Source organism: Nicotiana attenuata, unplaced genomic scaffold, assembly GCF_001879085.1.
Source record: "Nicotiana attenuata strain UT unplaced genomic scaffold, NIATTr2, whole genome shotgun sequence".
In the NCBI taxonomy this organism is placed as follows: domain Eukaryota; kingdom Viridiplantae; phylum Streptophyta; class Magnoliopsida; order Solanales; family Solanaceae; genus Nicotiana; species Nicotiana attenuata.
This window is the reverse complement of record NW_017670724.1, coordinates 208,580-280,668: the sequence shown is the minus strand read 5'-3', so window position 1 is coordinate 280,668 and position 72,089 is coordinate 208,580.

Genomic DNA, 72,089 nt, shown 5'->3' with positions numbered 1-72,089 from the left:
TATGAGTACAGCCGACCCCATGTACTCAATAAGTAACAACCCTAACCTTAAGCTAAAAGCAGTGACGAGCTCAAAAGAAATAGTCAGAGACCAATATCAATAATCAATAACAGTTCAGGATATAAAAGAGACACTATAAGTAAATAACTTAATGATATCATGTTCAGCTCGTTCACAATTCAAGCATTTAGACATGCTTTCCAAGTATAATTGTTAAAGCCTAGCACGGATAAGAACATTTCATTTATCAGCTAGTATGAGGAAAATACATCTTTATGCCTTCTTATCAACTATTCATGTCAAGTTAATTATTTCCCAGTAACATCCTCAAGTACTCTCGCTCTCAGCATACTCAAGGTGCCTGACTCAATTGCACACTTCATCACACACGCAATAACTTAGCACTGTACGGGTGGCTAGCATCAATGCCCCTCACCAAAGCACGTGTATATATCATTGTACCTGCACTCAGTGCTGGCATGTCAGAATCTGTAGGGGGATCCTACCCAAGCGCTAATCAAATGCCAATATGGCTTGTTGCGGGGTGAAACCTGATCCAAATAACAATAAAGCAAATATGGCATATTGCAGCGTGCAGCCCAATCCAAATATCATTCTCAACATGGCTCTAAGTCCCACCTCAGTCATCAACCTCTCAAGTCTCAAGGGCTCACAATGTCATATCACTCAGCCCAAACAATATCACATGTGGATTACAACAATAACAACAACAAAATATGATGTAACAATGAATAATGTACAGAGTTGAGATATGATATCCAATGAAGAATCATGATTGGGTATATAACTACAATTAAGACAGATAGCTGAAAACAATTGAAATAGCCCCATTATGTCTCAATAATTAATAACATTGACTGAACATGATTTCTAACATGAATCATAGCTAGAATAATCAAACAAGTAAGGGAAACAAGGATATAACAAGGTGTGATAGCAAAATAAGTCTGGTAATAGTCTAAAGTCCACTCGGATCATGAATACTCTGGTACACGCACACACGCCCGTCACCTAAAATGTGTGTCATCTCAAAGACAACAAATAACATAGTTCCCATGGATAATTACCCTTAAATCCAAGTTTAGATATGTTACTTACCTTAAAATGTGGGACTCAATACTCCAAAACTCCATCCCCATGCGGATTGGCCTCTGAAGAACTTGAATCTTGTCACAAACATCTTAATATCATCGAAGAATGCCTTAGGAAACAATTCAAACAATAAAGCTTTGATCTTATCAAAATCAAAAAGTCAACCCCGGGCTAGCACCCTGAAATCCAACAACACTCACAAATTCCGAATACACATTCAATTACGAGTCCAACATGCTAATTTCATCCAATTCCGACCTCAGATTGACCTTCAAATCATCAAATTTCTTTAGAAAAGGTTTTACTAAAATCTCTAATTTCTTCACTTAATTTCACCAATTAAATGCGAAGAAAAAGGATGGAATCATGGAATATAAAAAAATCCGAGTCAAAAATACTTACCCCCAATCCAAATCTTGAAAATGCCCTCCAAAATCACCCCAAACCGAGCTCTCTAACTCAAATGTGATATAATAACCCAAACCCCCGAAAGAGAGTATTTAAAACATTCTACCCAAGCATACCCTTCGCGATCATGGACACATCATCGCAATCACGAAGCAAAAACTTTAGCTCCTCCAAAAGACCCTACGCGAATGCGAGGAAGAGGTCTCGAACCCGAAGAAGAACGCACCCTCACACTACGCGAATATGGGCATTGCTTTGCGATCGCGAAGGCTTACAGTCAGACGCCCCCAGCAGGCCTCCTTTCTACACAAACGTGACGTTCCTCAAGCGATCACGAAGGTTGCTGCATCCCAAAGCTTCGCAAACGGGATCTCCAGTTCGCGAATGCAAAGAACAACCTATTTACCTTCAAAATGCACTACGCAATCTCGACTACCATTCCGCGAATGCGAAGAAGAAAACCAGACATCAGGAATCAGCAATGCCAAAGCATGGAGAAATGAACCAAAACCCATCAGATACCCATCTGAAACACACCCGAGACCCGCGAGACACCGTCCAATACTTACCACTCCCAAAACATAACACTGACTTAATCAAAGCCTCAAATCACAAAAAACAACATTAAAACCACGAATCGCACCCCAATCAATCCTAAGGACACTAATGAACTTTCAAAATTCAATACTTATTTCGAACATACCTAAAAACCTCGGAATAACCTCAAATTTTGCATGCAAGTCCAAATTGACACAACGGACCTATTAAAACTCCTGGAACAAAAATCCAAACACGATATTAGTAAAGTCAACTCTCGGTCAAACCTATCGACCTTCCAAACCTTCAACTTCCAAACTTTTGCCAAAAAAGCACCAAATCAACCTACGGACCTCCAAATCTAAATCATGTCATACGCCTAAATCAAAAATCATCATACGAAACTATTGAAATCATCAAAGCACATTTTCAGAGTCCTCTGCATAAAATTTAAACTGTGGTCAACTCTTTCAACTTAAGCTTCCAACCTTGGGACTAAGTGTTCCAACTCACTCCGAATCTTCCTCGAATAAAACCATCTACCATGGAAAGTCACGAAACCTCAAATACACATAGTAAAGCATCAAATAGGGGGAACGGGGATAAAGTACTCAATATGACCCATTGGATCATTACATTCTCCCCCTCTTAAACAAACGTTCTACCTCGAATGGGTCTAAAAGCATACCTGGAGTCTCAAATAGTTGAGGATATTTATTTTGCATCTCCTGCTCGATCTCCCAAGTAGCCTCCTTAATAGGATGACCTCTTCAGTTTGCGAAGGACAATATCCTTAACATGTGTGTGGCCCGACTCCTGATGATGTAGAGGATAAGCATGTTGTTGAAATAGTCAAAATCTAGAGAGAACAACAAAAGGCGATTATGGATCACCCCTCGAGGGAAGATCGTGTAATGATACAATTAAAGCAGAAATTATTGAGCGCGTCCAATAACACTAATGGAAGGGCTCAGGCTTCTCCTAGAGTTCCCACAAATCAGATGGCTCAAAGAACAGATAACAACACGCCAAGGGATAAAGTCTGTTTCGATAAAGCCAGAGGGACCTATAGCGGATCTAGGAACTACAACTTGAATGATCCTTTCAAAACTGAGCTCGTGAGATTCATGAGGGAAACGAATGAATGAATGGACCAGAATGCAAAGGAGTTTCATGCTCGGATGGATCAGATCCCAAGCGCATTGTTAGTGCTAAAAGGGCCAGATTCGAGAAAGTATACATAGTTGTCGTTTCAATCAAGCGCAGCATCGCAGTTGATCCCAAAGAGGTTTAAGATGCAATATATTCCAAAGTATAATAGACGTCGCACTCAAAAGAACATCATGACCTACACCACATCGGTAAAAGGAAACGACATGGATCGGCACATTATCGAGTCAGTTTTGTTGAAAAAGTTTGGTGAAATCCTCATGAATGGTGCCCTTATATTGTATTCTCTCTTAATTGAGTATTCAATTGATTCTTTTGAAATGCTTGTAGATTCGTTTAACAAAGCTCATGCTGGAGCAAGAAAGGCCTAGGATAGAAAGGTGGATATATTCATAATTTCGCAAGGAGAATCCGAGCTGCTCCGAGAATTCGTGATCCGGTCCCAAAAATAAAGGATGCTATTTAAAGAGGTTCCGGACGAGTGAGAAGCAGATGCATTTACAAATGGCCTCAATTCGTTAAGTTCTGATGCCTCCCAGAAATTGAAGGAAAGCTTGCTCAAGTTTCAAGGAACCGCATGTGCAGATGTTCACAATCACTATGAGAAGAAAAGGATAGAAGATGACCAACTTGACTCTTCGGCATCCTCCAAGGGACGGGGTCATGACATGAATCAGGAAAAATTAAAAACTGACTTTGATACAGATCAGGGGTCCTCTAGGGGTCATTTTCTACCGTACGAGAGGACCAATGGGCATAACAGTAAAGGATTCCAGTCATCGGATAGGTTTGCTTCTGATCGAAGGACGATCATGGCCAGAATAACAGATTATTGCAAGAGAAAGAGGTGCCAGGGTCCCAAGATCGGTAGAATTGGTATCATTAATGACGAATATCAAAGAAGCACAATTTTTTAAACCAATTCGATCGGATCCTAACAAAAGCGATCCTAATATGTGGTGTGAATTCCATGGGACTCACTACCGTACAACTGAGAACTGCCAACATCTTCACGAGGAGGTGGCGACTTTGTTGAAAAATGGCCATCTTAGAGAGTTTTAGGTGACCGTGCAAAAACTAACTATGCTAGAAGCCAGGACAATGCGGAGCCATCAAAGACAACAGCCGGGTCACTTTGGATGACAATCAACTTGATCTTCGAAGGAAACGAGATCAATGGGATAACTTTTTCGGCAGCAAAAAGGACAAAAAAAATGGTGACTCATGGCAAGAGAATCTGAGAAGCCACAGAATATGACATTACCTTCAAAAAGGAAGATGTTGATGCACTCCTTCTTCCGCACAAGGATGATTTTGTAATTTCTCTTAATGTTTAAGATTTCAAAATTAAGCGTGTTTTGGTTGATCCAGGAAGTTTAGCCAACTTCATACAATGGAGGGTTCTGGAATAAGCAAAGTATATGATATCTCCAACGACAAAACTTTTAGCTGACTTCAACCTAACAAGTGTCACAACCCAACGAGAAAATTTTCTGCCCACACACACCGAAGGAGTGACGAAGAACATTTTGTTCGAAGTGGTAGATGTCGATATGGGCCATAATGTGATCCTCGGAGGTCGTGGATATATGAGATCAAGCATGTGTCCTCGATCTATCATCAATTGTTGAAGTTTTCGACACAGGAAGGGATCGGCCAGATAAGGGAAGATCAACCGGCATCAAGGGAGATGAATTTTTTAACTGTTTTCACCAGGAAGGACAGAAAAACTAGCAAACAGCAATTATAGGAATTGATGCCTTCTCCCATCCAAATTAAGGATGATAAAAATAGGGAGTTATCGAAATTATATCAGGTATCGAGATCTTTTCAGGTACCAAAGAAGACGGAAGAAACAACCGTAGAAGAGCTCGAACAAGTGGCTTTGTTAGAGGAATTTTTGGAAAGGAAATTCCACTTATGTATGGTGTTGAGTTCTAAACTCGGGTTAAAACTTATAGATCTCCTTAAAACTAACATTGACTTCTTTGCGTGGTAAAATTTAGGTATGACGGGTATTCCATCTGAGGTGGCGGTCAACAAACTAAGTTTGGATCCAAACTTCCCACCGGTAAGGCAAATGAAATTCCTGATAGCAGAGGTCAAAAATAGGTTTACTAAGGAAGAGGTAACCCGACTACTCAATATCGGTTCGATTCGAAAGATAAAGTACCTGGAATGGCTAGCTATGTAGCAGTAGTGCCTAGAAAAGAATAATAAATTTAGGATGTGTGTAGACTATAAGGATCTAAATAAGGCATTCCCCAAAGACTCATTCTCGTTGCTAAACATCGATCAAATGATTGATGCTACGACCGGGCACGAGCTAATGAGTTCTCTTGATGCTTATTCCAGGTATAATCAAATAAGGATGAACCCGGAAGATCAAGAAAAGACTTCTTTCATCACAAACTTTGGTACATATTTCTATAATGTGATGCCTTTTGGGCTTAATAACGCTGAAGCCACTTATCACAGACTCGTTAATAAGATGCTTGAAAACTAGATAGGTAAGATGATAGAAGTTTATATTGACGACATATAAGTCTCTAAACACAGGAGATCATTTGGAACATATCCAAGATACTTTTGATATTGTCACGACCTAAAATCTAACAAGTCGTGATGGAACCTAACACTAGGTAAGCCAATTAACATTCAACGTAACTTGTATGAGAATAAATAAGAGTAAATGAGTAAAGTGACTGAATTTCTAAACAAACTCCCAAGGATTGGTAGTACAAGTCATGAGCCTCTAAAACATAGAATCTACAAAGCTGGTACGAAATAAATACTTCATTTGCATACATAAACAGATTTGAGAATCTAAAGCTACCAAGGACAAGTGGAAGCTATAACTAGAATGCAGGTGCATCTTCAATGCCGACTTCCGCCATACACAACAACATCAACTCCAAGATCTGCATGCAAGGTGCAAAAGTGTAGTTTGAGTTCAACTGACCCCATGTACTCAATAAACAAACCTAACATCGGGTTGAAAGAAGTGACGAGCTTGGAAGAAGGTTAGTGTCCAACATCAATAGCCAATTACAACTCGTAATAATATAATGAGAATAGTAAAGGTAAACTACTCAAGATATATATACTCAACTCCTTCACAATCACTGGAAACTAGGCATTCTTTTCAATTATAACAGTTAAGTCCCAATCTTACCACTGAAAATCTACTAAACATGAGTTTATTAGAAGAACTGTATTCCCAATTCACAACACCAGACAAAAATTTTCGTTTACTAATTAGCATGAGGAAAGCACATATGTATGCCTACATGTCAATATACATGTCAAGTCATCAATTATCATATACCATCTAGCATTAGGAATATACATTTTTATGCCTACATGTAAAATATACATATTAATCATCAATGTCACATTACCGTCTAAAATGAAGAAATTGCATCTCTATCCCTACATGTTAAGTTTGCATGTCCAATGTATGAATTCACTGTGATATCCCCAGGTACTCTCACCTCAACATACTCATATTGTCTGTCTCAAATTCTCACTTCATCACACACACACACATTCACTCAGCACTATACGGGCGCCTCGCATACATGCCCTTCACCAAAGCACGTGTATGTATATCATTATGCCTGCGCTCATTGCTGGTATGTCAAACTTCGGAGGGGCGAATCTGGCCCAAGCGCTAATCAAAATCCAATATGGCCTAGTGTTGTATACAGCCCAATCCACCCTAAAAATAAAGCCAATAAGGCATGTTGCGGCATGCAACCCGATATAAAAGAATAATAAAATAATAATAAAGCCAATATGGCCTGCTGAGGCGTGCAGCCCGATCCACAAACAACACTCTCAACACGGCTCTAAGGCCCACCTCTGTCAACAACCTCTCAAGTATTAAAGGCTCACAATCTCATACCATTCATCTCAATAACACCACATATGGAGAAACAATGATAATTTGTGATGTAAGAATGAATGATGAACAACGATTAAGATATGATATGCAAATGAAGAACTCTGACTGAGTGTAAAATTACAGCTAAATAAGATGACTCAAAATAGCAGAAAAAACCTCATTAGGTGTCAATCGAATAAGCACATAGCCTAAAAATGATTTCTAACATGAATCACAACTCAGGTAATAAAACAAGTAGGGGAAAACACGAACATAACATGATATGATAGCAAAACAACTCTGGTACTAGTCTTAAAGTCAACTTGAATCATGATAACCCTGTGCACGCCCACACGCTCATCACCTAGCATGTGCGTCACCTCAACACATAAAAAATAACATGATTCCCAATGATAATTACCCTCAATTCCAAGTTTTTAAACATTACTTACCTCGAACAAGCCAAATCAAATACTGAGCAAGCCAAAAATTACTGTAGAAGTGCCATCCCATTTTAAATCAACCTCCGAACAGCTCAAAACTAGCTAAAAGCAACTCAAAATGTCTAATAATGCCAACTCGAGCAAACCCAAACGATAAAGGTTGAATCTTTTATCAACTACTCAAAGTCAACAAAAAATTTAAATCTGGGTTGTATCTCGGAACCCAACAAAATCACAAATTCCGATAACCCATTCGAATACGAGTCTAACCATATAAGTTTCATCCAAATCCGAGCTTAATTTCATGCTCAAAACCTCAAATTCATTCTTTTAAGTTCAAGTCAAAAACCCCCAATTCCTTCTCTTCAAATCCTTGATTTAGGTGTAATAATCCATGGAAATAAAAAATACATAATAAAAACAAAGATAAAATTACTTACCCTCATGATTTGGGTGTTTATTTCCTCAAAAATCGCCTTACTTGTGCTCTAGGAACTCAAAAAGCGGAGAAAATAAACGCAGAATTCTGAAAGTTCAGGTTTTAATGCACTGCTATTGTCCTTCTTCGCGCTCGCGGTCACAAACCTCACGATCATAATTCAAAACAATTACAGCATAGTTTTTACCCTTTCGCAATCGCTGCCTTTTCCCCATAATCGCAATAAACAAACTCTATTACCCCTCCTAAACTCTTTCCAGACATCTTGTAGTATAACGACCATAATATTTTGTACAAAACTCAAAATAACAAACAGTTTGATTTTTTAAAAACTAGAAACATAGGGCTACAACTTTTATTTTTAGATCACCTCTGAATTCCTTATAAATAGCAAGATTTTAGCTTCCAAAGTTAGTCTTGAGACACCAGAAATTCTTCAACGCGATTGCGAGAAAGGCTTCTGCGATCGCGATTCACAATGCCGAAACAGCAATTTGCTCTTCGCTAACATGACCCCAAGGCGATCGCAATTCACACCCTTGTAGCGAATAACCAACAACTAAAAAGGGCCTAGAAATGGTCCAAAATCACCCCGAAATTCACCCGAGCACCTCGGGACCCCGTCTGAACATACTAACAAGTCCCAAACCATAATATGGACCTGCTCGAGGCCTCAAATCACACATAATAATAGCAAAACCACGAATCGTCGATCAAGATCATTCTCTTAAGTTCATAAACTTCAAACTTCAAACACAGCGTCTGATTCAAACCTAACCAATCCAGAATCCAACTAAAATTTGTACGCAAGTCCCAAATGACATAACAGACATATTCCAACTTCCGAAACAACAATCCAAACCCGATAACATCGAAGTCAACTCTCAATCAATTATATGAACATTGTAAACCTTCAAATTGCCAACTTCAAACCTTCAAGTCCAGAATAACCATCTGGACCAAACGGAACAATCAATACTCGAGGTCAAATACACAAAAGTCAAACTTGGTCAACTTTTCCAACTTAAAGCTTCCTAGATAAGGATCATTCTTCTTAATCAATATGGAACCACTCAAAAACCAAAACCGACGGATATACGCAAGTCATAATACACCATATGAAGCTACTCAAGACCTCAAACAACCAAACGAGATTCAAATGCTCAAAATGAATGGTCGGGTCGTTACATTCTCCCACACTTAAACATACATTCATCCTCGAACGTGCTAGGAGTCATTCCAAAGCCATCAAGTCATTGTATAAACTCACCATGCACATACTCGTGGGTGATCCCACGTCACCAAAATCCATATAAGCCTCACAACACAACTTACTGATGATCCTTGCTTTAACCTTAGCCCATAAACCTTAGAATCAAATCTTCAATATCCGAAATCGATTGCAAGACTTGATTCTCACATCTATACATTGTATATCTCTAAAAAGCCAAATCAAGCAATAACCATAACCCAAGATGTAATCACATGGTATGCCAAATAACTAAGATACTCATAGCAATAGCTTCTGACTACAATAGCGGCTCAATAACAAACCTGGTATCGATAACAAACCTCATCTCAAATAAAACCTTGTTCTAAACCTTCGTACACCGTCGATGACGAAAGAAACACGTAGAAATTCATAACCACCTATCAGTTCAATAAGTCGTGGATCTCTATCGCCCGCCAATAACCATAGCCAAATTTTGAGCTGACTAATGACGTTACTCTTCCAAACATACCTTAATAAAATTTGATGGTGCTCATTCCAGGTCATATAATCTCATCTCATCCAGTACAATTTGCTCGACCGACATGTCACACGAGAACCACCTAGATCCATATATTGGCAACTCGTGTATCAAACAAACATAACTCGAATGCAAGAAATGATGGAAGAAGCACCAAATGAGAGAATCATCCCGCAAGCTCGACAAATATCACCACAAAGTGCAATGCCATGAACCCATCTTACAGAGAAAAAATAAACACATGAATTAAACACAATAATCATGTTCCAACACAACTCCACCGCGATGTGTCGCCAAATCCGAATACCGACCCACATGGAATACCTCGAGCCACGATGCTCAAAATCAATAACCATATGCATATTGACAACAAACTCGTGAAGTGCATGACCATAACCATGGAGAAACAAATAACAAAATATACCACCTTTAGGAAGACCATAACCAAGGCGCAATCCATCATCCAATACCCTAAGAACCATCCCACTCGAATTTCACCACAAGGTCCAACAGAACTGCATGAAGTGTGTAAACAGTCAGCAGTCTCACAACCCATTTCAACATAGAAGAGCAACACACAGAACATCTCAGAACACAAATAAGATCAACTCTAACTGATGACACACCGCTCAACAATAGTTGTGTTGAGTAAATAAATCTGACCCGATAAAGAATACACATCTCTATAGGCCAACAAGTGGCTTCCAAATCGATTCTAATCCTCCCAAAATGACTAGATAACAATCCCAATGATCCACCAAGCCTATCCATTACACATACCATCACAACACCAGACAATAATTTATGTTTTATCAATTAGCATGATGTAAGTAAATCTCTATGAATACATGTCAATATACATGTCATCAATTATCATATACCATCTAGTACGAGGAATATAGATCTCTATGGTTACATGTAAAATCATCAATGTCACATTACAGTATTATGAGGAAAATGCATCTCTATGCCTACATGTTAAGTATGCATGTCCCATAAATGATTTCATGGTTATATCCCCAGGAACTCTTACCATCAACATAATGAAGATATCTGTCTTAAATGCTCACATCATCACACACACACAATCACTCAGCATTGTACGGGTGCTAGGCATCAATACCCCTCACTAAAGCACGTGTATGTATATCACTGTGCCTACGCTCACTGTTGGTATGTCAAACTTCGAAGGGGTGGATCCTTCCCAAGCACTAATCAAAAGCCAATATGGCATGTTGCAGCATGTAGACCAATCCACCATAATAATAAAGCCAATAAGACCTGTCGTGGCATGCAACCTAATACACAATAATAATAATAATAATAATAATAATAATAATAATAATAATAATAACAACAACAACAACAACAACAACAATAATAATAATAATAATAATAATAATAATAATAATAATAATAATAATAATAATAATAATAATAATAAAGCCAATATGCCCTGCTGCGGTGTGCAGCTCGATCCACAAACAAAACTCTACACTACACTAAATCCCATCTCAGTGATCAACCTCTAAAGTCTCAAAGGCTTACAATCACATACCACTCAGCTTAATAACTCCACAAATGGAAAAACAATAATAACATGCGATGTAACAATGAATGATGAACAAAGTCTGAGATATCATATACAAATGAAGAACCGTGACTGATTGTATAATTACAAATAAATGAGATAACTCAAAATAATAGAAATAGCCTCATTGGGTCTCAACCAAATAAGCACACAACCTAAATATGATTTCTAACATGAATCACAGTTCCGGTATTCAAACAAGTAGGGGAAACACAGATAAAACATGATTTGATAGTAGAACAAGTTTGGTACTAGTCTAAAAGTCAAGTTGAATCATGATTACCCCAGTCCACGCCTACACGCCCATCACCAAGAATGTGTGTCACCTCAACACATCACAAATAACATGGTTCCTAGGGGTAATTACCCTCTATTCCAACTTTCCAAATGTTACTTACCTAGAACAAGCATAATCAAATACAGAGTAAGCCAAACAATACTCTAGAAATGCCATCTCGTGCGAATTAACCTACTAACGACTCGAAACTAGCCAAAAGCAACTCAAAACATCAAATAATGCCAAAGGGAGCAAACCCAAACGATAAAGGTCGAATCTTTAATCAAATACTCAATATCAACCCAGGCCCGCATCTCGAAACCCGACAAAACTCACAAATTCCTATAACTCATTCGAACGAGTCTAACCATATAAGTTTCATCCAAATCCAACCTCAATTTCATATTCAAAACCCCAAAATTCATTATCTTACATTCAAGTAAAAAAAGCCAATTTATTCTCTTCAAATCCTTGATATCCATGGAAAAACAAAATATATAATCAAAACAAAGATAAAATTATTTACCCTCGTGATTTGGGTGTTTACCCTTTGCGGCCGTGGCCTTTTCCCCGCGTTCGTGATGAACAAACTCCATTACCTTCCTAAACTCTTTCCAGACAGCCTATAGTATAACAGCCATAAATGTTTTTTACAAACAAATGACAAATTGTTTGATTTTCTGAAAACTAGACACAAAGAACTACAACTTTAATTTTTGGATCACCTCCAAATTTCTTATATAATCTTCCAAAGACAACCCTTTGATTGCAGAAATTCTTCTATGCGATCGCGAGAAAGGCTTCCCTGATCATTATTCACAATGCCCAAACAATAATTTGCTCTTCACGAACGCGGCCTCAAAGTCTACGATTGCGATTCACACATCAAAAGAGCAACAACTTAAAATGGCCTAGAAATGGTCTGAAATCAGCCGAAAACTCACTAGAGCCCCTCGGGACCGCGTCCGAACATAGAAACAAGTCCCAACACTTAAGACGGACCTACTCGAGGCCACAAATCACACATATTTACATCAAAACCACTAATCATCGATCAAGTTCAATCTCTTACAATCATAAACTTCAAACTTTGAACCAAACGTCCGATTCAAGCCAAACCAATCCAGAATCCATCCAAACTTTTGCACTCAAGTCCCAGATGAAAAAACAAACATATTCCAACTCTCGAAACAACAATTCAAACCTGATAACATCTAAGCCAACTACCGATCAAACCTATGAAATTTCCAAACCGTCAAATTGCCAACCTTCGCAAAATACTGCCGAAACATTCTAGAAACATCTAAATGCAAATATGGGCATAAGCCCAAGTCCAATATCACCATCCGGACCTAACGAAACCATCAATACACCGATTTGATGTCAAATACACAAAAGTGAAAGTTGGTAAAATCTTCCAACTTGAAGCTTCCTAATTAAGAATCATTCTTCCAAATCAATCTAGAATCACTAGAAAACCAAAACCGATGATACACACAAGTCATAATACAACATATGAAGCTACTCAAGGCAACAACCGAACGGGATGCAAATTCTCAAAGCGACTGGTTGGGTCATTATAGACATTCTGAGGAGGTACAACGTGAAGCTCAACTCGGTGAAATGCAGTTTCAGGGTTGGAACCGACTAGTTCATGGGGTTTCTTGTCTCACAAATAGGGATCGATGTGAAAACCGACAAAATCAAAGCCATCGAGGATACCTCAGACCAGCTAACGATTGTGAAAGAAGTACAAAGGTTGACTGGTAGGTTAGCGGCTCTAAGCAGGTTCATCTCGAGGTCTTCGGAGAAGTGCCACCACTTATTTTAACTTTTGAAAAATAAGAACAACTTTATATGGACTTCAGAACGCCAACAAGCATTGAAGGACCTAAAAACTACCTATCCAGCCCTCTGTTGTAGTCAAAATCGAGGGAATGTGAGCAACGACTAATTTATCTAGCGGTCCCAGAAATAGAGGTAAGCATCATCTTGGTTCGGGAAGAAGAAGGTATGCGATTTCCTCTTTATTACATTTGTAAAATAGTATCAGGAGTGGAAACACGATATTCGCACCTTAAAAAATTGGCTAAATGGGAAGTAAAATATTGTGAATTCAACATAGAATACAAGCCCAGGACTGCAATTATGTTGCAGGCTTTGGCCGATTTTGTGGCCTATTTCAGTCCAGGATTATTGTTTTTGGTTACTAAAGGATTGGTGTTGGTATCAGAAACGTTATCGGGAGTTTTGACCTTGTTTACGAATGGAGCCTCTAATGTAAAAGGGTTAATTCTCTGGTAGTTCTAACCACTCCCATAGGAGAAACACTAAGACATACTATTAGAATTGTACCATTAACTAACAATGAAGCCGAATACGAAGCTTTGGTTGCAGGGGTCAAACTAGCTCGCGCACTAGGTTGCGAGGTCATCGAGATAAAGTTTGACTCTCAACCGGTGATAAACCAAGTGTATGGAATTTTCGACACAAGGGAGGAGCGCATGCAACAATAATTAAACAAGGTTCAAGCATTACTTTCAGGATTCAGAGAGTGGTCAACCGTCCATATCCCAAGGGAGGAAAATGTGGAGGAAAATGCTTTGACTAACTTGGGTTCATCCACAGAGATGAAAGGATCTAATTCAGGTGATGTTGGATGTGGACGGCTACTGCAAAGTAAATTCAACCAACTTAATCTGGGATTGGAAAAATGAGCTCATTGCATATCTCAGTCATGGCAAATTACCCAAGGACCCAAAAGCATCTCGGGCACTACGGACCAAAGTAGCTTGTTACTGTCTTGTTAATAAGTAGTTATACAGAAAGTCATTTCAAGGACCATTGTCTCAGTGTCTAGGGGCCTCAGAGGCTGACTACATGAAGAGGGAAGTCCATGAAGGGGTCTGCGGAAACCAGTCCGGTGCAGACTCGTTCGTTCACAAGATAGTAAGGGCCGGATACTATTGGCTCGAATGGAATAGGACGCGAATACATTAGTACAAAAATTCCACAAGTTTCAACGCCATGCACAATTAGTGCACCAACCAGCCGAACTTTGCATTCGGTAGTGTCACCATAGCAGTTCATGAAATGGGGGATGGACATAGTCGGTCCCTTACCATAAGGGCCCGGGAAGGTAAGATTTATTTAGGGTTTAACTGATTAATCTACTAAATGGTAAGCAATCCTTAACAAAAGATCAAAGAACCTGAAATGGTTGACTTCACATAGGACCACATAATCTGCCAGTTCGAAATACCAAAGGAGATCGCTTGTGACAACGAGCCACATCTCGTAGGTTTTAAAGTCACAAAGATTTTGGAAGGATTAAATATCAAGTGAATTACAACTTCTCCATATCACTCAAGTGCTAATGGACAGGTGAAGTCAACCAACAAGGTGATTATAGAAAACATTAAAAAGAAGTTAGAAGATGTAATAGGCAAGAGGCCAGATGAGCTACCTGGTGTTCTATGGGCTTATCAGACCCCAACAATGTCAAGCACGGGAGAGACCCCCCTTTTGCTCGTGTACGGTTCGGAAGCTTTAATACCGGTAGAAGTAGGGGAACCAACTCTAAGGTCTTCCCAAGCAAATGAAGAACCAAACAAGTAAGAGTTGCTAGTCAAGCTTGATTTGCTTGAGGACCACCGGGATCTAGCATATGTGAGGATGGTGGTGCAAAAGCAAAGGATTGAAAGGCATTATAATCGCAGGGCAAATCTTTGATATTTCCAAGTATGGGATTTGGTTCTATGGAAAGTCGCTCAAAGCACCCGAGAAGTCAACAACAGGATGCTGGGATCGACATGGGAAGGACGTTATCGGGTTTCAACTATAACCGGTAAAGGTTCATACAAGTTGGAAAATCAAGATGGAGTTAAACTGCCAAGCAATTGGAACGCGACTCACTTCAAAAGGTATTATTGCCAAAGATCCTTGCTAATACTAGAAGTGTGTGCTTCACTCCTTTTCCCTTTGACCAGTTTTTGTCCCAATCGGGTTTTTCTGCAATGTTTTAACGAGGTAGCAATGTAAAGCATACTGTGAAGGAAGGATTATCGGTAAACTTAGCAAAAGCTCTGTATGGATCGACTCATATGGCAAACAACCTGGGGATGGTTAGATAATCTTTGGCCTGATGGTACAACTCATCTCCCAAGAGTCTCATCGGCCTCAAGTGAAGGATTGTTTACCCATCCACAAGTTGGTTCCATTAATGAGGAAGCAACATAAAAGCTTGTGCCATGAATAGATCGTCATCGGTGAATGCAAGACCTCCAGTGTCTGAATTGTCATGCTTAGCGTCCGTGCAGTGGGGGAGGGGGGAGGGAATAATACATGACAAGACACTAAAATTGTTACGAGAATCGGGGACTGTTAAACAGGGGTTGATGCCTTGTCAGGACCAGGGACTACATGATCAGCCCTGTAGAAATAAGCTGCCACATGTATTGGCAGCTTTATTTACTTCACAAAATAATTTGCTTATGTAAATATACTTTTAAAGATAGAAGGAATAAATCAAAGTACTTTTGTTTTTATCTTATTTCTTGTCTGAATGATAAGATAATTTATTTTACCATCTGAGAGTTAACAAAAACTTCAAATGATTGTGCCGGAATGAACATGACACGTCCTCTTCAAGAGCACCATAAATATAAGGGCTCTCTCATTTGAAACCTTCATAGTAAAGGGTAGATTCTGAAAGAGTTTATGCCCCGAATCAAAAGCTTTCAGATATAAGAATATTTCTAAGGCTTTGACAGTTAAATGGAAGAGAATATTTTTCGCACAACACTAAGGAAAAATATTTCTTATATTAATTAAAGTGCTAAACATAGTAAGAAGTTTTAGTGGTCATTGTTCCTGGTGGAAGAAGGCTATTCCTCTACCGGTACAGAGCCTTCCTCTTCTTCAGTTTTCACTTCGGATCCCGAAGAGTCAGAATTAGTATTCGAGGAGTCAAGTGTAACGGGCTGAGCATGAAGGTTCTCACGAGCGGTTAACTTTAGTTCCCGGGATGTGACAATGCAATCATCGATTTTGGAAATGCCTTATTTTTCCTCCTACAAAGTCTCTCTCTTCATTTGATACATGGCGTATGTCTTCTTGAAGACGAGGGAATCTTTTTGGTCCTAGAGTTCTGCTCGGAGCTTATCAATATTGCCTTGGAGCTCTTCATTTTCAGCTTTCATTGTGCTTATTCATGAATCAATCTCAACGTTGGTGGTTAAGTGAAGTCGGTTGCTTCATAACTCTCTTGATTCTGTCTTTCATTTTGGCTCTCCTCTCCTCGGAAGCATTGGCCTCATCAGTTTTGGCACATAAGCCAGCCTCCAAGTTATTAACTTGTTATATGAAGAAAGACTCGCGCTCGGCATCGGTAGTCACATTATCATGAATCTTAACCCATTTAGCCTTTGCTTCCTTAAGGTTCTCATGTATCTAGGCGGCTTCTTAGCTATGAACCATGCTATCTTGTTCAAAGTGCTACAGTCGAGCCTCGAGCTCATCCAGTTGAGCGATTTTGGCCTCTAGCACCGAAAGGCGCTCAACGAGCTGATTCCTCTAAGCTAAAAGTTTCTCTCGTTCTGAAGCAAGCTCTTGCTTGTCCAGAATAAACCTTTATAGGACCTCGAAGGCAAGAATATTGGCCTGAAAAAGGAATAAAATGAAAATTATGACTTTGAAATGTAAATTGAAAGAAGAAAGAAGTGAGATTGCTACCTGCTTTGATTAATGCATGATATTATTTATTAGACACTCCCCAAAAGGGTGTCCATCTTTTTCCAGTCCTTCGCTGAAGTCAGCGGCTTCAGATAGTTGGCGAGCTCCACCGGCTTGGAAAGAAAATGGCACCCACTCGAGATCGAGAGAACAACACATCTTCTTCTATGAGGGGTCTTGAGGTAGAGCCGAGTAAGCACTTCCAAGATTTCTATGATTAAGCGACCGTAGGGGAAAGGCATCCCCTTCTTGTTCGACAGATGTCGGTAGAGGAGAATCAATTAATGTTAGTGGAGAAGGAACTATTGGTGCGGATGGGGAAGAAACCGTCGGTGTACAAGGCGTGGCATTTGTGGTTGGATGAGTAATCGGTGACAGAGGAAAGTCTGGCCGAACTCCTCAGACCGGGGACATCGGCAGGGATCGAAAAGTGTGAATCGACTTTTTTAGCCAAACCCATTCCCCCAGAGCGCCTGACCTTCCTCTGATGATGGATTTTGAATCTCTACCGGTGAGCACCCGTTGAGCTGATGAATACCTTTTTCATCATTAACGAGGACGCCTTCATCATTATCCCCTTCTTCATCATCAATAACCACTATGACTAGTTCAGTTGATGATCTTCTTAATCTCTTCTCCTGAGCAACAGTCGAGGAGGTACGCTTCCTCTTTGGTTTCTTACTTTTAGACTAGGGATTCCGAGAGGAGACACTCTCACTGGAGACTCGAGCAGATCAGCGATCCCTGCTCCTGCTAAGCACACTTTCCAATACCCGTTCTGCATCATCGGGGTCAGCGAGAGCCTCGACGTCGGTGCACACAATAGAACCGTTCAAAAGTCATGTGTGGAACAAAAGAATAGTTAATGAATTTCTCCTAAGTTGTTGAGATTGAAATAAAGAAGAATTTTTTTGCATACCCTTATTCTTGGGAACAATCTCTTTCCATGGACGAGATTCTGGCATTGTAATATCGAGAATTCTCTGTACCCACCGATCCAGACTTTGAACCCGTGTTGGTTCACAGTGAGTAGCTTAAATGAAGAAAATAAAATTTCAACTAAGGAGAATGCTTTTTCACGAAGAAAGGAGACAAATATACAAGACTTACGAAAAAGGTACCATGATTCGGGAAAAGCTGGCGTTGTGGTAGGGATGATGTCCCTGGTAGCAATGACAACAAACTGTTCCATCCATCCACGGTCATTATTATCTTCAACACCGGTAAGAAGGGAGTTGTTTTCACGCTTCCTGAGATTCAAAACACCCCCCCCCCCCACAAAATATCTTTGGGGAGTAAAGATTCATCATATGCGTGAGGGTTAGGGTTTTCCTAGTTTCAGCGCATAGTTAGTAGAGGCAGGCCACCGTACGCTATATGGATGGGCCTACCTGTGCCAAGAAAACTTGGTACCCGTGGCAAAACTCTACTGTTAGTGGGTCAATTTCTTTACCCGCTCCCAAGGTGAAAGGACCCAAAGTAAACGGGTACATGTAGACATACATGAACCCCATCTTCGAGTAGGTAACTCATTCTATCACATTAGGGATAAGAATTCAATTGTTAGCCTAGTTACATTCCCCCTTCACAATAGGGATGTTAGAAGGTCCAATGGAGGAAGGGTATCTGCGGACATGCTAGAGCATTTTGCTTTTTGAGTCCGAAGGTGGTTCGTGTTCTTTGACATCGGTGTCGTGCTAAGACGAAGTGGTATGATGGTGTTTATGGTTGGAGGTTAACACTCAACGTCAACCTTTTTGATTTTGTTTTTCTTTGGGCCTTCACTGAAAAGAAGGCCAACATTTTCGGAGATAGAAGTACAATACGACATGGTGGTAGAAGATCTTTGGAGATGTTTTTATTGAGAAAGTAAGGTGTTGCTAAAACGTTCTTAGGGAATTCAGAGAAGAAGAAAGAGTTTTGGAAATAGTGAAAGTAAAGAGTACAAATGAAAAGTAGTGGAGAATTTATAGACGAAAAAAATCATGGTCATGATTGCCTCGAAAACCAGCGAAAGTACTTGCTGAATAATGGGAAAACACGTGATCAGGATATTAAATACGAGAAGACATCCGTCCTTTCTAGTATCAGAGGCTTTTAAGAAACTTTTCTACCCAGAAAAGAACTCTTATCTACTTTTTGGTAATACTGAGCTGCGTCACCGGAAAGTAGGGGACTACCTGTATGAGTTAAAATTTGTTAACGACGGCTAGGCGAATGATGGAATGACACGTGGAACTAAAGATAGGTGGGATATGAATTTGCAAACAGCTGGCACTGGATGCAAGCATGCGGCCAGTGTTGAACGAATCCCGAAGACAGAGCAGCCGATGACCAAGGTTCAAAACATTGTCATTAGGTAACATTCAGTGGGCTGTCGTTATAGAGAATATCTGCATTTATAGCCTATGCACCCATCAATGATAATTTTATTCTCATTCAAGAGGAACTTGATTTGAGGTTCTTGTCTCCTTGAATCAATCTATAAATAAGAGGATTAACATCCATTTTAGGGACATAAATTCTTTACACACCAAAAGCCTAATCTATTGTCTTATTACGTTCTATTAGAACACCTGAACATTGCTTTTACTTTTGACATCGGAAAGGCTGCGTTCTTAGTCAAGCTTGTAATCTTCTTTAATTTGATTCGTTAATATTATTTCTTGTCTTATTTTTTTATTATTTTTGGATCAAATTAATTCGTTTGTCTATACACTTTGCTATGAATTCAGGTGTACCATTTTACGGGTAAACAAAGAGTATTTTATATATTGACTCTCGCTACTATTTTGGTGGGTCAATCAAATACTTTTTGAGTACTCTCGTACTCATTCCTTCTTACCTGCATATAGTACGGATTTATGGTGCCAGAAAGTTCAGAGAGTGAGCTTTGGATAGCTATACTTCAGTTTCCAACGGTGAGCCAATGAGAAGTTTTATTTTGTGTCTCATACAATTGACACTAGTTGTATGAGGCTCATTTTTGTCTCACAAAATTGTGGACCCCAATCTTACACTGCTGGGTCCACAGAATTCTGGGTCCACAAAACTGTGAGACAAAAAGTTGGCTCATACAACTAGTGTAAATTGTATGAGACACAAAATAAAATTTTCGGTGAGCCAACTATCTAGTTCAAAAGTCGCCTGTACTCAATCTTGTTCTTTTTTCAGTCCTTTCTGATGTATAAGTATTGAATAGGTATTTATTCACTCTTAGTACCTCATGAATTGTATTGTCCGATACTGTAGTTATTCTAGCTGCCACGATGTAATTGGGATATTTAGATATGGTTATTATGGGATTCTCTTTAGATTAGACTGATCAATATCATTACAATGGGTTGTGTACTTGTGTCTAATATCATGTTGATATTTGTGGTTCACTCGACATGGGATGTCGGTCCAGTCAGGTGTGTCGGTTTTTGGGTTGTGACAATCTTTTTTGGCGAATCTCCAATTTAAGGATTGATGGAAGTCGTGGAACCAATTGGGAACTTATCATTTGAATTTGCTTTTTCATGAAACTAGGTATCTTAATATTTTTTTAATATGTATTGATAATGAATTAATTGATAAATTCTAAACATCAAAATAGAGTAGGTTTATGTAATCTTATAACAGCGCAAGGGAACAATTGCGAATTTATCTACGTGAAATTATGTCCAAATTAAATCTGATATTGGACAGAAGTAGAACTAGCATCCTCTTAGCATTGTAGAGTTAAAAGATCATTTAGAAAATATGAGTTCGTGCACAAAAGGAAACTCATTATTCTATGTGCTAGCTATAAAGCTTTCCTAGATGTTACAATGGAAAGGCTAGCTAGCAAAAAGGCACATACATAAACTAAGTGTACGATAAAAAGTTTCCCATACTATAATACTCAATCTTCTTTCCAAGTTCCACCCAAAAGTTCTCCGAGTTTAAAAAATTGCACCACTCGTTTGAGAAATAAAAAACAAAACGAGTGTTCTTTTCTTCAGCAATGCAAAGTGGTTGCGATTTTGATTCTTTGACAATGAACTGAAAGAATGGTCACTTTTTGGACTTGTCTAGTGTTATGGATATAATTTTATACGGGTAAAACCAAGCTCATGATACACCCCGGCCCCCGATAAGATAAATCGAGCTAGAGACATGATGACGAGGAACCGAAATCGAGGGAAGGGTCTTATCGAGTCAGAGTCCGAGGGGGCATGACGCCCACCCTCGAGAATATCAGGGCCATGATCCGGGATCAATCCAAGTCCTAAAGGCTTCGGAGAACATTGTTAGGCAACCAAGCACGACCAACATTAGGCCGTAATATCTGCGACCGGCCGGATATCACGGCATGGATCTCGGCACGCATCGGTGATTAGTTGAACTGAATATGTTTTACCTTTTACGAAAATGTACCTAGAGTATGATTCCCATACTATATAAAAGGGGGTCCGATTATTCATCAAAGGCATTGTAACATGCATTCCAAAGTAATATATTATTATTTTCCTTGTTCTTAATCTTGTTCATCAGTGATGGTCTTTGTGAGCCTAGATCGGAGTGGATATTTCATTGAGTCTAGAATCATCTTCCTCACGTGGTTTGAGTTAACTACATCGCTGTTTATTTAATCTAACTCAATTTATCATTTGTATCAAATTAATCCGCGTATCCTTGAAACCACTTACAAATTTAATTGTTATTCGTTTCTGATGGTAAATAGTTTGGTGTTCACCGTGGGGCTAAGAATAATAGTGGCAATTTCATACAGATTTCCATAACACACCATATTTCACACTTGTTCTTTGAAGTGTCTTTAATTTCAGGTTAAAATTTTAAATGTCGAACTCCCAATCTGTCCCTCTAAACATGGATGTTGAATCCGGCCACCATGGCGAGAACAATATTATAGTACCCAGTAATGAGGTGCCCCTGCCGATCCCAACGGGGTTCCGGCCGTGAACCCAATCGATTCCAACTCACATCTGGTCATCAATGCGAATTTGCATATCGTTCCTAAAAACAGCATCCGCGAGGGAGTCCGGTCGGCAGCCCAAAATACACGCGACGGTAAATGACATATGATCAACTTGCGGGTGAACTTCGAAATGCTACAGGCTCAACAGACAGTGATAGCCCAATTACAGAACTAAAGCAACACCCCCAGTAGAGTTGAGCCCGAACCATCCCGGAAAAACACTCGCAAAAATGAACCACACACAGATAAGCCGAGTGAAGTTGAATCCGGGACCAACCTTGAGATACTAAAGATATTCGAGGAATTAACAAAATGGGTAGAAACGAAAGAAAAGAAAATCGAAGCTAACGATAAAAAGATGGAGACCTATAACTCCAGCGTCGACCAAATCCCGGGAGCACCACCAGTACTGAAAGGCCTGGATTCCTAAAGGTTTGTTCAAAAACCTTTTGTTCAATAGAATTTGTTGTTGTTATGAAATTAGGTATCTTATTATTTTTTAATGTGTATGGATAATGAATTAATTGATAAATTCTAAACATCAAAACAGAGTAGGTTTATGTAATTTTATAACAGCGCAAGGACAATTGTGAATTTATCGACACGTGAAATTATGTCCAAATTAAATCTGATATTGGACAGAAGTAGAACTAGCATCCTCTTAGCATTGTAGAGTTAAAAGATCATTTAGAAAATATGAGTTCGTGCACAAAAGGAAACTCATTATTCTATGTGCTAGCTATAAAGCTTTCCTAGATGTTAAACTAAGCGTACGATAAAAAGTTTCCCATACTATAATACTCGCTATTCTTTCCATGTTCCACCCAAAAGTTCTCCGAGTTTAAAAAAGTTGCACCACTCGCTTGAGAAATAAAAATGGAAAAATGCATAACTACCTCCCTGACTTATACTCGGATTCCCAACTACACACTTTTTCTTTGCGTGAATCCTATTATTCCCCTAAACTTAATTTAAATATAATTATTTGCACCCTTAACGCTGACAACCAAACTCTTGGCAAGTGGTGAGCTACACGCGCCCCACATGTATTTTTAGTACTTTTTTATTTCTTTCTTCTTTTTCTTATCCTTTTTTCTTATTTCTTATTATTATTATTTTTTTTTTGTTATTTCATTCTCTTTCTTTTTGTTTTGGTCACCGGCGGCATAAAATGGTGGTCGTCGGAATTTCATAAACATATAAGCTGAGAAAATTTTTTCCAGTTAAATTTCAATACATCATTTTTTCCGGTGTGGGAAGGTATCCCGATGATGAATTTTTTGCCCCAAATCTGAATGTGTTTTGCTTTGCTTATGAGTAGATCCTTTTGAGAGTTTAATTTGTGTGTGAAAAGAAAAAATGGAAGAAAAACGGTTAGACAAAGTCACCGGCGAATGAATATCCGCCGGAATTAGAGAAGAAACGAAAAAAAAGTAAAAGAAAAAAGACAAAGAAAAAGAAAAAGGAAAAGGAAGAGGAAAAAAAAGTAAGAAAAAATGGTAAAAAAGAATAAAAAATAATCTGAAAATTATTTTTTCCTTCTTCTCACTCTCCTTTGGGAGAGTGAAATACACACACGCTGTCACGTCAGCATTAAGGGTGCAAATAATTCCATTTAAAATAAGTTTAGGGTGGTAATAGGAATCCCGTGAAGAAAAAGTGTGTAGTTGGAAATCCGAGTATAGGTCAGGGGATACTTGTGCATTTTCCCAAATAAAAACATAAACAAGTGTTCTTTTCTCCAACTATGCAAAGTGGTAGTGATTTTGATTCTTTAACAATGAACCGAAAAGAATGATCTTTTTGGACTTGTCTAGTGTTAGGGATATAGTTTTATACGGGTAAAACTGTTTACCTTGAAAATGATAATTACAATTAGATTTGATTTTGTGGTTCTAAAAGTACGTGACTTATTTTTATGGTAGTTGTTATGCAGTAGATGCTAAGTGTTAGACTTGAAATAAGGTAAGAGCTTGAAGGTAGTGTATCAAGCAAACCGAGTGGCTGAGAATCGTGGCCTAGAGTTGGCTTATGCGGAAGCTCGAGGTCGAGCTACGCGTTAGGCTCTGAACAACTGGTAGAGAACTAACAGTTCTAAGAGCTTTGATGATGGCTCTTTATGATCAATGATGAGTAATAAATAAAGAACAATCAATAGAAACACAATAAATGGAAGTAATAAATGTAAGTAATAGGATCAAGGGAGAATAAGTTTAAGTTAGAGAGCAGAGAATGTTCTGGTTCTTGTATTCAATGTTGTATGTGGTATCTCCTTACAAAATGATAAGGATCCCCTTTATATATGAGGGGGAATCCCAACATAGTACAAATGCATTTATTACAAAGATACGTGGCTGGTACAGTGCCTCGTTACGGGCTTGAACTAACATAATAGACTTGGTCAGCTTTAATTACGTGCCTTGGGAACTTCCCGTTTGTCCATCATAGCCACTGATTTGTACTGCCTCGAGGTCGAACATTGAGAACCCACGGGGTCGAACCTCGAGCTGAGCCTCGAGCCTTCTGGGGCGGTCTTATGAAGCGCCATAATGACCATAAAGTTGGACTCTCTGATTTTAGTCGTATACAGATAGTCCACGTGTTTCATAGAATAAAAATGATAGGAAACGATCTTGAACTCTTGACTTTCTTAAACATTTTGCGATGACGTCATGCTTGTGACGATAGTGTTCCAAGTGACTGAAAACATCCTATCAGTCCATCTTCCCAGAAGCATTCAATACACTGCCGGTTCATTCTCCCAAAGGTGGTGATATCGCCACCGATTCGTTTCCCAAAAAGCATTGATTGCGCATGTCGATACATTTCCCAAAGGCATTGATTTCGCCTTTGGTTACACAACTGCCTTTCTATAAATGGGAGGTTTCTTGAACCAAAACTCCACCCAGTCATTCTTCCACAGCCTTTAACCCTTTTTTTCTCTTCATCCTCATCCAAACTCTATGGTTCAAGCTCGTGACCGTAAGGTCACACGGCAGCGGTTTTGCCAGTTACGCCATAGCTCTTTTTCAGAGCTTTTCCCCGCTGAGTGGGATTGTACTGGATTGTTGTTTTTGTTGTTGTTGTTGGCCCGAAATAATGAGAGAGGGACTTCAAATTGTTCACGCATAAGAGGATGTGTGGACCGTGAACTGTTGCTCATCTCTTTTAACTTCAAACTGGTGTGGCGCTTCACTCCCTTTGCTTTCACCGGAGTGAGGTGACGTCATCTACTAACTGTTGCATCCCACACCAGTGCAACATCTCAAGAAGTGGCTTCACAATAGTAGTGCTGACAAGACCCATACTAGCAAAATTTTCATCAAGCCACAATTTTCCTGGCTTTAAAAGCTTTTGCTCTTTGATAGGCTATAGCCTTCTTCCTCATCTATTGTTGCTTCGGGGTTGTTTTTCGAAAACGTCGCACTGAAGATCGAAATGGGATCCCCGAGGAAATGGTTCTCACAGATGTCGCTCCCGAGGATGTACCTCCGAGAGTAGATTAAACTTCTAGCGGCTATTTTTCACTTATTTCGTTTCTGTGTAAGGACCCCTCGTGGGCTTTTGTAATCATCATTTGTTAATACAAAAAATATTTCTTCAATTTGTCTTTGACTTGTGCTGGATTTCATTTTGTCTGCATTTGTAAAAATATTCGAGCATTTGACTTTATCGATCGGTACGAATATTGGACCCGGACGTGGGCATTTCCTTTGTTGTTGATTGGTTAATACGATATTTCCTAAAAAACCCTTCGACATCCCTCGGACTAAGTCCGGATTGACCTGATTCAAACTTAGGCCGCCGGGACATTCGACTTCGAATTGAGCGGGAGTGGGGCCTCAAATTTTAGACCAAATCTTAGCCTTCTTAGGCCCTGTTGGTAGTCCTCGAGAGATGAATTTGCTCAATCGCCTGAAAATAAAAATAGCCCTCAGTCCTTTTCAAATAGTCCCCGAGTGAGAGTTTACTTGAACTCGGTTGGCCTCGAAAACTTGTTTTGAATTTAAAATGAAGATAGCCCTAATATGTTATAGATAGACCCTGAGTGAGGATACGCTCAAACTCGAATGACCCCTGGGCTAAAGTAACTGAGAAGGCGAAAATAGCCCTGAGGCTTTATTAATAACCCTCGAGCGGGAACTGACTCGGATCTAGAAAGATCCTCGAGATCGGGAACCATCTCGAGGCTAGGTTTATGCGGGTAGATCTTTAGAGCCCATCGTTATAGCAACAAAGATCCTCTAGATCGGGTACCATCTCGAGGCTATGTTAATACAGGGGCCTTTGATCCCTCGAACATTGTACGACAGCATCAATCGTATGACACGGCTATGGAAAGACCGAGGTGATTCTGCCGGTACACTTCCCCGAAAGTGACAATGTCCTAGCCAGCATTAATTGGCCTTTAGGGTAGCCGGACAGTCACCGCTTGCTCTATATATGAGTTTGTTTCCCTCTTTTTGAGGATTCCCCTATTTTGAGCAGTTACCCCTTTTCATAGAGTTCCTTTTTCTTGTGTCAGCTCTTTCACCATTTTAATTTGAAACTTTCGCTTACGTTCTCGTTTCCCTTCTCTTATTCAACCATGGATATGGCTGACACGCCCAGACCTATTTATCAAGAACAGGAGAGTTCCGCCTCTGCTTCCCGCTCGGTTGGTGGTACACCACCGGTGTCTGGTGAGCTAGCCTCGAGAGGTTTTTTCTCGAGGAGGGACCTTACGTTAGAGAGTCCTCCCCATGTTCAGGGCCATTGGGAGTATGCATCGAAGTTCATTTCATCAATAGGAGAGGGACACCTCGAGGCTGTGAGGAGAGACTACGGATGGGGAGAAAAGGTGGTATTGCAGGTACCTTCCCTAGAAGAGACCATCATGACTCATGTAGAGCGGTTTCTGAACGTGTACACTTACCCCTTTACTTTGGGCCCTCTCGATAGAGTCGTGCTTGACTTTTGTCGAAGATATCGGGCTACCCTGGCACAGATTCACCCGTCATTCTAGAGGGTAGTTTTGATGATGAGGTTCATTGCGGAGGAAGCTGGGCTTAAGTTCACCCTTAGCCATTTCATTAGGGTGTACCAGCCCTTTAATCACCGAGGCCTGATAACTTTGCGATGTCGATCCGCCCGACCCTTTGTTGTCGATGATGAAGAAGATGGGGACCGAGGGTGGATGAGCCTATTCGTCCGAGTACGGACTGTTGATGTTATCCCTGTGGAGTTCCTGCCATTTCCTGAGAAATGGAATTTCACACGTAAGTGGTACACTAGTGTTTTTACCGTTTTTGCTCATGATGAAAGCGGATTCTGTAAAGACACTTTCTTTTTCTTTTTTGCAGGAAACCCGTGGATGCTATACGAGGTCTCGACCTGACAGATTGGGCTTGGAAGTTGGAAGCCCTCTCGACCTATGAGGAACGTAAGTGGCGAGATCTGTCCAAGGGTAGATGGAAGCCAAAACACCACGGTACGTGTCATGTGGTTCGTTTTATTTGAAAGGTACTTTCTTTTACGTGTGCTAACTCCGTCACCGTAGGCATTGGAGAATTTTCTGAGATGAGGCCCTGCCCCCTCGGAAAGGATGAAGTATCGTTGGCTTCGGGATCGAGGAATAATATCAAATGGAAGGAACCTTTGAAGGGTGAAGGTGCTCATAGCGGGACAAGTCCTGCCCGGAGGCTCAGAGAAGATGTATCAGCTGGGCCTACAGCGCCCGAGGCTTCTCGCCTCACAAAAATGGTTCCTCCTTTGCCGCCGTCTTCTTTTTCCATCGAAGGTACTTCGAGGGACAAGGATTTTCTGGCACCGTCTTCTTCTCCCGTCGAAGGTACTTCGAGGGATGTTCGATACCAGGGGCCGCCTAACTCAAACGAGGTCTCGAACGATCACATTTTTATTTAGAGTGGTTCTACTGGGGCCGATGAGGCCAGGCCAGTGGATGTGCGCTCGACTTTTGAGGAGGTTCAGCGGCTCTGCTCTGTGGTGAGTTTTGGTCGATTGTATTGGTTTTTTGATTTTGCACTTTCATTTTCTTATTGAGCTCCTTTTTCATAGGCCTTTGACAATCTTAAGTCCGAGCTGCTTCGCCGTGAAGCCGGGTTGTGAAAAGCCTTAGATAGGGAGAAATCCCTTAGGCTTCTTTGTGACAAAAAGGTAGAGGAGTTGGTATACCTGCGGTACAAGGCGAGTCGGAGCCAGAACTACGAAAGCTACCTCGAGGGACAGGTAACCTCTATTTCGAGGGGGTGCATATTTCTTCTTCTATCCTCTAAGATTAATATTTTGACATTTCAGTTGCTGAGAAAGACGGAGGACCTGGAAGGCCTTTGGGGCGAGGTTGGTCAGGCCAAATGTGAGTGTGATGAGCTAAAGGTTCAGGCTGATGCCCAAGTTGTGGCCAAGAAGAATGCTTTGGCCAATGCTTCTGCCCTCGAGGTGCGACTCTGGATTGCTCGTAAAACAGCTTGGTCCAAACGAGCGTGATTGCAAGGCTCGAGTCTATGCTTTTGAAGGTGAAGGCTGAGGTCGTGGACGCCCGAGTTGAAGCTGAAGAGACTTGAGTTAAGGCGGACAAGAAAGTGGTCGTCTATTTAAAAGACGTTGCCGATGCTCGAGCTGAGTTGAGAGAGGCTTCCGATGGAGAGAGTAGAAGCAATGAGTATGCCCGGTGCAAATACCGGAGCGAAACTCTCTAAGAGATCCACGCTAGAGGATTTGATCTCTTGGAAGAGATAGCGCAGGCCAAGGCCAATGAATACAACGCCAAGTTCCTCATATCTGATGCCGAAGATAATGGAGAAGAGGCTGATAGGGCCGCAATCCCCGAGGGGGAAATAGACTAGGATTTTTTCTTTTTGATTCTTTGTACAGTGTTCTTAGAGAACTTTGTAAATGGAGCTTAGTATATACGTATAAAAAGAAGCCTTTTGGTTTCATCTTTCACGTATTTTCGTTTGCTTGTGTACGTCTCTTCTTGTTTTGAATTCACACGTCTATCGATGTTTGGCCAGGTGAACTAGACTGGGTAAGAACCCTTAGGTTTGTAAATCGGCCCTGAGGCTTGTTGGGCTGGCTCGTAGACTCTTACGCATTTTGCCTTAGGCATTTTTAGTTAACTGTTTCGGGCTTAGTCTTCGAGCCGGATTTTGACTCGAGCTCATTGACCCTAAAGTTTTTGAATTTTTAAGCTGGCGTCTGGGCTCTTACGCGTTGGGTCGGTTACGACCTCTAATTTAGGCTGGCGACAGTGGCTCTTATGCATTGGGTTGGTACGACCTTTTGATTGAAACTGGCGGCAGTGGCTCTTACGCGTAGGGTCGGTACGACCTTTTTAATTAAGTTGGCGGTAGTGGCTCTTACGCGTAGGGTCGGTACGACCTTTTGATTAAAGCTGGTGACAGTGGCTCCTACACGTAGGGTCGGTACAACCTTTTGATTTAAGCTGGTGACAGTGGCTCTTACGGGTAGGGTCGGTACGATCTTTAATATAGGCTTTATTTTCCCTCATTGAAGTTTTCTTTATGTTCGTCCGACTCTTTGACGGTTCGATAAGAATCTTGATTGCGAACCGTTATGTGATGACAGATGAGCACCTCGGGAGGTTTTGCTCAGTGGCTGAATTGTTTCGAAGCCTTTTCATTGTTTGGAGATGATGTGATCGAAGCTCTTTTGCTTATGCCGAGGGTAGCCTAGTTAACCGGTTCTTTTCGAAGTATTTTTGAAGTAACTGAAGGCCTGTGATTTTATAGCGACGGTCGGGAGTCCTAGAGTCGCGTGAGTTTGGCCGGAGCCTTGTGACCGTAGTCATCGTATTTGGTCGAAGCCTTTCAGTCCCCGAGTGAAGTAGTTTCGATGTTTATATCGAGGGTATGCCTTTTTAGGGGTCTTACAAGTTCGAATGTATAACCTTAACTTTAAGATCGGGATTATTCCTTTTGTAAGGTCTTATAATTTTTAACATGCCATATTTGAGGTCTTAGGGATTTGGTTACTTGGCACAAGTATAACTCATGCCTCGCTTGAGGTCTTACAGATTTGGTATTGCCGTATGAAGGTCTTATGAGCTCGAGGTTGCCCGCATGGGGTGTTACAGCCTCGAGTTTTCGACAAATCGATGGAGTGACAGTCGGCGACAGTCCTCGAGATATCGAAAGTTTTTTGACTTCTGGAGTCGTTCTTTGTAAACTTTATGTTGCCTCATTGAGGGCTTACGAGTTCGAAGTTCCGACCCGGAGGTCATATGGCTTCGAGTTCTTGACGTCAGTCCCCGGGTGTTCGGGAAATTTCTGGCTCTGGAGCCGTTTCTTGTAAAAATAGTAGACTTCTTTCGAAGCGCAAAGCATTTTGATGGAGGAAAAAATATTATTTTTTGACTACTTGGCACAAATATATATGTTTTCATTGTCAAGGGCTCGGTTATTCTATGCGGACACGGTTCGTTCGAGTGTTTGGCCCGATACATCGTTTTCCTATCGAGACCCTTTTCGGCTCATCTTAGCTTCTTCGAGGAGGTGATCTCCTGGGGGGATGCTCCCCAGTATTCGAGGTTCATTGAAGAGAAGACTTGAAATACTTGTTAAGTCCTCCTTAGGTAGCATATGGATGTTGCCTCGTTAAAAACCTTACAGGTAAAACCCTTCTTGGGATAAAACTCGATCGAAGGAAAAGAGTGCAACGCATGCTTTAAAACCTAAGGCCTTCGAGATGGAAAGCGCTTCGACTGTTCTGATCGGACATCTACACACAGGTTAGTGTAAACTTTAAATAAAAGGGGAGATGGTTATACCTTAGCGATGATGGTGCTTCGAGCCTCGATATGCTTCAACCGTTAGCTCCTGGACACAGTACGGTCCTTTGTTCGTTTAGTCGGGTGTAGCCGAGAACGTATCTCGTGATTGCTACTTCACCGTTTGCTTATCCTTTGGCTCTTTCGATGTTGAAAGTGTCGATGCCGGTGTAACATCGTGCACCGCAAACATCTCTATTGCTGCATGCTATTCTCCATATATAGTTTTTATTCTATCCTTTGTCAGAAACTTCATCATCTGATCAAGAGTTGATGGTACTGCCCTCATACAGTGTATCCATGGCCTTCCAAGCAAGGCGTTGTACCTCATGTCTCCTTCGATGACATGAAACTTGGTATTTTGGGTTGTGCCGGCCACGTTGACCGGGAGGGTAATTTCCCCTTTCGTTGTTTCACTCACCATGTTGAATCCGTTGAGGACTCGAGAGGCGGGCACAATCTGGTCGAGCAGTCCGAGCTACTCCACCACCCTCGACCTGATAATGTTGGCCGAGCTACCTGGACCCACAAGCACACGCTTAATTTGAAATGTATTCACAAGAAAAGAAATTACCAAGGCATTGTTATGAGGCTAAGATAGGGCGTCGATGTCCTCATCGCCGAATCTGAGAGCATCTTCGGGCATGTAACCCCGAGTTCGCTTCTCCCTAGTGATGGATATTTTTATTCTTTTGACAATAGGTTCCTGCGTGATGTCAATTCCTCCAACGTCCATGTGGATTACATGTTGCGGCTCATCTGTTTCATTTTTCATGTTCGCCTCTCTTTCCCGGAACTGATTTTTGGCTCGGTTGCAAAGTAACTCTCGGAGGTGCCCTTTGCTGAGTAGTCGGGCTACTTCTTCTCGGAGCTGTTTGGAATCTTCGATCCTATGATGGTGTGTGCCGTGAAATTCGCACACTAAATTAGGGTTCCTCTGTGACGGATCTGATAGTACAGGTCTTGGCCACCTAATGTCTCTGATTTTGCCGATGGCAGATACGATGTCTGAAACGTCAACGTTGAAGTTGTATTCAAACAAGCGGGGTGCCTCCGTCGGTCCTGTGTGTCTGTCGAATCCGGCTCTGCTTATGAGTCCTCGTAGATTCTAACCTTGATCTGTCTGTATACAACTAAATCGGAGGGTCCAATTTCTCGTCACTAAGGCATTTCAGAAGCTCATCTTGAGGCCTCGAGGCTGCGAGGCTGTGGTCGAGTTCCCTCCCTCGAGGTTTGTTGACGCCCGACCTGACGACAATGTTGGCCACGGTCATGATGGGAAGGGGGACTTCCCTAGGCATGCGGCTAGTGTTGGCAGAGCCTAGTGTCATCTAGTTACCCCATCACCCTATCTTTGTAATTAATGCTTTTTGTACTATGTTGGGACTCCCCTCCTATATAAAGGGGGTCTTTGACACTTTGTAAGGCCTATTGCTTCAGCTACTCCACACTAATATACAAAGAACATTCTCTCATTCTCTCTAACATACTCTCTCGATATTATTTCTCTCATTTATTACGTTCATATTTGTTCTTCATTTATTGCTTATCATTGGCCATAAAGAGCCTTCGCTGATTATCTTATAACTGTTAGCCCTACCCTGACTACATTTAATAGCTCGAGCCCGAGCCCTGGAATCGACCTCGAGGCCCCGTATCAGTCAGCCCAAGGCCCCGATTAGCTAGCTCATCGGTTTGATTATAACTCTATCTTTAGCTCGCATTTCGTCTCTAAACTTCATACACATAGCATCATCTACATAAACAACTAGCATAAAAATAGATCACGTATTTTTGGAGTCCCATCAACAAATTTAATTGTTACTACCATTTTCACGGTAAACAATTTGGCGCCCACCGTGGGGCTAAAAATAATAGTGATTATTTTCTTGCTGGTTTCATTACATAATGCAAGTTATCTTTCACACTTTTTCTTGTCCAAGATCTTCGATTTCAGGTCAAAATGTCTAGCTCAGTAAATAGAGTTGAAAATGACAACCTTGAAAACCACGGAGAGAACGGTGTGGATGTTCAAATTGCTGGTGTGCCACCACGAAAACTCGAGAACGCACCAGGACCAACTCTAGTGGATACGGGTTCGCGCGACGCACAACAGGTCGATGAAAGCTCACACACCAACAGGAGCGTACACCAAGGAGATCCACAAGGGGTCAGAAACCCCCAAACAGAGAAGAACGGGAGGTTAGCCTCCATGTTATTTTTGAAATGTTGCAGGCACAACAGCTGGCTATCGCTCAGCTGCAAAGCCACTAGAAAACTCCTAGCACGATAGCACCAGGGACCGCTCCCCCGGCCGAACAGGTGCCGGAGAGATCGAGCAATAACGGGTCGATAGCCGATCCTGTCATCGTGAAGATGCTCGAGGACCTCACCAGAAGGATCGAATCGGTCGAGAAAATGATAGAATCCAACGACAAGAAGGTTGAGACCTACAACTCCAGGGTCGACCAAATTCCGGGCGCTCCCCGGGTCCTTAAAGGTGTGGATTCGAAGAAGTTCGTACAAGGGCCGTCCCCAGAGGAAGCGGCCCCGAAACCCATTCCAAAGAAGTTCAGAATGCCAGAACTCCCTAAATACAACGGCACCTCAGACCCCAATGAGCACGTTACTGCTTACACTTGCGCAGTGAAGGGAAACGACATAAAGGACAATGAGATCGAGTCCATCCAACTGGAAAAAGTTCGGATAAACACTTTCTAAAGGGGCGATGATGTGGTATCCTAACTTGGCCCCAAACTCTATAGACTCATTTGCCATGTTGGCAGATTCCTTCATAAAGGAGCATGCCGGGGCCATCAAGGTGGCCACCAGGAAATCCGACGTCTTCAAAATCAAGCAGAGGGAGAACAAAATGTTGTGGGAATTTGTGTCTCGTTTTCAAATGGAAAGAATGGAACTACCACCGGTCTTCGACGACTGGGAGGTACAGGCCTTTACTCAAGGTCTGAATGAGTGAAGCTCGGTAGCTTCGAAGTAGCTAAAAGATAATCTGGTCGAATATCCCGTCGTGACCTGGTCGGATGTCCATAACCGATATCAATCAAAAATCAGGGTCGAGGATGGCCAGTTGGGAGCCCTCTCAGGTTCAGTATATCCCAGCAAGAAGCCAAAGCCAAATAAAGAAAGATATCAGCCATACACCGAAGACAGAAGGAATACCCCAAGGTGCAATCCGCCTCACAACAATCGGCTGATGAACCAAGGACAGAATCCTCGGGGACTCATCAACAAAGCCGGGTTCGATAGAAACGCGGGCCAATTGAGGCACCCCGCTTATCAGAATACAACTTCAACGTCGACGTATCAGACATCGTGTTCGCCATCGGCAAAATCAGGGACGCCAAATGGCGCAGGCCTGTACAGTCGAATATTTCATAAAGGACTACAACTTACTATGCGAGTTTCAACACCCATGGACACAGGATCGAGGATTGCCAGCAACTCCGGGAGGAAGTGGCCCGGTTACTCGACAATGGTCACCTTCGAGAATTCCTCAGCGACCGAGATAAAAATCAGTTCCGAGAAAGAGAAACAACCAAAAAGAACAAAACGGACGAACCGCAACATGTCATCCACATGATCTTTTAAAACATGCCCTCGGTTGTATTCGAATAAGGGACCGCATCCTGTCCACCAAACGAACACCAAGATCTAAAAGCGCCATCACCACTGAGGTATAATCATCTCCCTTTTTTCATTTTATATTTCATGATAACTTTTGTGCAGGCACCCGACCCAAGCAGTCGAAATGTCGACCGGCTCGAAGACCTTAAGGTTGCGAAGCATCTGTTGCACTCTTTTCCTTCGATCGATTTTTTATCCCGAAGAGGGTTTTTCCGGTAAGGTTTTTAACGAAGCAACGTCTACGCGCTACCTAAGGAAGACTCAACAAGTATTCGATACTTCCTTTGCAATCAACCCTGAATACTGGAGGGCATTCCCCCCAGGGTCCCAATAGTAAAATGATGTATCGGGCCAAACGGTCGAACGAACCGTGCCTATATAGTCGGTCCCCCGACAACGAAACAATGTATACTTGTGCCAAGCAATCAAAGAACACCTTTTGTCAAAGCATCTCATACTCCAAAGGAAACTCAACATTTTCGCGAAAACGATTCCTCCATCAAAAACGTCCCGAATACTTGGAGGCTGGCGTCAACAATTCGGCATCCGCATGACCTCTGGGTCGGAGCTCCAAACTCATAAGCCCTCAACGAGGCAGCATGAAAATTATGAAACATCTCCAAGGCCAAAAGTCCCCCGAACACTTGGGGACTGGCATCAAAATCTCAACAATCGCACGACCTCAGGGTCGGGATCTCCGAAATTGTATGCCCTCAATGAGGCAATACAAAGTCTACAAGACAAGGTACCCTTGATGACTCGGAGATTGTCGCCAATCACCATTAATTAAAAAACCCGAGGCCATAAGACCCCGAGCGGGCAGACTCGGTCTCGTAAGACCTACATAAGGCAACAACAAAACTGCAAGGCATGAACAATACTTGTACCAAGTATCCAAAAATGTAAGACCTCAAAGGCATGAAAAAATTTTAAGACCTTACTACAGGTATAAACTCGATCCCGAAGTTTAGGCTATATATCGAACTTGTAAGACCCCTAAAAAGGCATACCCTCGATATAGATACCTAAACTACTTCACCCTGGACCAAAATGGCTCCGGCCAAGCACAAATGACTACGGTCATACGGCTGTACCAGCCGAACTAACGCGACTCGTGGACGCCTGACCGTAGCTACAAAATCACAGGCCATTACTTCGAATCTACTTCGAAAAGAACCGGTTAAACAGGTTACCCTCGACTTAGGCAAAAGAGCTTCGACCATGTCGGCTCCACATCATTGGCTTCGAGATACTCATCCTACGAGAAAACCTCCCGAGGTGCTCGAACATCGCCTCAAAACGACTCGAAATCGAGGTTCTCCCCGAACCGATGATGGGTCAGGCAAGAATTACTTCAAAAGTCCTTAACGAGAGGAAAATAAAGCCAGTAAAAGGTCGCTTCGACCCAAAGCATAAGAGCCATTGTCACCAGCTTACATTAAAAGGCCGCATCGGCCCAAAGCATAAGAGCCATTATCGCCAGCTCACACAAATTTAAAAACATGAGGGTCAATTGAGCTCGAGTCGAGACCCGACTCGAAGACTGAACCCAAAATAGTTAACTACATATGCCTAAGGGGAAAGCATAAGAGCCATTGTCGCCAACTCACACAAACATAAAATCTTGAGGGTTAAATAAGCTCGAGTCGAAACCCGTCTCGGAGACTAAAACCCAAAATAGTTGAACAAAAGCATAAGAGCTCAAACGCCAGCTTATACTAAAGGTTGTACCGACCGAGCGCGTAAGATCCCACGGGCCGGCCTAAGGAGCCCCATGGCCATATCACGAATCTAAAGATTCCTACTAACTCAAAGTCGAATTGATCTGGCTGAAATCTTAGCCAATAGAAACCCAGAGGATACAAAATCGCGAGGTTTCCCCCTTTATACATGCAGCTAATAAAATACAAGCTCCGTTTTCAACATACTATGAAAGCTATATACACAAGAACAGAGAAGGAAATAAACGTCTCCCTAGGGGACTATGGCCCGACGGCCCCGTCTTCGCCATGTTCGGCATCGGACAGAAGGAACTTGGCATCATACTCCTCCCCCTTGGCTCGCTCGATCTCTTCCGAGAGATCAAAGCCCCTTGCATGAATCTCCTCGAGAGTTTCCCTCCTAGATTTGCATTTCGCATACCCTTTGATACTGCTCGCACGATCGAGAGCTCTCCTCAGCTCAGCTCTAGCAGTAGCAGCGCTCTTCAAATAGGCCGTTGCTTTTTGATCCGCCCTGGTGCTGCTCATAACAGCCTCGGCCCGGACATTCACCATATCGGCCTTCGCCTTCAAGAGCTCGGAGGCGAGCCTTGCGATCATATTCGCTCGTGCAGACTCATTCGCACGAATGGTCCAGATTTATACCTCAAGGGTGGAAACCATGGCGAGAGCACTCTCTTTGGCCACAACTTGGGTATCTACATGAGCCTGCAGCTCGTTAAATTCACGTTTGGCCCGGCCATCATCGCCCCAAAGTCGTTCCAGCTCCTCCGTCTTTCTCTCCAACTAAAATATCGAAACATTAATCTCCAAAGATAAAAAAGGGGGAGTATACGTCAGCATGAATTACATGATACCTGTCTTTCGAGGCAGCTCTCGTGGCTCCGGCACCGATCCGCTCGCGCCGCAGGGAAACCAACTCGCTTTCCTTTTTCGCACAAAGAAGCTTAAGGGATTTCTCCCTATCCGAAGCTTCCCGCAACCGAGCCTCATGGCGAAGCAGCTCGGATTTGAGCATATCAAAGGCCTGCGAAAGAAAATTCAATGAAAAAGGAAGAGTGTGGGACAGAAATAATCATATGCCGGTTACCAAAGCTTACCATAAAGCCGAGCCGCTGAGCCTCACCAAGGGCCGAGCCAATGTCCGATGGCTTATGTCCCCAGAAGCGCCTTTGGTAGGAAAAGAAGGAGGCACCACGTGTTCCTCGCCCTTCGAAATACCCTTAGAGGAAACGGGGAATGTTCTTTCGAAAAGGGAGGCCTCCAAAGCCGGATGATCGGTCGAATCGCCTCTTTTAAACCGCTGAGAAGGATTCGCCCCACTGCAAGACCCCTCACGCCCCGGGTGCCCTTTCCATTTATCATCGACCCTCAACCCTGAGGTCGGCAATCTCTTCCCCTCTCCCGGCATCATTTCAAAAAAATCTCCGATACCTGCGGTGGCTAAGTTAGTGCGCTGAAAAGAAAAACACCACTTTGGGGAAACAAGCCACCAGGTGCCTACCATGAAGTTTTGCCTCACACCTCCCTTTGGACGGGTCTCTCCACCTGTGCCTATCATAAGTCGTGCAAGCTGCCAGCTTACGAGACCACTCGGCCAAATCAGGGACCTCGTTCGGCAACCAAGGAGTCGCTACAAAAATGAAACAGAAAAATGTCATTACGGAGCCCGCCTCCAGTCAAAACGATTTAAAAACAGGTGCGACACTTACGTGTGAAGTTCTATTTCATAGGAAAGGGTAGAAACTCTCAAGGAATGATATCGATCGTTCGAGCTCGAACGAACCGGTTCATCCATCCACGGTCCTCGTCCTCTTCACTATTAACGGCAGGAGCCCAGGTGGATCGACGCTACAGAGATCAAAACTTGATAGCGTAGTGACTGATATAACCTCACGAGATGACTAAGACTAAACTCAATCCCGGCCTTGTCAGAAAAATATCTTATCATCTGCACTATCTTCCAAAGAAATGGGTGAGCCTGCACCAAGGTAACCCGATATCTCCGACAGAACTCAAGCACGACCCGATCGGGGGGACCCGATGCAAAAGTATGCGTGTACACGCTCAAAAACCCTTCGACATAGGTCATGATGCTCTCCTCGGAGGAAGGTACTTGTAATAACACACCTTCTCCCCATCCGCAATCTTTTCTGATCATTTCGAGGTTTTCCTCTTCCACTGATGAGATGAACCTCGACGCATGCTCCCGATGTCCTGGAACATTGGGAGGTCTCCCCAACGTCATGTCTCTCCTCGAGGCAAGGCACCTCAAGGCCCGCTGATCGGGCACCGGTGGTGTACCACCTACCGAATGCGGAACGTAGGCAGAACTCCCCTCTCTTTTGTGGACAGACATCGAAGTAGCAGTCATGGCTGCGATAAAATGAGAAGGGGAAGATATAAATTTGAGAAAAGATTTTAAGTTGAAATAAAGGGAGAATTAGCACAAAGTGCCAGGTTCTGTGGTTACTCAAAGTAGCAGAATCTCCACTTGAGAGGCAAGTGAATGAATGTATAGGTCAAAGCAGCAGTTGCTCGCCTACCCAGAGGGCCAATTAATTCTGGCCGCATTAACATCACCCTTTTTCTAGGGAAATGTACAGACAGAATCACCCCGAGGCCCCTTTACGAGATTGCGCGAATGCAACTATCCTAAGAAATTCGAGAAGCATCGAGGCCTCGAGGGCTCCTCGCTATCACTAGCACCGGCCCTAAAGAAGCTGTCCATCTAACTTCGGGACAGGACCCGATTTAGGGGTCCGGGTCGCTCCGAGTACAGTTTTCGAAGAGCTAACGCCAAAAGTCGAAGGTTAACTCCGTAAGAGCGGCGAGGTAAAAAGAACAAAAAGACAGAGAAAAGAAAAACCCTTTTAGGATTTGCCAAAAATATATTTACAAGGGACATCTTTACAAAACTCATTCCCCCGGGAGTACGCACAAAAGAAAAAAGAAAGAGAGTGTTGAGACATAAGGCCTACTCTTCATCACCACTATCTTCTGTACCATCTCCAGCACCCTTATTTGGGGCGATCAAGAGTGCCAACTTTCTCTCCAGCTCTCGGTCCCCCTCAAGTTCAACTGACAAATTGACGCCTCTGACCTCGATCTCCTCCAAGGTTTCTCTCTTCGCCTCCGCCCTAGCATGTTCGATCCGAGCCAGTTTTTGCTCGGCCTTTATTGATATATCATGATCTACTTGATTTGGCGTGGCAGCATCCGTCGGATAAGTTGCAACATTTCCTTTGATCTCGAGCTTAGCCACAGCTAGCACAGCAATCTCTTTTCGAGCATTCTTGAGAAGGTCGTGGGTCGATGCCAACTCCGAGCTCGCTACCTCGTTCTGCTTCCTCAGTCAAGGGATCTCCATATTCAACCACCCAATCTGCGAGTCCTTTTGCTCAACCTGCAAAAAGAAAAGTAAGCCAGACGGTGTGGAACTACAGGGGCGAAGGCCGGGTTCGTGCAAGGCAAAATACCTGCTCAGCAAGATTAGCTTTCTCCCGGAGCACTCCCTCCAAAGTAGCTAGAAGCTCGCCTGACTCTTTCTCCTTCTAGGAAGAATAGGCTTCCACCTGTCGTAGTCCCGAGGCAAGCCTGTCAAGCTCCTTCTCATTGCATGAAAGCCCCTCATGAAGCCTGGAGAGGGCGTGATCATACATCTCCTTACACTGTGGCATAACGAAAGAGTTACAAGAATGAAGAGTGACACTCGAGACTAAAATAAATATATGAAAAAATAGCTATCACCTGCTGTAGAAATCTCTCCGCCGCATTAACGGTGCCAGAAACGTCGAGACCGGCGTTATTGCTGACATCATCAAGGATATTGCCAAGCGAGCCTCCCCCCTTGAGAGGACTCCCCTCTTTGATGGTGTATGCATTCTGAGCATCCCTTAGCTTCCCTGACGAGAATTGAAGACTCGAACCAAAATCACACAAATCATAGAAGTCCCCGATGGACAACTTCAGCCCCCGCAAAGCTCCGAGTCCAAGTCCTCTAGGACCGGCAGAGACAATCCCCCTATCAGAAAATACACCACATCCAGACACGGGATCGGGAACCACGTTAGCACCCTCCTCGAGGGTCTCCGCCGCACAGGACCGACCTGAGTCAGCCGTCCCCGATACGGCGGCCTACGGTCGAAGTACCTGCGGAGCTCCCGAGTTCGACCTCAGCCTCTCCTCCAAACGGTATCCGCTCTCATCATCATTTTTGTCCCAATACTGAGGCTTGCCTCGGAAGCAGAAGTTGAGGTCCCAATGGTGGTTCGAGGCCTGTGTGACTTAGGTTTCTTCGTCACAGAGGGGTCGGCAGCCTCCTTGCCTTTCCTTTTATTACCCTTGGCAGGCTCCGAAACCTCCATACCACCTCCAGGAGGTGAGCTCATCAGCATATTCTCGCCAAGGCCTGCATGAGCATAACGGCCAAAACTTCTCAGCACAAGAAGGTACAAGAAAAAACATAAGGTTAAGACGTAGGCGGCAAGAGAAACTTTACCATGGTTCTTAGCCACCCACCGCGTCTTGGCCAGGTCGGTCCAAGATCGGGAAAGATATGGAAACTTGTTATCTAATCGCTCAATCCACCAGGGCAGATCCGATATCGGTTTAGGATACCAAGCGGCAGCTGCAGAAACCAAAAAGAGGTTATCTTTTCTGGAAGAAAGTAAAGAAGATCACAAAACATGTCCGAAGGAAAAAATTCTCACGCTGCATGTTCCACCTCTCTGGGAAAGGCATCCACACGGCTGGAATAATGTCCGAGGTTTTAACCTGGACGAACCTACTCATCCATCCCCGATATTTCTCCTCGTTGGTGCTTTAGAAAAATAATTTTTTGGATCGATGACGAAGCCTAATCAAGACTCGATAGAACCGGGGACTGTACATCCGGTTCAAATGATTGAGGGTAAAGGTCTCGTCCCCAACCTTATCGATGAAATAACGGAGCATCAAGATAATCCTCCTACAAGAGGGATAGATTTCACCGAGAATCACCTGATATTTATCGCAAAAGTCGAGGATGACCAGATCTATCTCCGGGGGAGGGGATCCAAAAGGATCTGCCGGACCCAAAGTAAAGGGATAAGTATATACGTGGAGAAAACTGGCTTTGCAATCCGTAATGTTCTCATCAGGGCCGGGAATCTCCACCTCTACTACGTTCCTCCATCGGCAGTCCCCTTTTATCGTGCCTGCATTGGTCACGACACTGATGTACCGGAACACGTGTTCGCATCGGCCTGGTTTAGAAGAGGGATTAATCGATGTTATAATCATTCGACATGTCAATATCGAGGGGAGTACATTGTCCGAAAGGGGGATCACTTTTGGTTTCCCCTTAGACGTTCGAGATGAAGAAGTGGCCTCGCCCCGCCGAGGAACTGTTTTGGAGGTTCTGGCCATTGCGATGGTAAGAATTTTTCTTTAAGAAGGTAAAGAAGAAAAAATGCAAAAGGAGATGGGTCTAGATTCGTGAATTTGAAGATGTTGGAAAAGTGAGGATTATCCAATGGTTGGCATATTTATAGGAACCATATGGGCAGCGGAAGGGATGAGCCAATAGTAATTCGTGGGCTTCTCGATAGTCGCATTTGGACGGCGACCCTTGCGCGGTTTTTTAGCATGGTATTTAATGCTCTGATAGGATGACGTCATGGCAATGATGCCCTTGGAACGTAGGCTCAAAATCGTTTCCTATTACTTCGCTCTAGGAAACGCGGAGACTATCTGTATACAGCAAAATTGGAGGGTCCAATTTCTCGTCACTAAGGCATTTCAGAAGATCATCTCGAGGCCTCGAGGCTGTGAGGTTGTGGTCGGGTTCCCTCCCTCGAGTTTCTTTGATGCCCGACCTGACGACAATGTTGGCCACGGCCATGATGGGAAGGGGGAGTTCCCTAGGCATGCAGCTAGTGTTGGCAGAGGCTAGTGTCATCTAGTTGTCCCATCCCCCTATCTTTGTAATTAATGATTTTTGTTCTATGTTGGGACTCCCCTCCTATATAAAGGGGGTCTTTGATATTTTGTAAGGCATGTTTCTTTAGCTGCTCCACACTAATATACAAAGAACATTCTCTCGTCTCTCTAACATACTCTCTCGATATTATTCCTATCATTTATTACGTTCATATTTGTTCTTCATTTATTGCTTATCATTGGCCATAAAGATCCTTCACTGATTATCTTATAATTGTTTGCCCTACCCCGACTACCATTGATAGCTCGAGCCCGACCCTAGAATCGACCTCGAGGACCCGTATCGGTCAGCCCGAGACCCTGATTGGCTAGCTCATCGGTTTGATTATAACTCTATCTTTAGCTCGCATTTCGTCTCTAAACTTTATACACATAGCATCATTTGCTTAAACAACTAGCATAAAAATATATCATATATTTTTAGAGTCCCATCAATAAATTTAATTTTTATTATCATTTTCACGGTAAACACTGTCCTTCGATCATTTTGGGGAATGTTACGCCTTGGGGAGTTTCTTCTAATTTCGGTGTATGGTTGGTATCTTTCCTTGTTTGGCCTTCGTTCCTTTGCCAGAAGCCCGCTAGGATATACAGAGCCCGAGGGCGCCCCTAGTTGATCGTCCTCGACTCTAATCTTTGATTGGTATCGGTTGTGGACATCCGACCAAGTCACGGCGGGATATTCAACCAAATTCTGCTTCAGCTGCTTCGAAGCCACCGAGCTTCGTTCGCTCAAACCTTGGGTGAAGGCCTGCACTGCACACTCATCGGAGACTGGTGGTAATTCCATTCGCTCAATTTTTAAACGAGATACAAATTCCCGTAGCATCTCGTTTTCTCTTTGTTTGATCTTCAAGACGTCGGATTATCTTGTAGCAACCTTAATGGCACTGGTGTGTGCCTTTATAAAAGAATCCGCCAGCATGGCAAATGAATCTATTGAATTTGGGGCTAGGTTGTGATACCACATCATGGACCCTTTTGAAAGTGTTTCTCCGAATTTCTTCAGTAGGACGGATTCAATCTCGCCGTCCTTCAAGTTATTGCCCTTTACCGCACAAGTTTAAGCAGTGACGTGCTCATTGGGGTCCGAGGTTCCGTTGTACTTCGGGAGATCGGGCATTCTGAATTTCTTCGAGATAAGCTTCGGAGCAGCATTTTGTGGGAATGGCTTTTGTACGAATTTCTTTGAATATACACCCTTCAGGATCGGGGGTGCGCCTGGAATTTGATCGACCCTTGAATTGTAGGTCTCCACCTTCTTATCAATGGCTTCTATCTTCTTTTCGCCCAATTCAATCCTCTTAGTGAGGTCCTCGAGCATCTTTATGGTGGCGGGGTCGGCTGCTGACCCGTGGTTGCTTGATCTTTCTGGTACCTGTTCAGCTTGAAGAGCCACTTCCGGCGCCGCTGTGCTCGATGTTTTTTGGTGGCTTTGCAATTGAGCAATCGCCAGCTGTTGTGCCTGTAACATCTCGAAGATAATGTGAAGGCTAACCTCTTGTTCCTCCCGAGCCAGGGTTTTCTGAGCTTCTTGTTGGTTTTCTTGGCGTATACTCTCGTTAGTGTGGGAGCTTATATCGAAGTGTTGGGCGCTATGTGAGACCACGTCCATAGGAATTGGTTCTGGTGCGTCCCCAGGGTTTTGCGGTGGTACACTGATGCCTGAAACAGCTACACCATTCTCTCCATGGTCCACAGGACCGCTATTTTCATGAGCATTCACTGAGTTAGACTTTTTGACCTAAAATCAAATATTCTTGGACAAGAAAAAGCGTGAAAGATAACTTGTGTTATGTAGTAAACCAGCAAAAAAACAATCACTATTATTTCTAGCCCCACGGTGGGCGCCAAACTGTTTAACATGAAAATGGTAATTACAATTAGATTTGATTTTGTGGTTCTAAAAATACTTGATTTATTTTTATGCTAGTTGTTAGGCAGTAGACGCTAAGCTTGAAACTAGAAAATAAGTTAAGAGCTTGAAGGAAGTGTATCGAGCAAACCGAGTGGTTGAGAATCGGGGCCCCGAGCTGGCTTATACGGGGCCTCGAGGTCGAGCTAGGCGTTAGACTTTGAACAGTCGACGGAGAACTAACAGTTCTAAGAGCTTTGATGATGGCTCTTTATGATCAATGATAAGTAATAAATTAAGAACAATCAACGGAAACACAATAAATGGAAGTAATAAATGTAAGTAATAGGATCGAGGGAGAATATGTTTAAGTTAGAGGGCAGAGAATGTTCTTGTTGTTGTATTCAATGTTGTATGTGGTATCTCCTTACAAAATGATAAGGATCCCCTTCATATATGAGGGGAAATCCCAACATAGTACAATTGCATTTATTACAAAGACACGTGGATGGTACAGCCATTAAATGCCTCGCTACGGGCTTGAACTAGCCTAATAGACTTGGTCAGCTTTAATCACATGCCTTGGGAACTTCTCGTTTGTCCATCATAGCCATCGATTTGTACTGCCTCGAGGTCCAAACATTGAGAGCCCTCGGGGTGGAATCTCGAGCTGAGACTCGAGCTTTTTGGGGCGATCTTACGAAGCTCCATAATGACCATAAAATCGGACTCTCTGATTTTAGCCGTATACAAAAACCAAGCTCATTATATACCCCGGCCTTCGATAAGATAAATCGATCTAGAGACATGATGACGAGGGACCAAAATAGAGGCACTCGAGTCAGAGTCTGGGAGAGCATGACGCCCACCCTCGAGAATATCGGGGCCATAATCCGGGATCGGTCCAAATCCTAAAAGGCTTTGGAGAACGTTGTCAAACAACCAAGCACGACCAATATTAGGCCGTAATATTCGCGATCGGACGGATATCATAGCGTGGATCTCGGCACGTATCGGTGGTTAGTTGAAATAGAAGATTTTTTTACCTTTAATAGAATTGTACCTTGAGTAGGATTCCCATACTATATAAAGGGGGGTCTGATTATTCATTAGAGCCATTGTAAAACGCATTCCAAAGCAATATATTATTATTTTCTTTGTTCTTGTTCTTGTTCGTCAGTGCTGGTGTCACGACCCTAGTTCACCAATTGTGAACACGTCATGACGGCACCTAGTCTTCACGACTAGGTAAGCCTAACACATTGCGGAAGTAACAACATTTTCGAAATTTATATTCGAAGCTAAATAACATCAGTAATGTATACAGTTGCCGCCTGGCACATACACTTTAATACAAAATACTGAAATTAACCTCCAAGACCCGGAAACCCACGGGCAACACAGGCTATAAGAAATCTTACACTGCTCTAGTCACCAGAATAGTCTAATACAAAGAGGGATCGAAATAACATCTAACAACTATGGATAAAATGAGAAGGAGACTTTGCGGATCTGCGGACGTAGCAGATGTATACCTCAAGTCCCCAATACGCTCCCTGACAGCTGCTGGCGGTACGCCTGCTCGGAAGCACCTGGATCTGCACATGAAAAACATGCGCAGAAGAGGCGTGAGTACACCACAGCGGTACTCAGTAAGTGCCAAGCCTAACCTCGGTTGGGTAGTGACGAGGAAAAGGTCAGGGCCCTACTGAGACAGGAACAATAAAATAGCAAGATATTAACAGTATCGAAGTCTGAAGAAAACTGATGAACACAGCGATGTGATAAGACAGATCAATGAAATATAGAACTGCAAGACAAAAAAAACAGAAACACAGAGTAAATACAGCAAAATTACAGAATACCGACGGGGGGTCTCCCAGGATACCATCCTGTAGCCCTTTTTCAAGTGTCCAATGGAACTTCCGGGATACCGTCCCGTAGTCCAAATCTCATATCGATATCAAAAGATCTCCCGGGATACCGTCCCGTAATCAAATCATCAGTGTGCAGGGGGATCTCCCGGGATACCGTCCCGTAGTCCCAAAATAAAAGTACAGGGGAATCTCCCGGGATACCGTCCCGTAGTCCCAAAATAAAAGTACAGGGGGATCTCCCGGGAATCAAACCCGTAGTCCCAAAGTAAACAATCAAGGGGGAACTCCCGGAATCCGCATCCGTAGTCCCAATATAAATGCGCAACCAACATCAACGAATTATTCAGAAATTTAAGTACAACAATACAAGGCATCAAATAATACTGGCCTAACATGCTCCACGTAATCACAGTTAAGACAATTTAAACAAAAAGGCAGCTTGGATCAATTAAACATGCTCTTCTACGCTAGCACAGGCTATAAAAGCAAGTAAAGTAAGGCAAATATGAAAGAGAATCCAAATCAAGTATTCAAGTAAAAGAAATCTGGGTTTCAACAATTTGCTCAAGTACGTGCTCGTCACCTCACGTACAAGGCATTCAATTACCAATTAACACATCCTAAGGGACGAAGTCCCCCACACAAGGTTAGGCAAGCCACTTACCTCGAACCGGTGCGAAGTCAACTAGGGAACGATGCCCTTGCCACGAGTATCCAACTCCAAATGGCCCAAATCTATTCAATTAAATTACAAATCGTAAATAATATTGCAAACAACTGATTCCACTATTGAAATTAAAGCTAAGGGGCGAAAATAGGTGAAATGACCAAAACCGCCCTCAGGCCAACGTCTCGGAACCGAATAATTTTCACATTTTCAGAAACCTCGTACTCTCACGAGTCTAACCATATAAAAATCTCAGAAATCGGAGGTCGAATGCTCCCTCAAAACCCAATAGTTTAGACAATGAACTTTCACCCAAATTCTTCCATTTTTGATCCTTAATTCGAGTTTAAAAGGTGGATTTAACTACTCAATGATAGAATATAATTAGAAAGGATCATCGAAATGTTACCCAATAATCTCCTCTCCAAAATCCTCCCAGAATCGCCCTTGCCCGAGCTCAAAATTGATTTTCAAACATATGAAATTAAACCCTCGAAATTTCCAATTTCTGCCCAGACATTTCCGCTTCTGCGGACAAGGGACCGCTTCTGCGGTCCCGCTTAAGCGGCAAAATAACTGCTTCTGCGGTTTCTCATTAAAGGGGGAAGTTCCGCTTTTGCGGACGCATGACCGCTCCAGCGGTTCCGCTTCTGCGATGAGGAATCCGCTTCTGCGGCTCTGCTTCTGCGGTTCCCAAACCGCAGAAGCGAAAATACCAGAAGGGAAAACATACCAGCTGCAACAACTTAGAAAATTTCCCCGTTAACCACCCGAGATCATCCCGAGGGCCACCGGGGCCTCAACCAAAAGCACCAATACCACCTAATACGTTATTCGAAACTTGCACCAATCCTCAAAACACCCCAAACCACACCGGAAACCCGATTAAATCAAGGATTCAAGCCTAAGAACTTCAAATTCTAACCAAATACGCTTTCGATCAAAAACCTAACCAAACCTCGTTCGAATGACCTGAAATTTTGCACACACATCCCAAATGACATGACGGAGCTACAGCAACTTCCGGAATTCAAATCTAATCCTCGGATCAAAAACTCACTATCGGACCGGAAACTTCAAAAATCCAAACTTCGGCATTTCAAGCCTAAATGAGCTACGGGCCTCCAAATAACATGCCGAACGCGCTCCCAACCCCGAAATCACCTAACAGAGCTAACGGAACCATCGAATTTCCATTCCTAGGTTGTCTTCACACTGTTCTGATTACGGACCGTCTTTCAACACTTAAGCTCTCATTTAGGGACTAAGTGTCCCAAAACACTCCGAATCTTAACACCGAACGTCCCGGTATATCAAAAGAGTAGAACTGAACTTAGGGGAAGCGGTAAATGGGGAATCGGGGCGTAAATTCCAAAAACGACCGGCCGGGTCGTTACATCTGGTCTTTGTGAGCCCGGATCGAGGCGGATATTTCATTTAGGCAAGAATCATCTTCCTCACGTGGTTTGAGTTTACTACATCTTTATTTATTTAATCTAACTCAATTTATCATTTGTATCGAATTAATCCATGTATCCTTAAAACCACTTACAAATTTAATGGTTGTCCGCTTCTGAGACTAAATAGTTCGGCGTCCACCATGGGATAAGGATAATAGTGACAATTTGATACAGAATTCCATAACACACCCTATTTCACATGGATGATGAGTCTGAGCATCATGGCGAGAACAAAAATATGGTACTCGGTAATGACGTGCCCCCCTGCCGATCCCAACGGGGTTCCGACCGCGGACCCGATTGACTCCAACTCACTTGTGGACATCAATGTGAATTTGCCTACCGATCCTGTAATAGCGTCTGCAGGGGAGTCTGGTTGGTAGCCCAAAATACACGCGACGGTGAAGGACATGTGATCAACTTGGGGGTGATCTTTGAAATACTATAGTTTCAACAGGCAGTGATAGCCTAATTGTAGAACCAAAGCAGCACTTCTAGTAGAGTTGAGCCCGAATCATCCCAGGAAAACACTCACAAAAATGAACCAGCCACCGATAAGCCGAGTGAAGTTGAATCCGGGACCAGCCCTTAGATAATAAAGATGCTCGAGGAATTGACAAAATGGTAGAAACGAGAGAAAAGAAAATTGAAGCTAACGACAAAAAGGTGGAAACCTATAACTCCAGGGTCGACCAAATCCCAAGAGCACCACCGGTACTAAAAGGCCTGGCTTCCAAAAGGTTTGTTCGAAAACCTTTCCCTCTGAGCACAGCTCCGAAGCCGATATTAAAGAATTTCTGCATGCTCGAAATTCCTAAGTAAAATGGAACAACTGACCCAAATGAAAATGTGACCTCCTACATATGCGCCATCAAGGGGAACGACTTGGAAGATGATGAGATCGAATGCGTCTTGCTAAAGAAGTTCGCAGAGACCTTGTTGAAGGGAGTTAAGATATGGTATCAAAACTTACACCCCCCCCCCCCCCAATTTTATTGACTCATTTGCTATGCTTGCAGATGCTTTTGTAAAAGCTCACGACGGAGGCATCAAGGTCGAGGCTAGGAAGTCGGACCTTTTCAAGATAAGGCAAAGAGGTAACAAGATGCTCAAGGAGTTCTTTCAAATGGAACGGATGGACCTGCCTCTGGTGGCAGACAATTGGGTCATTCAGGCCTTCACCCAAGGACTCAATACTCGAAGCTCATTGGCTTCGTAGCAGTTGAAGCAAAATTTGATAGAATATCTAGCTGTTATTTGGGTGGATGTGCATAACCGATATCATTTAAAAATTAGAGTCGAAGATGATTAGCTTAGGGCCCCTTCCTTGTCTATTTATCCCGTCCGAGCTAGTGACATATCCATAAGAGACATTGATCGTGAACTAAGGTCAAATAAAGATTGGTATCAATCGTACAACGGTTGTCATAGGGGTGATGGGTCTGGACAAAACTCTATAAGAAGTGAAAGGAGAACCGATCGAGATCAAAATAACCGGGGACTCATGAGCAAAAGCAGTTTCTACAAGCCCATCGGGCCTAAAGAAACACTGAGGTTATCGGAGTATAACTTAAACATCGATGTTGCTGCCATCGTATCTGCCATCGGACGCATCAAAGACGCCAAGTGACTCGACCTTTACAGTCCGATCCTACCCAAAGGGACCCTAATCTAATGTGTAAGTGTCATGGCACTCACGGTCACAGAGCTGAAGATTGCCGACAACTGAGAGAGGAAGTAGCCTAGTTATTCAACAATGGACACTTGATAAGTTGGTATTTTACCAACTTATCTCTTCTTGATACTTAGGCTTTTGTATGATTTTGTTAAGAAACTAAGGCATTTATTGAGGTTTAGTGGCATATTTCACGTATCAAGTGATTTGGAGGAAATACAGAAGAAACCAAGTCAAAATGTGCAAAATTGAAGAAAAATGATTGCTGCCAGTTAATGCTCTTCACGATCGCAAACTTAGGCATGCGATCACAGAAGGCTGGAATACACCACATCACGAACGCATAGCCATTTCTACGAACGCGAAGAAAAGGATCATCAACAGTTCCCAATTGCTCTATGCGAACGCGTAGATACTGTCCGCGATCGCAGTGCTTTACATCTTTATTCTTGGCGATCGCAGGCCTCTTTTCCCGATCGCGATTCATAGATCTGGGCAGTTTTGGCATTTCATATTTTTGACCCCAAAACCATTTAATACACGACCTAGCAGATCTTCTTTGGCTTATTTTCAGTCACTAAGACTAGAGATAACAAGTTTTGAAGCGAGGGGTTTTGAACATACACTTGGGTTTTGAAGATTTGAAGGTTTTGGTTAAGAATTTCTTACTCATTTGTACTCATTTCTTCATTTCCTTGCTTTGTATTGAATATCTAAGTGTGTAGTATTTATTTCAACACTTGAATCTTGTTTATGGAAATATTCATAACTAAAGTGTGGATTAAATATCTTGTTGTGCTTATGTATTGAATGATTTTTTATCTTTTATGAAATGAGTTATTATTTCTTTAATTATTATTGTTCTTTATTGTTTCCAAAGGGATTAGCTAACCCTAGGACTCGCCCATTAACTTCGAATTAATTTTGGGAAAGATTAATTAACGAGAACTTGAGTCTTTAACCCTCATTTTATAGATTCTACCTAGGGACAGGATTGAACTACTTGTAGCCATATCCGAGTGTGCTTAATCTCGTAATTGATTAGGGATAATTCAATTGGGAAGTCTTGTTAGTCTTTGGAAAAAGCTAATATAGAATTATTAACCGTGGCTAATTAACATAAACTCGTTCATATTTGTGAAATCGTGAAATACATTAGATCGTTACTTAGTGTAATTCCCCGTGTATCCATACTTGTAGTCATTGATCATTTTACTTGCTTTCTAGGTTAGTTTACATCTTTTTATTTAGGTATAAACATTTTCTAAAAAACAATTCTAAGTGTTTTGCATTGCATAACAAGTGATAATTCTTTTACAATCCTAATCGCCTACTTATTGTTCTCTGTGGGATTTGACCCCGACTCATAGCTTGGCAAATTATATTGCATGCAACCGTGTCCATTTATATTTTAGTAGTGGATTTGGATGTCATCAAAATTGGCGCCACTGCTGGGTAACAATTTTGCGTAATTTAGGTTGTTTGAGAAATAAGCGTAAGTGCTTTGGTCCAAACTTGTGAATATTTGTGTAATTATTTTTCTTACCTTGGTCTATTTTTTTTTCTTGTTTGTTTCTTGTTTATTTTCATAGTTTTGAAAAATGGCATAATATATAATGAAAATTGGTCGGATGGTAGTGGTTCATACTTTGATGACCCTTGTCCTTATTGTGGAGGACCACACTCGTGGCAAAATTATTTAAATTATCCCGGGGGTGGATTGTGTGCACAATCTCAAATCTATGAGTGGAGTATTTGTGATAAGTGTGATCGTCAAAATGGTCATTGCTTATTTGTCCTTCCCTTCCACAAGCCCCCGCTATGATGATTCTACTTTTTGTGATGAAAATGATAGGGCTATGGAAGTGGAAGAAATTGAGCATGGTCAAATTGGAGAGTTCAAGATCATGTTAGAATGCCTACAGGATGGAGGAAACAAAAAGCAAAGTGACCATTATTGAAGATAAATAAGCACAAGGACCTTACCTCAGTAATCACTTCAAAACCCTCCTCAAAAAACTCCAAGATCCGAGCTCCAAAATGTGAAAATAGTGAAAAATCTCGAAGTCCCGCTTTTATATGTTTCTACCCAGTTTTACCACACCTGCGGCCTCTTTGTCGCTTCTGCGATGTCGCACCTGCGAAAATTCCCTCGCAGGTGCGGACTCCACTTGAAATCCCATACACCACTCCTACGGCTTCAAGACCGCATCTGCGCTATCGCAGGTGTTGAAGTCCATCGCACCTGCGGCCAAACGTCGCACCTGCACCCACTTCCCACATCTGCGACCCTCGTAGGTGCGGAAAAGTATTCGCACCTGCGGCTCCTACCCAACTCCTTCTTGGCCGCATCTACGGTTCCTTCTTCGCTTTTCCGGACCCGCATCTGCGGTTCCCACTCCACAGGTGCGATTACACCAGCAACGGCAGCCCTTCAGTTGTTCATTCATATCCAAAACCAAGTCCAAAACGTCCCGAATTCCACCCGAGGCCCCCGGGATCTCAACCAAACATGCCAACAAGTCCAATAACCCGATACAAACTTAGTCAACTCATCAAATCACCTCTAACAACAGCAAAAACACGAATTACACACGGATTCAAGCCTAAAGAAATTCTAAACTTCCAAATTCCACAAACGACGCCGAAACCTATCAAACCACGTACGATTGACCTCAAATTTTGCACACAAGTCATAAATGATCACAAGAACCTACTCAGACCATCTCCAACCCTAATACCAAATTTCACACCAAAATAGTGCAACAACAAATTTACTCCAACCATTACACCATTTTTACACCAAAAAAATATATTTCTTTCTATAGTCTTCTCTCTCTTCTATATTATATTATTATCTTCTGTTTAAAAATTTTATTTTTTATTTCCTTCAAACAAATTCTATCTTTTTCTCTTTTCCATATTCATCACATATAATTCACATTCACCACTTATATAATCATTTATTACAGAATTATTTTAAAGGATAAATCAACTAAAAGTGAAATCATTGATAAAAGATAACTAAATAAATATTACATCATAGTCAAATTTAATATAAGTACCACATAAATATTAAACTTTCGCCTCTATTCTCCCATAAATGCTCGATGAATGCTCAATTATAATAATAATAAAATTAACTTATAATTTTATATAAATATAATATATACAAAAATTAATATATCAAAAAATAGGATATAAAATTAAAATTATAAAGATCATAATATAAAAATTAATTATATACACAATATATGATAAATTAATAGTCCAAAAATACAAAAATACGAATAAAATAATAATAAATCAAATTTGGTGTTGATGAATAGTGTCATACCAAATTTGATATGACACTATTCAAACACTAAAATGGTCCAAAACTTGGTGTTCCATTGGAGCAAAAAAATACCAAATTTTACACCAAATTTAGATTTGGTGCAAAAAATAGTGCACTATTGGAGATGCCCTCAAACTTCCGAAATCCAATTCGACCCCGATATCAAAATTTTCACTACCGGCCAAAATTGCCAAATTTCCAACTTTCGCCAATTCAAGCCTAATTCTACTGCGGACCCCCAAATCTCATTCCGGACACGCTTCTAAGTCCAAAATCCCCTAACGGAGCTAACGGAACAATCCAAATTCTAATCCAGGGTCGTTTACATATAAGTCAACATCCGGTCAACTTTTCCAACTTTAGCTTTCAAATAAGAGACTAAATGTCTCAATTCACTCCAAAACCATTCTGGACCCAAACCAACTAACCTGGTAGGTCATAACAGAGTTGTAGAATACAAGAGAAGCAGGAAAAGGAAACGGCGGAACGGGGCTACAACTCTCGAAACGACCGGCCGGGTCGTTACATCCTCCCCCTCTTAAACAAATGTTAATCCTCGAACGGGTCTAGAAACATACCTAGAACCATAAATAGGTAGGATATATGCTCCGCATCTCCCACTCAGTCTCCCAAGTAGCCTCCTCCATGGGCTGACCTCTCCACTGCACTTTCACTGAAGCTATATTCTTTGACCTCAACTTTCGAACCTACCACTCCAAAATAGCCACCAGCTCCACATCATAAGTCAAATCACCATCTAACTGAACCGTGCTGGAATCCAAAACATGGGACGGAACGCCAATATACTTCCGGAGCATAGAAACATGGAAATCCGGATGCACACTCGACAAACTGGGTGGCAAGGCAAGCTTGTAAGCCACCTCCCCAATCCTCTGAAGTACCTCAAAAGGCCCAATGAACCGAGGGCTCAACTTTCCCTTCATTCTGACTCTCATAACACCCTTCATGGGTGAAACCTTTAGCAGAACCTTCTCCCCAACCATGTAAGACACATTACGGACCTTCCTCTCAGCATAACTCTTCTGTCTCAACTGCTCCGTACGAAGCCGCTCCTGAATCATTTTCACCTTGTCCAATGCATCCTGAACCAAGTCAGTACCCAATAGCCTAGCCTCGCCCAGCTTGAACCAACCCATTGGGGATCTACACTGCCTCCCATATAAAGCCTTGTACGGAGCAATCTGAATTCTCGATTGATAATTGTTGTTGTAAACAAACTCCGCGAGCAGAAGAAACTGGTCCCATGAACCACCAAAATCAATGACACACGCACGTAACATGTCCTCTTATAACTAAATAGTGTGCTCAGACTGTCCGTCCATCTAAGGATGAAATGAGTGCTCAACCTGAGTGCCCAACTCTCTCTGCACGGCTCTCCAAAACTGCAATGTGAATTGCGTTCCTCTTTCTGATATGATGGAAACTGGCACCCCGTACAGGCGAACAATCTCTATGATGTCAATCTCAGCCAACCGGTCCGATGAACGGGTAGTACTCACAGGAATGAAGTGTGCGGACTTGGTCAGTCGATCCACAATCACCCAAATAGCATCAAACTTCCTCGAAGTCCGTGGGAGCCTAACTACAAAGTCCACGGTGATCCGCTCCCAGTTCCACTCTAGAATCTCTAGCTGCTGAAGCAAGCCACCTAGTCTCCGATGCTCATATTTTACCTGCTGACAGTTGAGACACCAAGCTACAAACCCAACTATATCTTTCTTCATTCTGCTCCACCAATAGTGCTGTCTCAAATCCTGGTACATCTTCGCGGCACCCGAATGGATGGAATACCGCAAGCTATGGGCCTCCTCCAAATCAACTTCTGAAGCTCATCTACATTGGGCACACATATTCGGCCCTACATCCTCAACACTCCAGCATCTCCAATAGTCACATATCTGCCATCATCATGCTGCACCTTGTCCTTGAGGACAAGCAAATAGGATCATCATACTGGCGCTCTCTGATACGATCAAACAAAGAAGACCGAGAAATCACACAAGCTAGAACCCAACTGGGCTCTGAAATATCCAATCTCACTAACTAGTTTTCCAAAGCATGAACATAAACCACAAGAGGTCTCTCCCCAATAGGAATAAATGAAAGATTACCCATACTCACTGCCTTCCTACTTAAGGCATCGGTCACCACATTGGCCTTTCTCGGGTGATGCAGAATAGTAATATCACAGTACTTTAGCATCTCCAACCACCTCCGCTGCCTTCTATTTGAACAAGTGTTGGAGGCTACGATGATCGGTAAACACCTCACAAGACAAACCATAGAGATAGTGCCTAAAAATCTTCAACGCATGAACAATGGCTACCAACTCCAAATCATGGAGAGGGTAGTTCTTCTCATGGGGCTTCAACTGGCGCGAAGCATAAGCAATCACTCTACCCTCCTACATCAAGACACACCCAATATCGATCCGAGAAGCATCATAATATGTTGTATATGAAGCAGAAGCTGATGGTAGAACTAGAACTAGAGTTGTGGTCATGGCAGTCTTGAGCTTCTAAAAGCTCGCCTCACACTCATCCGAACACCTGAAAGGAGCACCCTATTGGGTCAATTTAGTCAAGGGCGATGCAATAGAAGAGAAACCCTGCACGAACCGACGGTAATTACCAGTCACCAAGATAGCTCCAAATATCAATAGCTGAGGACGGTCTGGACCAACTCTGAACCGCCTCTATCTTTTTTGGATCAACCTGAATACCCTTGTTGGACACCATGTGCCCCAAGAACGATACTGAACTGACACAAAACTAACACTTGGAGAACATAGCATAAAGTTTCTCCTCCCTCAACCGCTGCAACATAATCCGCAAATGTTGGCCATGCTCCTCCTGGCTACAAGAGTACACCAGGATATCATCAATGAATACGAGTCGAGATATGGCTGAAATACGATGTTCAACAGATGCATGAAGGATTCTGGGGAATCGGTCAGCCCAAAAGACATCACAAGGAACTTATAATGACCATAACGGTTTCTGAAAGCTATCTTAAGAATATCCGAGTCCTGAATCTTCAACTGGTGATACCCTGACCTCAAATCAATCTTGGAAAACACCCTCGCTCCCTGAAGCTGGTCAAACAGATCATCCGTGGCAAAGGATACTTGTTCTTGATTGTCACTTTGTTAAACTGCCTATAATCGATGCACATTCTCATAGTGCCATCTTTATTCTTCACGAACAGAATCGGTGCACCCCAAGGTGATACACTAGGCCTAATAAACCCCTTCTCAAGGAGTTCCTGAAGCTATTGCTTTAACTTCTTCAACTCCGCCGGTGCCATACAATACGGTGGAATAGAAATGGACTGAGTACCCAGCACCAAATCAATACCGAAGTCAATATCCTTGTCCGGCGGCATGCCCGGCAGGTCTGCAGGAAACACATCCGGAAAATCTCGCACCACCGGAACAGAAACAATTGCAGGGGTCTCTACACTGACATCCCTCACAAAAGCCAAATAAGATAAACAACCCTCCCAACCATCTGCTTGGCCTTCAAGTATGAAATCACTCTACTAGGTACATAATCTAAAAACCCTCACCACTCGATCCGAGGCAACCCCGGCATCACCAACGTTACGATCTTAGCGTGGCAGTCTCTAATAGCTTGATTGAGAGACAACCAATCCATTCCCAATATCACATCAAAATCAACCATACTAAGTAGTAAAAGGTCAACTCTAGTCTCCAATCCCCCAATAGTCACCACACACGACCGATACACACGGTCCACAATAACAGTATCGCCCACCAGAGTAGATACATGAACAGATGAAGCTAAAGAGTCATAGGAGCACATCTAGATAATGGGGAAAACACGAGGATACATATGAATAGGTGGAACCAGGGTAAAATAGCACAGAAGCATCTCGGTGACATACTGAGACCATACCTGTGATCACTGTGTCTGATGAAATAGCATCTGGTTTGGCAGAGAGTGCATAGAACGGGACTGACCACCACCTGATCGGCCTCCCCCTCTAGGTCGACCCTAGCTGACTGAGCTCCACCCCTAGCTGATAGAGTGGGTGGTGAAGTAACTGGTGATGAAGTCGAAGGCTGACCCCTCTGCTGACGAGCTGGACCTCCCACTAGGCGGGGACACTGCCTCCTGATATGACCAAACTCTCCACACTTCTAGAAACTCCCTGGTGCTGGTGGTGGGGACTGAAGGGAGCCCTGAGCACCGGAATAACCGGCAAAAGGACTTGGCATTGATGAACCCTAAGCTAATGGTGCATGGGTCAAATTCTGAGCTAGGAGGGCACTGAGAGATGAGTGGCCCTAATGTGAACTGTTAGAACCATGGCCAGATGATGCACCACGATGGACTGAGCGAGCCGTCTAAGAATACTTGTAAGGACGACCTCTGTCGTGGTGGGACTGACCTTTGGAAGAAACGCCACTGAAACTACCGGATCCCCGAGGCCTCTTGGCCTCCCTCTCAACCCGCACCTGGCGGCGAATAGACTCTATCTCTCGGGCAATGTCAACAACCTCCTCAAAAGTAGCACTGGTCACCCTTTCCCTAGTCATAAGCACCCGCACAAGAACCTCATAATCCTCTCTCTGTATATGGGAACCAACCAAATAGCATGATGGGCTAACTTAGAAAATCTCATCTCGTACTGCGTCAGTCATAACATCCTGACGCAACTGCTCAAACTATCTGCATAGCTCCTCTCTACGGGACTGCGGCACATACTTCTCCAGGAAGAGAACGAAGAACTTCTGCCATGTATGGGGCGCTGCACCAACCGGCCTACGCCTCTCATAAGCCTCCCACCAAGTAAATGCAGCTCCAGAGAACTGAAAGGTAGTGAACGAGACCCTACTAGTCTCCAGAATATCTGTTGTACGGAGAATCTTCTAACACTTATCCAAGAAACTCTGGGCATCATCTCCCTCTGCACCGCTGAAAGTCAGAGGATTGAGCCTCCCAAACCTATCCAATCTACCACCGGATGGGTTGGTAATGCCTCCGATGTCTGAAGTCCCTACACCACCTACTCGAATGTGCAGGCGGCGGGAGTCTATGCACCTTCCCCGGCCTGAGCAGTGGCTGTTGCGGCTGGAACAGAGACCGCCTGAGCAAGACTGGTACACACAGTCAAGATCTGAGCCAAGGCCTCCTGAAGGCCTAGAATAACAATGGGCACTATTGGTGCCTAAACTGGTCCTATTGTGGTATCTACAATCGGGACCTAACCCTAAACTAGGGCAGCTGGTGGATCTGCGGGTGTTGCCCTGGCTGCTGTGCGGGCTGCACCGTTCCATAATTCATGTTTTGTAAGTTATTGGCCTGTATCTGTTGCACCAGTTGGGACTACAGATGCAGCAGCATACCGACGAGGAAGCAGCCGCTTTTTACGAGTATGGCCGGTAGGTTACAGATTTGGCTTCCCGGACATTGCAGCTAGCCCGACACGATGAGCACTTAGGACACGAGGCAAATTATATGGCGCCAGAGCAGTACCATCATGGGCCAGTAGTGCATCCTGAACATGGTCGACATGGCAGGCGTGTCCCGAGAGGTGGGGGTGTCCCACGAGGTCGTGGGGGTGTCCCACGAGGTCGTGGGGGTCGGCGAGGAGGTGGTGCCCAACAATGGGGCATTGTGGTACCTATTGAGGATGTTGGAGTTGATCAGACAGGTGACCACCCTGATCCAGACCATGCTCCTAGTGATATGCCCTCATTAAGCCTGCAGCTTACTCCAGGGACTTCGCGGGTGACCCCGTCAGCTTCATTGTTGATTGCGGTCACGGCCATTACCTCACATAACTGGGATGCGTATTTTCCTGGCCCTATAGAGGCATCGACGGTTACTGATGTTCGTCCGGTACGAGATGTGGATAGTGTGCACCGACTGAGTTATGGCTCATCATCGAGAGATGCTGAGGATCTTTCACAGGATTTGGTTACTTTGTATTACTATTATTTATATTTGTGTTTATCTCATTGATTAGTCATAAATATCTAAAGCTTTTTTTAAAGCCATATTCCCCACCTATCACGGACAGGCCTGAGACGAATGATTATATTGACGAGGCCGCTGAGACCATGGTATGATATTTTAATATTTTTTAGCTAACACGTACATTACTAATATATATTTTATATACTAAAATATCTCATTATTCTATAGGTTACTGTTGGACCAACGGCCCCTTCTACCGAGCCTGCCAGCCTTACTGACGATCATGATGCAGAGCATCCTCTGATAAAGAGGCGACGTGATGAGGATGATCTTGATAGTGTAGTCGGGGGGATGGGATGCGCCTCAAGCCAGCGCCTGCTTTAAAGAATAAAGGTTGTGGGACACATTGATTTTTTTTTTTATGTACATATGACATTCAATAAATAATAGCAACATTATTTATGGTTTACATTATATGCGCTTTATGTTTTTATTTCTCGGGTTCTATGTTATTTTTAATACTACAATTGGGCAAAACAAACATAGCAACCTAACATAATTTAAATTCGATACAACTAATGAAAATACATGACACAGAAAACATAAAGATAAAATACTACACTCAACACATACATGTTTTTGTTTAGTAACTACCACCCATTATTCTGTACTCCAACCACTTAAATTTCTCTTCTATATTATTTTTTTCTTCTTCTTCCTCTTTTAGTTTCTCCTGTAGTGCCGCAATTTCTCGTTGCATTTCAAAGATCTGGCGTTGGTATTCACCGTTCATATTCCAAACATACTGCAAACTTGATTTGTAGTATTCCTGGTTAATAGGTTCATCATACCGTTCCTCAAATATACAATAATTTCTGTCATTGCGTCCAAAAAATTGTTGACACATCCAGTATCTGCGCCCAACATTACCATCGCACCAACATGCCTTCAAAATTGAACTTTTGCCACAATAGCACCTTGGTTGGTCATGGCATCTAGACATTTGTTAATGCAAAAAAATGAAAATTTATGGAAAATGTTGCTATTTGTTTTGGTTAAGCGCAGATAATAAATAAAACGCGCTAGTCATTTATAGGCAAGAAAAAAAATACATAACGTGGTATTTAAACGTGCTATGCTTCGCGTGATAATGATTCTTTACGGTACAATACAGCTTTTCCAGAAGATAGCTTTTCCTGAACAACAGCTTTATCTGATTGACAAGACAATACACATAACGTGGTTTGTAACCACGCTATGCTTCGCATGCTAATGATTCTTTACAGTACAATAAAGTTTTTCCAGAAGACAGCTTTTCCGGAACGGCAGCTTTTTTTAGGTCAACAAGACAATACACAAAATGTGGTATTTAACTGCGCTATTCTTTGCGTGATAATAATTATTTCAAGTATATGAAAGCTTCTTAAATTGAACTAAGTCATATGTATTTCAAATACCTTTTAAATAAACATTACAACATCCATTAAAAGATCCCCATGGATCATATCTTAACACTATTGATCCCTACCTTGAAAATAATATGGCGAATGACAATTGTTTTTATTTTAAATCGATTTATGTTAGATTGTTGTATTGAAGTATTAATGTTAAATATGAATAAGATTTAACAATGGAAAAATAATTTTATTTCATACATTCTGCAAGATAAACAAGTGCATACACTTATTACAACCACATTACTGAAATAAAACACACTACGTCTATCCTTGATAGTTGGGCACATTAGATGAACTTCCACCAGGACCTGGATTACCACCGCCACCCAAACCAACTGAAGGACATTTACGACGTTCATGTCCTTTTTGCGAGGTATATTAGACAAATACCTGAACATTATCGACAACGTGCTCCTTCAAGTGGTTACAAAATAGCGTCCACGTCTCTTGGATTTCATTGGTACAAATAGCAAATGCTAGGGGAACTATACCTCCATTACCATCTACTGCAATGGAGATCAACAACTTAATATCATACTTTCCATAGACATGAGTGTCGTCTATGGATATTACCGACCAGCAATGCATAAAACCATCAATTGCTGGTTTGAAGGCCAAGAATACATATCTGAATATATGTTCTGGTATTCCACGACTTCACTCGAGCTTCCATTCAACAACAGTACCGGGGTTAAAGTGTTGCAATGCTACCATGTACCTAGGTAGAAATGCAAATGACTTATCCCAATCACCATAAACAATTTCAAACGCACGTTTGTGCCCGAGAAATGCCTTTCTTTTGGTAATGGTACACCCATATTCCTGGTGGACAGATGTAATACACTCTTTGATCTTTTACCTTATGGAGGCTTCAATGTGTGGAATCAAGACAAGAGAAATCAAGTCAACATCCAAGTTAAAGTGATTCCCACTTAATGTGTCCATTTCACAATTGTGGTTGCCAATGTATTTACCCACAACCCACATATTTGTTTTCTTCTTCCTCGCACGCAGCATCCAATTACAACCCGTAAATCATCTACGGCAAACAACCTTTTATACATCCGGATATGGCTCCCATACCATCATCTCATGGCACTCTTTTATGTTGTACATTTTCACTGCCATGATTACGCGCGTCTGATTAGGAAAAAGCATGCCCTTTGACAGCACTGTTGGTCAGATTCATCCCGCATGCTGTCCGAATTTCGTCAATATCCCTTGTGAGGGCATCCACATCCGGCATACTTTCCAAATGATCGAGATAGGGAATATGCCTTGAATGAAACGAAACGTAGGACTCATACACTCTTGGTCTAACGGGAGGTGGAGCATGCTCCCTTGTCAAATCAGGTTCAGCATTCTCTTCCTCCTCATCATCACCCTCGTCAGGGAAGGGTGTATCATCCCCATACTCATCGTCATTGTTGTTATAATCACTATTCTCTTCCTAACTCTGCGCATCTGCCATATCCCGATTAAATATGTCGTCTTCGTGAAATTGAGTAAGTACAGGACCATCAAGTTGCTCGTTTTCACTGCACAACCAAAGAAATAATGAGTTACTCAAATTGGTCTAAACAATACATTTAACTTTATATATTCACTTACAAATCATAATGTGTTGATATTCCAGGATGCACATTATCTTGTTGATGTTGACTCCTGAATGGACCACCATGATCCAACACACCAAAACTAGGCATATTCCAACTGGCCGTTGGTTCATAACTTGTAAAATTCATATCTGGTTGGTACATCCTGTGGAATATCTGAGTGTTAATACAAATACAATACACAAAAATATACATCATAACACAAAGGAAGATTGAAGTTTACCACTTGGCTTGTGGATTATGTAAACTACGGGAGAAATTATTTCCTCGCTCCTCATACGCCCGTGGAGATAAGTTTAAATCCGGCCAAACACTTTCAGCTGAAACCTGTTTGATTAAAATTGCTCCAAAATAACCACCCGATGATTGAGGGATGTCCCTACTTTGTGCAACCTCATTGTTGCGAACGTCTTCAGTCCTGACGTGCATTTCCAATAGTTTTATCACAATAAGTTCATGGTATTCATCCGAAGTCCTCAAAAACTCTCTCAGAGTTTCATCATCTTCGATGATAAACTCAGCATAACAAGAAACCCCTTGCGAAGTCACAGAATACGGATATCCTCCGGTTATTTTAAAATTCACCGAACATTTGCGCGCACTCATTTTTTTACATAACAACGATACCAATATATCGTACTCCATTGTAAGTGGCAACTTAACATGAGACTGTGGAGATAAACTATAGCTACTGAGTTATTCGCCACCACAACCTCAGCCCATCCCACCCCCCACCCCTTAATATAATGAAACCCTAATTCTTCACTCGTCAGACATTATGACAAAATGCAAAATAACTTAACAAAGAAAAATTTCACAAGACTTGAGGATGTTTCTGAATGGATTCTTACAAAATCCTTAACGTCTTTCAATAAGGCAAAAATCAGTTTAGGGGTTCAATTATATGAGGTATAGCGTCTTAGCTTAAGACGCTATACCCAGTTGAATTATTATTATGTCAGTTAATCCAGAAGAATTATATGTGGGCCCACATAATATATATATATAGTTTATTACTGAAGAACGCTATATATATATATATATATATATATATATATGCGTCTTTTTAAAAGACTCTATACTTAACTGGCCAAACATCCGTTAAGGTATAGCGTCTTTTAAAAAGACGCTATATATAATTTGGTCACTATATTTTCTTTCAACACATTTTTATTCTTTGAGTCCAAAAGAACCACATTTTGGTTCTGGACTCGAAAAGTTGGGGTCGTGATAGATGGGAATCCATCCACAAGGACATTAGGCAACAACCCATTTAGAATGGGATTCCAGATTGTCATATAAAGATCCGATTTTTCTTTAGAAAAATTCCATAAAATTTATTTTTGTAATAAACATTAACCTAAGTAAATCATTACCTTAACCAAATAGGAAAGGGGTGATGGAGAAATTTTGCCGCATTACGCCTTAAGAAGAAAATCACTTTGTGAAAGTGATGGTAAAATACAAAGCTAAGAGAAAAAATATTATTAGAAAAAATTGTTTCTTGTTCTTCTACGATTGAGATTTTTGAGAAAAATTGAAAAAATCCAATTTGTTTACGGGTTTCATTGATCAAAGAGTTGATAGCAAGGATCGGTGTGGATATACATAGAGTGTTTGCACTATCGAAGAATTTTTGCGAGACTCTCTTTAGCAGGTACGTCTTAGATCCGATCTTTTATACGTATATAAATTTTAAACCAAAACAAATTTGCCTAGTGTTTACCTCGAAAAATGTGAGTAACAATTAAAGGTGATTTGTGGTTTTAAAGATATGTGATTTATTCCAATACTAGTGAATATACAAGTTATATTAGGTTTAAGTAAGAAGAATTGATGAACCAAACTAGTATTGTTAGAGCAACCGGGACCTCGAGCTCGACTATCTCGGGAACCTTGAGGTGAGTTAAGAGCAAATAAAGTATGAAGAATAAAGTAAAAATAATAAAGCTGAAGAACAATTGTGGAGCACAGTAAACGAGAAAAGCAGAGTAGAATGTTCTATTGCAGTGAATGAGATATCCTTTACAAATGATTGGGGTCCCCTTTATATAGGAGGGAAAAACCCTAATATGGTACATTCCCAATTATGGTAAAGAATTCTATTAGTACAGTTGTATAACACCCTAGTACGGACTCATACTATTTCGTACAAATCTTATCCCATAATTTATGCCCTGATCCACGTGTCTTTGAAAAATTCCCGCTCTTTATTGAGTGTCATCGAAATTGTACTGCCCTCGAGGTAGATCATGGCGGGTCTCCGATTTGCTCCTCGAGGTATGCATTTTCCAGTCAGATTTGGTCTTTACTTTGTGCTGCCCGAGCTCGAGCCAGGGGTACCGTTAAGTCCACGAAATTGAGCTCTCCAATTTTGACCATATACAGATAGTCCCCGTGTTTCTTAGAATGAAATGATATGAAACGATTTGAATTCCCAAGTCCTTTATGATGGCATCACACTTTTGACGTAAGCGTTCAGATGACCGAAGCGTCCCATCGGCTCTTTTCCGCAAAAGCATTAAATGCACGTCAGAGCCGGTCGGCCATCAATATTAATGAACCATCGCTGCCTTCCTATATATATACTTGTTTTCTCTTCTTATTAAGAACTTCTCCACCTTGCAACACCTATTTTCCTCTAAATGTTTCCTTTTCACCACCGGTTCCTCCGTTGTATTAGCTCAAAACCTCACCGGTTTATTCATTTCTTCCTTCCTTTTCTAAAGAACCGATGGAAAAAACTTCCAAGTCCGTTCCTCAGAAAGAAGGAACCTGCACTTCTACTTCCCATCCGCCCGGTGGTAAACCGTCGGCGCTTTATGAGATCGTACCGAACAATTTTACTTTGAAAAATGACTTTATAGTCGAGAACCCTCCCGATGTCCCCATCCGTCGAGAGCATGCATCGAGATACATAAGATCAATTGAGAAAAAACACCTTGATGTTGTGAGGAGAGAGTGTAAATGGGAAAATAAGGTCGTTCTGGAAATACCTTCTCGAGAGGAGGACATCACAACTTACGTAGAGGAGTTCCTGAGTGTGTATACATATCCCTTTACGTTGGGTCCCCTCAACCCGCTCGTGCTTGAATTCTGCCGAAGATATCAAGTCACCCTGAGCCAGATTCATCCGTCCTTTTAGCAGATCGTAATAATGATGAGGTTCTTCGTCGAAAAGGCCGGGCTCGAGTTCACCATCAGCCACCTCATCCGATTATATTGACCTCAACATTTTTGAGGTTTAATCAAACTCCAACGCCGATCAGCCAAGTCCTTCTTCGCCAGTAATGACGAAGATAAGGATCGAGGTTGAATGAGCCGGTTCATCAGGGTGAGGACCGTCGATGTTATTCCCAAGGAGTTCCTGTCGTTCCCCGAGAAATGGAACTTCGAACGTGAGTGGAATTATTTGCTTTAGTTCTTTCCCATAAATTTTGCTAAACTTCGCATAGTTATCCCTTTCCCTTTTCCGCAGCAATCCCGTGGATGCCTAATGCGGTCCTCAACCTCGAGGACTGGGTTTGCAAACTAGCTGCTACTTCATCATACGACAAACACAAATGGCGGAACTTGTCGAAGGGCAAGTAGGAAGCGAAACACCACGGTACGTGTCATAATATTTCATTCCTTATTAAGAATTTCTTCCTTCAAGTGAGCTGATTCCTCTATCGCAGGTATTGGTGAGTTCTTCGAGATGAGGCTGCCCCTTCCCGGGGAGGAAGTATGATCTTCGGCTGGAAATCCAAAGAAGGATAACAAGAGAAAAAGGTCCTAGAAGAGCGAGGACACTCAAAGCCAAGCAGAGCCCGCTCGGAGGCGCATGAAAAGCGTCGCCATCAATGTGGATATTGACTCGGTCCACCAGTCCATGGATGATGATGGTGATGAGATGGAGGCTTCGATGTTGGTGACTCGAACCAGGAAATCTTCCGAGGCTATCAAGCCTGCTGAGATCGGGGCCCCTAGCCCCGAGGAAGGAACTTTAAAAGAAAAAAGGGATGAAGGCCCTGCATCACCTGACGTGGTAACTGCTTCCCAAACTTCTGGAAATGCTCCAGTGGGAGCGAGCTTAGAAGCTTGTTTGCCTGAGCAGAGCGCCTCGGGTGATCTCCCTGAGGTCGTGACAGTAGGTCATTCCTCGTCATTTTTGGACTTCTCCGAGAATGCCATTAAGGATGCTCTAAACGTAAAGACAGCCGAGCTAGGCAAAGTCCCGAGTGAAAATGACCCCTTCCAGGGTTGCTTTGCTGGGGTCGATGAGGCCGACCCAGCGGATGCGAGCTCAATCTTCGAGAAGGCTCAACGTCTTTGTTTTTTAGCGGTACTGCAATCTCTCCAATGCCATACTTTTCTTCTTTTGTCTAATCGATCATTCCTTTCCTTTCTGTAGGCCTTTGATAAACTGAAGACCGAATTGCGTCATTATGAAGCCAAGTTGCGTAGAGCTTTAAATGAGGAGAAAACCTTGGGCTTCTCCTTGACAAAAAGGGGAAAGAACTGAAGCATCTTCGATCAGAGTTGACCAAAGCTCGTGAATACGAGAATGAGTTAAAAGTAAGTATCCTCTGTTCTGCAAAAATATGAGCTACCTTTCCCATCTTCGGAGGCTAATACTTCAATGTCTCGGCTGCAGCAAAAGCTAGATATAATTGGGCAGCTTCGGGGCGAGGTAGATCAAGTTCGAGCCAAGTGCAATGAATGGAAGGCGAAGATGGACACCCTCGTTGTGGCTAAAAATGATGCATTGGCGAAGGTATCAGCCCTAGATGTTCAACTTCGGAATGCTCAAGGGAGAAACTTGGTTCAGGCTGGCAGAATAGCCGAGCTCGGGGCCGGTCTTGCGAAGGCCAAGGCCAAAGTTCTGGAAGTCCGGGACGAAGCCAGAGAAATACAAGCCAAGGCCAACAGGACGGTGGCCATCTATTTGAAGGATGCTACCGATGTTTAGATGGAGTTAAGGGGGGATTCCAACCTAGAGAAAAGAAGCAATGACTATGCCCAACGCCGATCCCGGAGGGAGACCCTCGAAGAGGTCCATGCTAAGGGTTTCGATCTTTACGAGGAGATAAAGCAAGCTAAGGCAGATATGGCTGATACCAAATTTGTCCTTTGCTCCGACGATGATGACGACGTCGAAGATGATGAAGAGGGGGAGGTTGCCGAAGAAACTACCCCCAGGGAAGAGATTGATCCCAAGGGAGTGACAAGTCTGGGGAAATTCCCCTCCGGTGTAGGTAGAATTTTTTCTTCTTTTGTAATTTTTTGCTTTATAGGATTCCTATGTAATATCTTTTTGTATATATAAAAAAGAAAGGAGTTTCCTTGATCGTTTACATTCAATTTTTCTTCAAAGTTTGCTTGATTTTTGATGCTATAATCTCTTAGCGATGATTCAAATTCGGGGTAGAGTAAACCCTCATGTTTTGTATTTTGATCAACGATCGGTAATAGGTTACCACTTAAGGTTCGATCTTCGAGCTAAGCTTTAGCTCGGGACTTTTGAGTCCGAGCTGGGTAAGGTCTCGAGCATGGTGTGCTTCGGCCTTTAAGCTCTTTAAATATTGGCCCTTAGGCTCTTTAGGTTGGCCCTTAGACTCTTTGAGGTTGGACCTTAGGTCTATTGGGTCGGACCTTGGGCTCTTTAGGTAGGGCCAATTCGGCCTCTAAAATGGCTATAAATTTTTCCCTCTTTCTGGCTAAAGACTTTGTGGAAATTTTGGTATGCCTTAGCATGTATTTTTTGTATTCATATTCATTCGATTTTTTCGAAAGTTTGATTGATTGGAACCTCGTTTGTAATTTGATATGCAACGCTAATCAAATACCTCTTGAGGTTTTTTTTGAAGGCTGATGTTATCGAAGCCTTTGCATTATTCGAGGGTTGATTTTATCGAAGCCCCTTATAATTTTCTTTTGTCGAGGGTAGCTTAATTTAACCGGTTTTTTCGAAGTATATGAAGGCCTTTTAGTTTTATGGAAGAAGTCGGACATCTCTAAGCCGCATTATTTCGGCCGTAGCCTTTTCATATGACCATAGTCTTTTATATAGATATAGCCTTTAGTCCCCGAGTGTGATGGCCTTAATATCGAGGGGATGCCTCTCTGAGGTCTTGTGAGCTCAAGTGTGCCTCTTGGAGGTCTTATAAGTTCGAGTGTGCCTATTTGAGGTATTATAAGTTTGAGTGTTCGATGACACGATATGTCGATTGTCAATGACAGTCCCCGAGTATTCGGGTGCATTCGGGGTTTTGGCCCTTGAGCCGTCAAAATGTGAAAATAGTAGACTTCTTTGAGGCACAAAGTGTTTCAATATAATAAGAATGCTTCATCAAATAATTGATACATGTGTACATGTTTTGCCGCTAGGGGCTCGACTATTCTACATGGACACGGTTCGTTTGACTGTTTGGCCCATTACAACATTCCCCTATCGAGGCCCTCCTTGGCATGAATTGCTTTCTTCGAGAATGCATCCTCCGAGGGTGATGCCCCCCAGTGTTGAAGTTGATTGAAAAGAAGCCTTGAATGCTTGTTGAATATTCCTTAGGTAGCATATAGGTATTGCCTCTTTAAAAACCTTGCCGGTAAGACCCATTTGGGATAAAACCTGATCTAAGGGAAAAAGAGTGCAACGTATTCTTTAAACCCAAGGTCTTCGAACTGAAAGGTGCCTCGATGTTTCCAATCGAACATCTGCAAGGAGTTACTTTAAATAAAAATGAAAAAGGGGAGAAGGTCATACCTAAGCAGTAATAGCATTTGAGCAACAATACATTCCAATTGTTTAGTAGTTGATCGCCTTCCATTGTACTAAGTTTGTAAGATCCTTTCCCTGCTACTCCGAGGACACGGTACGGTCCTTCCAATTGGGGCCTAGTTTCCCTTTGTTTGGGTCTCGAGTGTTGAGAGTGAAGTTCCTTAGGACTTAGTCCCCGACTCCAAAATATCAAAGGTTCGTCCTTCTGTTGTAATACCTTTCGATCCTTTCTTTTTGCTCGGCCATTAGAATTAATGCAACCTCACGCTTTCCATCTAGTAGTTCGAGAGAAGTGTTCATAGCTTTGTGATTTGAGTCCTCGGTGACATGCTAAAACCTGACGCTAGGTTCCCCGACTTTGACTGGGATCAATGCTTTGGACCCATATACCAAAGAAAATGGGGTCTCCCCCGTTCTCGACTTTGACGTTGTTCGATATGCCCATAGCACCTCGGGTAATACTTCTCTCCATTTTCCCTTTGCATCATCTAACCTTTTCTTTAAGTTTCGAATGATGGTTTTGTTTGTGGAATCGGCCTGATCATTTGCACTTGGGTTGTAAGGTTGTGATAGAATCCTTTTGATTTTATTTTTTCGAGGAATCAGGTCACTTTTCTACCGATGAATTGTTTCCATTGTCACATACTATTTCGGCAGGTATCCCGAATCGACATATGATATGGTCCCATATGAAGTCGATGTCTTCTTTTTCTCTTATCTTGTCCAAGGCCTGCGCTTCTACCCATTTTGAGAAGTAGTCTGTCGTAAAAAAAAAAAATTTAGCTTTACCTGGGGCCGTTGGTAGGGGCCGACGATGTCCATCCCCCATTTCATGAATGGCCACGGGGATAGGACCGAATGGAGTTGTTTACCGGGTTGATGGATCATCGGTGCAAATCTTTGGCATTTATCACACCTTCGAACAAACTCCTTGGTATCCTTTTCCATGCTATCCCAATAATACCCCGCTATGATCACCTTGCGAACCAAAGAGTCGGCACCAGAATGGTTTCCACAAGTGCCCTCGTAGATTTCTCTTAATACATAATCGGTGTCCCCGGGTCCCAAGCACACTGCCAGTGTTCCATCGAAGGTTCTTCTATACAACGTTCCATATTCATCGTGTGAGAATCGAACTGCTATGGCTCGAAGTGTTCTTGACTCTTTCGGGTCCGTAAGGAGCTTCCCATGCTTCAAGCAGTCGATGTACTTATTCCTCCAATCCGATGTTAAACTTGTTGAATTAATTTCTGCATGGCCTTCTTCGACCACCGACCTCGATAGTTGGACGACAGTCCCCGGGATGATATCATCTTCTTCCATCGATGACCCCAAGTTTGCGAGTGCATCGGCCTCGCTATTCTGTTCTCGAGGTACATGGTCCAGTGTACATTCCTTGAAGTGGTGCAATGTCACTTGAAGTTTGTCTAAGTACCTCTGCATTCGATCGTCTCGAACCTCAAAGCTCCCGTTTACTTGATTTACCACCAAAAGGAGTCACACTTTGCCTCGATGACCTCTTTTCCAAGGACCTTGGCTAGTTCGAGACCTGCAATCATGGCCTCATACTCGGCCTCATTGTTAGTCAATTTAGAAGTTTTGATAGATTGTCGAATGACACTGCCCTTAGGCGGTTTTAAAATGATGCCAAGTCCGGATCCTTTCACATTCGAGGCACCGTCTGTGAAGGGGGTCCATACCCCCGATGACGTACCCATTTTTATCAAGAGCTCCTTTCCTACTTCGGGTACGAGGGTAGGCGCAAAATCAGCCACGAAGACTGCCAAAATTTGAGACTTGATAGCCGTTCGAGGCTGATATTCGATATCATACCTCCAAGTTCGATGGCCTATTTGGCCAATTTTCCCGATAATTCGGGCATATGCAAGAAACTTCGAAGCGGGTACGTAGTCAATACACATATAGGATGGCATTGAAAATATGGTTTTAATTTCCTAGATACGCTAATTAATGCAAGAGCTAACTTTTCCAAATGTGGGTAACTGGTTTCAGCAACTCCTAGGGTCCGACTCACATAATAGACAGGAAATTGCGTACCTTGCTCTTCTCGAACCAACACGCCACTTACCGCCACCTCGGACACGGCTAAATACAAGATGAGTGTTTCATCCTCCTTCGACGTATGGGGCAGGGGTGGGCTCGAGAGATACAGTTTTAATTCTTTCAAGGCTTGTTGGTACACCGGAGTCCATGCGAAGTTGTTCTTCTTCTTGAGTAGGGAAAAGAAATTATGGCTCCGATCTGGTGACCTTAAGATAAAAGCCTAGGGCAGCTATCCGTCCAGTCAGCCGTTGTACGGCTTTCACATTGTTCACTACGGTGATTTTCTCGATGGCTTTTATTTTATCGGGGTTGATCTCGATACCCCTGTTTGACATAATGAAGCCCAAGAACTTGCCCGAGCGACTCCAAAAGCGCATTTCTCGGGGTTGAGCTTCATGTTGTACTTTCTTAGGATATAGAACGTTAACTGCAAATGGCTCAAATAGTCTCTACGTGCAGGGACTTAACTAGCATGTTATCAATATAAACTTCCATGGATTTTCCTATTTGATGTTCGATCATCTTATTAACTAGGAGTTGATATATGGATCCTGCATTTTTTAGCCCGAAAGGCATTACATTATAACAATACATACCATATTTCGTGATGAACAAAGTCTTTTCCTGGTCCTCCGGGTTCATTTGAATTTGGTTGTACCCGGAGTAGGCATCGAGAAAAGTAAGGATCTCGTGGCCGGCCATAGCATCAATCAAACGATCAATTTTGGGCGATGGGAAAGAATCTATAGGGCATGATTTGTTCAAATCTTTGTAGTCTACTGACATTCTAAGTTTATTCCCCTTTTTAGGGGCTACCAATACGTTAGCTAGCCATTCGGGGTATTTTACTTCTCTAATGGATCCTATCTTGAGAAGTTTGGTTACCTCTTCTTTGATGAATGCATGCT